Below are 72089 nucleotides of genomic sequence, written 5' to 3' on the forward strand. Positions count from 1 at the left end.
CACCCGCCAGGCCTCTGACAAAGGACGAGAACATAACCTGACAACTATTCTCTGTTTTTTTCCATCTGTCCACCCGCCTGTGGTGTTTGCGCATGGTAACACTGCATCCCTGGCTTTAGATAGGTTCGCTATGTGTAAGTTTTAGGTAAATAAAAGGATATCTGGGTGTACATTTGCAACTGAAAAGTGTTTTAATAATTTACTGTATGCGAATTAAACCGTTAATATTCGAAATAGGATATTGTTATTATTGTTGAATGTAAGCTGAATGTAACTATCTAAAGCTCGGGACGCAGTGTTACCATACGCAAACACCACAGGCGGGTGGACAGATGGAAAAAAAAACAAGTATAGATCCCGTCTGAGTTGTTGTTGATGTGGACAATAGCCATTCCTCATTTGTATCCTATGCGATATCGGTGTAGCTGCTAAATGAGTCAACTACTTTACTTTGTCAAGTTCATGCAAGTGAGTTTCGTTTTGACTTCAGGTGTTGAAAGCCAGTAGTACTGGATTTGTTTCTAATGTTGACGTTCACGGTGAACCTATTTTTCCAATGAGCAAGTTCTTTGTTCTTCTTCATATCCTTCATCGCCAATATGTTATGAATGCCTCTCAATGCTGTGTGGGTTTTGGCAATTTAGTCATGATTATTATATTTCACTAGAAAACATGATATGGTAATATATTAAGCAAAATTCAAATACTCTCTCTCTCTCTCTCTTGCTGTTTTTATATATTAGAATAACTTCGGAAATAAAGCATTTTGTTTAAGGCCGCTTTGACTCCTCCTTTTCAGTATTATTTCTAATCTTTGCAAGAGAGGTTAAAAACTATTGATTTGTGCATAGCGTTGGATTCACTACTGCAGCCACATCATATCCGGAAACTCGTAGATTTCAGGACGAATTACATTCCTCAGGCCTAAAAATTCAGTTATTTTGTTATTAATGGATGCAGTCAGCATTATTCTTCTCGAATTTGGCATGGGTGCAGAACCAGACACCTGTGTATTCTTCAGATAATGTTCCTACCACTGATCTGCAAGATCAGCTTCCTCATACCTAAATTCCCTTTCCACACTGTAAATATGTGAGCCCTGTAGTTAGGGGCATAAAAAATGATGAGATTCACCACCACTTGGGGTACTAAGGTTTACCTTCCAACTCGCTTACAACTATCTAACTAGACCTGCTTCCTTGAGCTCCTTGTAAACTAACGCATATCTCACTACTCTACCTCAGCCTTCTTACTGTCGAATGGGCTATGTTCGGAAATTCCATATATCCGTCCTATTATCGCTTTGTAGCGCCTCAGTGGCGTGATCGGTATGGTCTTGGCCTGCCACCTCGGCGGCCGCGAGTTCGATTCTGGGGCATTCCATTGAGGTATGAGATATGTGTATTTCTGGTGATAGAAGTTCACTCTCGACGTGGTTCGGAAGTCACGTACAGCCGTTGGTCCCGTTGCTAAATAACCCTTGGTTCCATGCAACGTAAAAGCACTAAACAAACAAATATTATCGCTTTGTTGTATTCCCAAAATCTCTTTCACATTATCCTCTTATTTTGAGGGTTTATGCAATGAAGAACCTTCCTAGTTTCTCTTACTCTATAGATTTGATTTTAAGAACTTTTCAAAGGAAGATTAAACCCGAACAAAGTTCAGTGCCCTCTGGACTTAAGTTCTGTCTATTCGTATACTTTTGTGCGATCTGATCCAACTTCATTTTATAATCATGAAGTTTATGACCATATATTTCATTTCGACATTCTGAGTATCCAGATTGGTTCAGCCATGCCCGAAATCTATCTTATCATCAAAGCGCTGGTTTTGCCTCATAATAAATCAGTGTTCCTTTCCCTTTGCGTAACCTTGTCGCAGATAGTTAACGTCATATAGGCTTCATTATTCCAAGTTCGAAATATTATGCTGTAGTTTTCTTTATTCATACTCTCTCTCTCTCTCTCTCTCTCTCTCTCTCTCTCTCTCTCTCTCTCTCTCTCTGTGAAAAAGATTTAGAGGCTGTCCAGCTAACCAGTGACTGAGCCTTCATTACTTTAGAGCCTCCTTATCTTCCCTTTAAAATCGCTTCAGTTTCCTCTTTTTGAAAAAACATTACATGGCTTATTTTAATGGACAGGTGTTAATTATGACTCTCCTCCTCCTCCTCCTCCTTCCCCTAGGTGCTCTCATAACAACATGAGACAGCATGTTTCCACACATGATGCGGTGAGAATGACGTAGCCTGAAATTTGGATCTCATCACGTTTTTGCTCTACTTAAATGATTTAGCGTTACTTCTCTTCTTCCTTCTGCATCTCTGTTGCATCTTTTCGAATGTAGGAATTTGACTTTTATGTCTTTAATCCTTTCCTTTCAAAAATCGGTCTCTAAATGAAAAAATGTACAAGTCTAAGTAAAAAAAAGGGGTGGGATTATTTTAATTGATGGAGGCCCAGAGAGATCTAAAAGCTCTGCCTTTCTTGGGGATTGAATTCATAAGGACGTCAATGGGTTGCGCCTGAAGGCCAATAGACCAGAGCAAAGAGAAGGGCACCTGCGACCTTTAGAAAAGTCGCGTTGTCCATAATTCCTAATTAAAGAGGAGAGAGAAGAGAGAGAGAGAGAAGATACTAATGACGAGAAGGGAACGGGGAAAAGGTAGATAGAAGGTAGATGTCCTTTTTGCAAGAGAATCAGGTCATCTAGTTTACCACCTTACCTGCTGGATGAATTATGAACGCACCTTCACCCAGCTACAAAAACTGGACCTCGCGATAGTTTTTTTTTTTTTTTTTTTCTTCTTTAAGTAACATTGTTTGGGTTGGAACCGATGTCTTGGATCTTTATCCCTCGAAGAACACCGGTGAACTCGTCATCTGGAGCTGTGTCTAAATGTTGCCAGCAACAGACGTTTTTCGTCATCCTTGAGGTGTGGGAACCAGTGCAACTAGCTTCAGACAACTTTGATTTCGGAAGTAAAACTCATTTCCTCATGCCTCCGATTCGAATGACTTTTGTTATTCTTTTGACTTTCTCTCTCTCTCTCTCTCTCTCTCTCTCTCTCTCTCTCTCTCTCTCTCTCTGTTTCCGGTTTCTTACTTGTCGAGGGTGCGTCTTAAACTCAATATGGTTGCAGACAGGATCCTGTCTATCGCACTGTGACTTTTAATTCTCTCTCTCTCTCTAGGTGTGTATGTATGAGATTGATAACTTTTATTCAGTCGAAGACTAGAAAAGATACCACTTTGTAGTTTTCGAGTAAATAAAGCTTTTGTATATTAAGTGGACGTGTTTCTTACAAATGAATTTATAGAAAAAGTATGCTTGAAAAACTATAGCTACAATTGTATATATATATATGTATATATATATATATATTATTATATATATACATATATATCTATATATAAATATATATATATATATACTATATATATATTATATATATATATATATATATGCATACACACATGTGTCTGTGTGTGGCATCCTATGATATCTCATGGTTTCCATCCGATAGGTGGAGAGTTTCTTCGTCGAGGTCCTCCTGTCCACAATTATGATATAATCTCTCTCTCTCTCTCTCTCTCTCTCTCTCTCTCTCTCTCTCTCTCTCACCATACCATCAGCTACCCACAACAATCAACTGCCGACTATATACTTCACGGTATGGACTTTTGGTTAGGAGATATAGTGGATTCTGGAGCAAAAACATCTGTATATACGGGTCCACTCGGTTATAATAGTTGTGAGAGAGAGAGAGAGAGAGAGAGAGAGAGAGAGAGAGACAGGTAAGATTAATGTCTATCACTGCTGGTCCCATTAATTATTTAGTTGCTAGGTTAGCAGCCCTCTTCCAGAATACCACAGGATTCTCAATCTTTTCAAATCGGGTTGTGTAGTTCAGCTGATGCCCAAGACCAGTTTTGTTATTTTTTTTATTTCAACTGCCACCTTATGTGGAGGCGCGAGGCGGAGGTATAGGGCAACAAAAAAGTTGCGTTACTAAGTTACAGCTGTATACGACATAAATTTCAATAATGACACTTTCGGACTTTCGCTGAGAGAAGAAAAGAATATATTCAGCGGGAGGTAATTGATGTTCATTTCTGACCAATGAAAACATAATTTAAGGCTTCAGGGCCTTATTAGGGTCTATTACCGCGAGCTGTCTGCTGAAGTTTGTTGCAGGTTTCAGTAATAATTGGAGTTCTACAAGGTTAGAATGTTAATATTCCCACCAACTTTCCTTCTTTAGGGCCGTTCTCTTGATTGACCTTTATGTGGTTCTATGTTGTCATTTTTATATAGAACACAACCTCTACGATGATGTAGTGGTACCCATAGTAGAACCAACCTGGTAAGTACAAATTTTCTCTCTTCTAGGTATTTCATTGACAGGAATGTATGTATGCAAATAATATATAATATGTTTTGTCATATTTGAACGTCATTTTCCTAATTTTACCCCCAAAGTAATCTCATTTGTGTAGAGCTATCACTGGTAATAGAGAGACGGAAAAAACGACGAAGTTTTTACAATGGTTTTGGAATTGTTACTCTACTATAACGAGTAATTACTATCTTTTTTCGGGTTATCAAGCCTTGATTTCTCTCTCTCTCTCTCTCTCTCTCTCTCTCTCTCTCTCTCTCTCTCTCTCTCTCTCATACACAGAAATATATATTATATAGTATATACTAGCGAGAGGCGTGCGCCATGCTGCGCCGGGCAGGAGGGCGCCTGCCAATTGTGAACTGGGTCCTTCGTCTTAAGGAGTTCTCTTCGGGTGTTTCATTAACCTCAAACAAATCAACGTTAGAATACCTAATAATAATGCGGCGTCAGTGGCATAAAAAACAAAAAACTTCGAAGAAATTGATGAAATGGTAAGAATAAATTGAAGATACTTTATAAATCTTCAAGACAACCAGCTTCCCCCAAGAACTACAAAACATTCTCTTCGAGATGCCAGGAAAGAAGATAATTACCATCTTCATCATTGAACTCTGAGAAGAGACAATTTCTCAAGTTCTTGAGGTTGGGGAACTGAACCAGAGCAAAGTGCTACACAGAGACTGGTGGCAATAATACGAAATACACTTTCCACTGAATGAATTCTTGGCATTGGAGAATTTTGATACAAACTAAGTGATGTAGAGTACAATGCAAAATTTTAAAAATGCTTGGGGGCTTTTGGGCCTCATCAGTGAAGTTCTTGGGCCCTCTCAATGCCTGCTTCCCCAGCCTGGCAGGATACCAGCCTTCCTCTGAGGAAGCAGCCTTTGGATCGGACCCTTCCCTTCAAGGCTTCCCTCAAGAGACTGGCGAGCCTTCGGGGTTTGGGCCTCATCCTTGAAGTTCTTGGCCCTTCGTCAGGACCACTTCAGCAGCCTGGCAAGATACCAGCCTTCCTCTGAAGAAGCAGCCTCTGGATCGGACCCTTCCCTTCAAGGCTGCCCAAAGACTGGCGAGCCTTGCGGCTTTGGGGGCTTATCCTCAGCGTTCTTGGGGCCTCTCCAGGCCCGCTTCCCCCAGCATGGCAGGATACATACATTCCTCTGATGTAGCGAAAAATCATCGTCATCGTATATATATATATATATATATATATATATATATATATATATATATATATGTATATATATATATATACATCATATACATATATATATATATATATATACATCATATATATATATATATATATATATATATATTATATATATATATATCTCTCTCTCAAGTATAAAACGCCCATTAAAACAGTTTTAAAGCTAAGGACCACATTTCGGTGGACTTACTTCCACCCTTATCAAGCTTGATAAGGGTGGAAGTCTTTAAAACAGTGTTTTAATAGGCCTTTTATACTTGAGACGTATCCTGTTTTAACAGAAAAATTTATTTATACACACACACACACACACACACACACATATATATATATATATATATATATATATATATATATATATATATATATATATATATACATACATACATACATACACACCAACACACACACACACACACACACACACATATATATATATATATATATATATATATATATATATATACATACATAACACAACACCATATATATATATATATACATATATATATTGTTAGAAAAATACCTGTATCTGTAGATAAAGGGTGGCTAATGGAACGGCGAATTGACGAGTTGTATTTTCTATTTCCTTTTCAAGATACAATTTCTCCTGAGGACAATAACATTTATCAGCTTGATTTTTCATTATCGTTTGATTTCAGCATCTCCGTTGTTTTCATCTGTAGCGGTTTTATTTACCTTAAGAAATTCCTGTGTTTGGCTGCCTTCATTTGTCCATCGGTGTTGGTTACCTGGCGTCCGTTTTTTAGCAATCGAAGTCCAGTTAATTTGTTTTCTTTATCGGTATTATGTTCCTAGCATTGTTTTTTATGACATTTATGGAAATAATGAAGGACTGCTCCAGTGGCAAGAGTCCATGCAAGCTTAAAGCCAGTTTAATTATCAACCACATAGAAGGCATATAAATCTAGGAAATTTGGAAATGCAAATGCTTTTATAAAGACAAATGAATGATTTGCTTTCACAAATTTATCCCAAAATTGTGGACGTTCTCTCAAAATAAATTTGAACTGCTACTGCTTGTAGAAGAGGTTGAAAACAATAAGGGACACATGAGAAATCATTGCGGACAGTGAGAAATGCCTCGTCATGATTTCCTCTATCTGGTTTAAATTATGATTGATAAATGAGTATTGCTTTGGGGATGGTCCATGGATTATATGAATTTCCTAGAACTATTTCCTGCAATGCAGTGCAGATGGGAGAACTATATATAATCAACCATAGCCTTTAATTCTTCTCATTTTGCTCTTAGCCCTTGACATGTTACTGGATGATGGAAGTGAATTTTGAATTATTTGGAACCATTGGTGTTAGGGTTCCTAAAGACTAATGTTGTCATTTCTTTCTATGTAAGTGACGGCTTTGGTTATTGTTCCGTGTCGATTTTAGAAGGTTTCTTGATGGTCTGTAAACCTTTTGATTTGGTAGATGTATGTGAAACCTTTTTGCGTAATCTGTCTCTTCAGTGACAGAGAGATAGTATGCAGAATAGGCTGTTTTTTGTTGGTTCTCTGTTCTCACTAACCAGGCAGGGGGATTGGTTACACTTTTTCCTTCTAAAGGTCAGTTTGGATAAGGAGCTAACTGAGGGTCTGTCTGAAGATGTTGGACATAAATAGTGTAATTCTCATTGAATTATTGGCTGAGAGCGAACACTTTCAGGTATTCATTTAATCGGTCAAACGATTGAAAAACTTGTTTAATGCTTCGTTGGTGCTGGATTTTCACATTATCTCCACTTAATTTACTTTTTGTATTTGAGTCTAACTCACCTTTTGGGCTGGGAATCTTCAGTTATAAGGCTAGGAGTTCATTCACTTAATGGTCTGGTTTTTTCTTTTTTTTTATTGAAGAAAAGGTAACTCCTGGAGTTTACCCTCTCATTGGTCTTGAAATTTAGATGTTCACGTGCCCTTCTTTCTAGGACATATTGGTCACAATTTTTAGAAGATGCAGAGTGCTCGTCTCCATATATAGTTTATACAGTGTCGTATAGTTTTTCGTTCGCCATGTAGACCATAGAAATAGTAGGCTACCAATTTAGTTATTTTCTTATTTGTATTACGTATCTCATTTTACTTGAAGCCGTCTATCCATCTTTACTGGTACCACCTCCCATCTGTCCGAAATCGAAGTATACGATGACGAAAGATTATTAGTGCAATGTCATTTCGGGCATTTGTAGTAGATGCTATTCAGAGGCGATGATCAGTGGTTTTATGATTGCTGATTATGATGCGAAATAACCCGTGAGTCGATGCTGTTTGCGTCAAGATTTACGCTATTGAGGCTGGTGCTCTATAACCTTGTAGAATATGATCGCTGTAGAGGTCAGTTCATTGTTAAATCACCTGCCGTCAGTGCCCATCTTATGGTAATACGCAACTTGAACGCCTTTGATGCGCAGGAAACGACTACCCATAGGATTTTGTGCCTTCTCCATGCCCCATATATAGTTATTTGGGCCAGTTCTCGTCTGGAGAATTTGTCTTCGGGCGAAATGGTGGTGCTACTCAACTTATCAGGGAGCAAGCGACTCTTCCCTTTCGCTCTACATTCACCGTAGACAATTACCTGTACCTCCTCTTTTTCCATCTTTGAGCGGGCCCGGAGTAACTGTATCAAATTAAACCCCTCCTCTCTCTCTCTCTCTCTCTCTCTCTCTCTCTCTCTCTCTCTCTCTCTCTCTCTCTCTCTCTCTCTCCGTACACACAGGCACAGACCCTCTTTCACCTTATATTGCTTTCAAAAATATTTTCTCAATTTTTTCCGTAAATCATTTTAGAGCCCTTTTACTTTTACTTTTACAGATTCACTGTAGGTGAATCCTGAAACGAGGATAATTAGTCCTATCACTGTTGAATTTATCAATATAGTTAATATTTTCTCACGAAGTCGTTTTTACTGGAGGTTTTAATGCTTATTACATTTTCTGAGCGACTCGCACGCTGGTTATAAACACGAGCAATACTGAACTACCAATGTAGTTCATAACCGGTGATTTGCAAGATTTTACCGCCTTATTTACTGCCCTCGATACTTTTCTTAGTAGTCATGCAATTCATTTCCTTCCCTAGAAGAATACTGTGGTAAGGTTAAAGTTAAGTAGTATATCTTAGTTTAACCAGACCACTGAGCTGATGAACAGCTCTCCTAGGGCTGGCCCGAAGGATGAGATATTTTTACGTGGCTAGGAACCAATTGGTTACCTAACAACGGGACCTACAGTTTATTGTGGGATCCGAACCACATTATATCGAGAAATGAATTTCTATCACCAGAAATAAATTCCTCTGATTCCGCGTTGGCAGAGCCGACATAAATGAAATATACACCCGGCCTGGTCATTCTTTTTTTTTTTCCTTTAGGATTCCAGCCCAAGATCTTAGTTTTTATCCCATGTAACAAATGTTGCTATTCGCTATTTTCAAAGTTCCGAACGATTCCAAGAAAATCTACCTGCGGATTTCGCTCCTTTGCAGGATATTCAGTGTCAAATTCTCTTTGAATCGATCGAGTCTGCCTCGCCTTGGAATTTTCATTCAAAATTCATCCGCAAAGTTTTGCAGAAACCTTCAAATGGACCAACGTGAAAACAAAAAAGTCAGTTTGTAAATATAACCCTATAATCAGAAGTTCCCGATTTAGCAGAATTTCTTTGAAGCTGGCCAGTCAGATGTCTCGTCCATTAGTCTTAAATCACAGTTACCTTTTTTGAGAAAAAGGAATCACAGTTTCGACGAATTTTATCGGAATGATAAATATCCAGGGATGTTGCGCTACTGTCTTCTAGAAGATTGAAGACTATGGAAACATTAGCGTTCATTGATGCCAGAATTAATTAAGATGTTTTCTTTATTATAAGTCAGTTGTTTTCCTAAATCTATGCGCGTTATGAGACACTCTATAATGCATTGCGTAGGTCGACAGATGCACATTGGGAGTAGTAACCAGGCCTACAGCGTATCAACCCGCCTGGGAATCGAACCCTGGCCCCTCTGATTCTGAGGCGAGTACCATGCATGACCACTAGGTCGCTTCTCGTTATCTCGTGGTCACACTAAACAATTTATTGGTTTGTGAAACAAGAATTTTATGTTGTCCGCGCACCGAAATGAGATTAGCCGCCTATGTCATTTTTTTCATTGTCTTTTATGGCCCCCTAACAAGGAATTTTTTGTATCAACTCGGAGGTTTCTGTGGGAATGAGATGGTTAAGTCATTATCTTTATTGTTCTGTAATGACTTCCACTCTCCTAAATTAAAGCGAGTTGTTTGATGATTCTTGGATATCTGATCCTTATTTGCTAAACAAGTAAATAAACTCGAGTGCTTGGCACTTCTAAGGTGATTTATTCTTCATTTCAATTTACGGCTCTGCTGGAGTTTTACTACTCAGCCTCTCGTTGTTGACGTTTTAGCGTTCCATTATTTCTTCCTTTTTCTATTTGTACATTCGTCACTAACGTCATTAATTAGCATTTCGTTTCAAGTCATCCCTCGATATTTTTATAGTTTATGTATTAATCATTAACATATTTTCCCTTTATAATGTTTAGTTAGACCGACAAGACGTGCAACCTAGGAGCATTTGCGAACCCAGATCGATTGAAAAGAGAGGGACATAAAAGGAATGGAGCCTAACCCAGGAAATAACTGTTGACATGAAAAATGAAAGTAGCATGGAAAAACATAAGCGAGAAGTAAATTCTTAAGCTTGGCAGGAGAGAGACAGCACAGATAAAAAAAATAGCTCGTTTCTACAAAATAATAAAAGTAAAGAGATAGCCTGGTGGTGTTCACAAGGCAGTCCTTCCTCTTAACAGTGGAAAGTGGCAAAAACAGTTGGTATACAAGAGAGATGATAAACGCACTACACAGATTGAAAATATCTTGAGGTTCTGACTTATCTGGAATGAAGTGCCGGGCTCCGCCAAGCATCCCTGTTCCTGATCTGTAGGCAGTTTTGCCATCAAACCAACAACTCTCACAGTGAGGCATTTGGCACATCTGCCTAGGCAACATCTCCATCCACAAACAAGCTCAAATAATGAAAGTCATGTCAAAACGACGCTTTAAAAGTTATCCAAAATGGAAACAAAATATTTTACACTGCTGTCAAAGTGAGGTTACCAAATTATAAGTAATATAGATATATAATTTTCTGCATTATTCAAGGCTTTGATGAACTTCGTCAGTGCAGCAAAACAAGATTTACTGCAGCTTTTTGTTGGTTTGGTACATTTAAAATAATTCGAGTTATTCTGTCGGTAAATGTTTTCCTTTGTGGGAAGAGAGCAAACCAAACGCATCAATTACGGTACCTAATTTTTTCATAAATATGTTCCTGATATACTGTGGTGTTCCTTTCAATATTGCCGCCATTTTTGACGCCATGATCACATGTAGTGTTAATGAAGAATTCCTGCTATATGCGATGACCAAATCTCGCAAATGCCCTTTTTACTTCCAGCCTTTGTAGGTATTTTAGTTTCTGGTATAATAACGCGTGATTGAGTGCCCGGGAGTATATGAATGATTATAAATGCCATTTTCCCTCATTTTCATAATATTCCATTGGAAGTAATCAGCATAATGAAGAATAGCTAGATACTTTGAAAATGATAAGAGCTTGTCGGTGTATTTACCGTATCCACATTTGTAATTACCTTGATTTGCTTTGTATATGAAATAATTTTGGAAGCGTAAGATAGTCAGAACTTTGAGAACTCATGATAGTTTGTTCCCCTCACCTCACTTCAAGAAACTTTAGATAGGAAGTCCTTTTCATTTGATACAGTAATTTCGAAGATACGAATAGATGTTGCTGTTAGAAGCACCTTGTAGGGTATCATTTCCTTCTGCAGGCTGCCTCCGCGTCAGTTGTCCTTCCTGTTTATCCAAAGGTACACTGACTGGGCGCATCACTTCCTCTTGCGCGCCTCGTTTTTTTTCAAAGATAAACCTCTATGGAGAGTAAACGTGTCTTCGACCTCCTCCGCCCCACTTTCAACTCTCTCTCTCTCTCTCTCTCTCTCTCTCTCTCTCTCTCTCTCTCTCTCTCTATCTGGGAAGATTATTATTCAGGTTACGTCTGCAGCACACACTTCCGTCTATGGTCTGTTTTAAAAAGAATTTAGAATTGCGCAAGAGTCTGTAAGTTTACTTTCTAGGAAACTCTCCACTGCTCATTCAGCTCAGCGTTTGCACACTGATTTGAAGTTCAAGACAGTACTCGTAACTATGTTTGTTTCTCTCTCTCTCTCTCTCTCTCTCTCTCACTCTCTCTCTCTCTCTCTCCTTATTGTGACCCCAGTGTTGCTTTTACACCAAGTTCTTAAAGCTCCTGAATAAAGGACATGGGAATGACCAAAATAGGTACTTGCCCAGTAAGTCTGATGCGTGATTAGACTCTGGCTTGAACACTTTTGTCGCAGATTTTAAATCATGGGAAAATATCGTAATTACATTAATGATTTCCTTATCAGCGCTCTATATTGGATATAAGACGTCTGATAAAAAGGGGAAAAACGGCATACATTACTCACGTCATCTTCAGAAAGATATATCCACTATGTATGTACAACGTGGAACTGATAGGTCATAAAAAAGATAGGATTCCAGTTCCCTGGCCCCATCGTCCGATTAGCCGGTTGTGCATACTTTAGCATATTTTCATAATCCGAATCATGTTTAATTCCAGATGTTCCCAGATATACCATAAGATACTGGATATGTATTTGATTTTAACAGTTTTGCGTTTCCTTTCGTGCTGTTCAGTGTCACACAGTTTTCTGGATTTGTACCAGCTGCAACTGAATTATTACCGAATGATCTCTCATAATACTTGGGTAGGTGAATCGTTAGAACTGGGAAGCTCAGACCTTTGCTGTTAAGCAAACTCAGATGAGTCTCAATTCTCATTTTAATTGCTTTATGTTATTTATTTATTTTTCTTTGTTACTTCTTTTACACAGATTATTCTTTAATTCTTTTTTTTTTACCGTTTTGGTCTACTTTCCGTACCGGTCTTGCGGAATTCTGCTTTTTCAATTACGGGTGCACCTTGGCAAATATCAATAATTTTAGTGAAGTAATGGCGTTTGAGTGATATATTATAAACTTAATGATAAAAATGATCTTTCCAAATTATTTCTGATGTACTAACTTTAGATCATTGCAGATTATACTTATCCACGGAAATGTCCCGTTCTTGTGAAGGCTCTCTGCTAATGACATTACTATCATACAGTTTTGAAGCAAATTAAAGGAATGATTTATTTTGGCATACTAGAGATGCACAGTATAGGAATAACAGAAAATTTGAGTACATTGTAGGATTTTAGTTCATGTCCCCTTCTAGAACGGAGACTGGTTAAGCTAACACTGCAAAATAATTTATCACGTCCCCACATCACAGTATCCCATTGAGCGGGAAATCATATTCGTTAAACTGGTCTGCGAACCATGTCGCTCCATCTTATCGGATTGAACTCGACTAAAACTTTTTGTTTATCCTGTGTACTGCCAGAATCCACAGTTCCTTAAAATCGGCTGCGTTTAGTTACGAAGGCGAAGAAAATAACTGTTCAATTAGGAATGAACAGGTGTGGGCTTCTGCTACTTAACTGTATGTATGCCTCTTTTCATGCACCAACGATCGAATGAGATAATCCGCAATGACCTCACCCTAAAGAATGCGTCTGGATTTGGCGCCGAAAGTATCTGCGTAGCGGAAAACCTGTTGCCGAGTAGCAAGTCACTCTGAGAAAAGGTCAGATGACCACGTGTTTTAGTTTAGACGGAATAGCTTACGAACGTGAGGTTCCTCTATACCGTCATTACCTTAAATTGTTTATAGTAGATAATTAAATAGCAAGTAGAGCTATTAATGGAGAGATAAATGCCTTATTCGTAGAATGTTGCTTTCTGAAGCCTTTCTCTAGACCGATACTGTTAGAATTTTAATTCATAGCTTACATCGTCGAATTGTTATTATCATATCGCAGATTATAAAGAAAAGAGTTGGATAGGTATCACTTTAAAAGATATTCCAACTAAGTCTAACCTTAGGAGACTAACTATTCCAACTTAGGTCTATGTGGTTAATAAAGAAATGATGAAGTTTATGTTCCTATATTTTAGTGTTACTTTATAAAAGTCACTTTTATTATTGATAAGATGTGACTTATTTTTCTCTTTCTTGCATACACACACACACGCACAGAAAGCGAGAGAGAGAACAAAGTCAAATCCAGGTTTGCAGACAAAGATAATACCGCTGAAAAATAAAACTTCTCTTTATATTTGAAGAAATTCATAAGTAGCTACATGTGTGGAACTTATTTGCTCATTTTCAGTAATGTCAGCGGTTTCAAAGATTAGTGATACTATGATACCTGACCCATTTCCGTTAAATGGGTTAACAGAGCGAATCAAAATAAAGGGGAATAAGTTTTACTTTCTTTGAAACTGTAAGAAATCTATTGTATCTGCACATCACCTTATATATCTGTTTGTCCTGATAAAAGCATGAAAGTAGCTCAGCATATCTAGGCGCTCGTCCATGTAGCAGAATTTCCTTAAAAAAAAAAAAAAAAAAAATCGAACGCTTATTAATAGGAGCTCCAACAACCCAAATCTTACCGTTTTCCATGGTTCAGTAGCCTTGATAAGCATCAGTGCGATGGTTGAATATGGGCCTTACAAAATGAATATCGAAAACACAAAAGAGAATAAGCGACTCCACACGATCCCCAGAACCAGATGCGGAATCTCGATAGGACCTTACCTTACCTTACAGACCTTACATCTTGTTCGGGTTGCCCCAGGTCCCTCAGTGTGAGGCACCTCTAATGTCTACCAGAGAGTTGCTAGTACATCTTCCGGTATATTTTGCATCTTCCAATCTTGGATGGTCTGGGATGCAGTTTAGATATTTGTCGAGCTTATTCTTAAACACATCTACGCTCACTCCTGATATATTCCTCAGATGAGCTGGCAACGCATTGAATAGACGCTGCATTATCGATGCTGGTGCGTAGTGGATTAATGTCCTGTGGTGCTTTCCTTATTTTTCCTGGTTATATTTTGGGCACTATTAATCTACCTCTGCTTGCTCTTTCTGATATTTTTAGTTCCATGATATTTTCTGCTATTCCTTCTATCTGTTTCCATGCCTGAATTATCATGTAGCGTTCTCTTCTCCTTTCTAGACTATATAATTTTAAGAATTGTAGTCTTTCCCAGTAGTCTAGGTCCTTAACTTCTTCTATTCTAGCTGTAAAGGACCTTTGTACACTCTCTATTTGTGCAATATCCTTTTGATAGTGTGGGTACCATATCATATTGCAATATTCAAGTGGACTACGAACATATGTTTTATAAAGCATAATCATGTGTTCAGCTTTTCTGTTTTGAAGTGCCTTAACAACATTCCCATTTTGCTTTACATTTTGCCAACAGAGTTGCTATTTGATCATTGCATAACATGTTTCCTATTCATCATCACACCAAGGTCTTTAACTGCTTCCTTATTTGTGATGGTCTCATTATTAGGTCCCTTATATGCATATAGCTTTCTTTCTCTGTCTCCATAATTTATTGATTCAAATTTATCAGAGTTAAATACCATCCTATTTACCTCTGCCCAATCATATACTTTGTTAAGGTCTCTTTGTAGAGCGTTCCTATCTTCATCACAAGTAATTTCTCTACTTATTCTTGTGTCATCTGCGAAACTACTCACTACCGAATCCTTCACATTATTGTCTATGTCTTCAATCATAATAACAAACAGTATTGCAGCTAACACCGTACCTTGCGGCACACCGGATATTACCTTGACTTCATCCGATTTCTCGTCGTTTGCAATAACTATCTGTTTTCTGTTGTGTAAAAATTCTTTTAACCATCTTCCTACTTTATCCACGATATTGTGTTTTCTAATTTTCTTCGCTAATATATTATGGTCTACTTTATCAAAAGCTTTTGCAAAGTCTAAATAAACCACATCTGTTTCATTTCCGCTTTTCATATTTTTGAATATGTTCTCACGGTGGACTAACAGTTGGGTTTGTGTACTTTTTCCGGGTACGAAACCATGTTGTCCTTTATTAAACAAATTATTTTTTATTAAATGTTTCATAATATTTTTCTTCATTACCCTTTCATACACTTTCATAATATGTGATGTTAGACTCACAGGCCTATAATTACTTGCCTCTAGTCTTGATCCACTTTTGATACGTCTGTTAGAACCACTTGCTGTTTCCTGAAAGGCTAATGATGGTCCACAAAAGAAAAAAAAAAAGTCATCAGATATTAACTTTATCTCATTGATCTAACGACTGGAATGACAGCTCAATGGCTACTTACTTGGTAGCGTTTCTTAATGCTATAAAAAGCTACCGATTTCTGACACCATTTGAGAACAAATTGTAGTGGACACTAAATTGGATAAGGAAAGTTAATTTGATTCAGGGGAGGGAAAGTGACGGTAGACAGTGAAGTGTTTAAGCAACTGATCCATGATAATGTCAAAACGACATTAATTGAAATGGAAAGGAAATTAGTTTTAACGCCTGTGTAATGCTTAAGAAAATCGATGTCTTTGGTCATCTTGCGTATAATGAGTGACGTAAAAATAGATAATTGCCGCTAGAAAAAAAATAGTTAATGGAACTCTACTGGCACTTTCTTGTTTTTAAGCATTAATTGTAATTTACTCCGTTACTTCTAATTCCTGCTGTTTTTAACCTCAACCACCAGAAAATCCCTAAGAATGAATTACTGAAAATTACTGACTGAATGTTGACGGTGAGAGGGAAAGACGGTGATTAGCACCATAACAGGCAGTTGGTTTCATTTGTCCCCTTTGAAAGGAGACAGGCTCCCTCCCTCCCTTGAACAGAGCGCAAGTTGTTGTTGGTTCCGAGACAATGATTGCCTGGCAGTCATCTTGCGAGTTCCTTTCTCCGGTCCCTGATACGCCCATAGAGCAAGTAACCTTTAGCACTATCCTTTCTCCTTCTCCCTATAGGGTGCATGTAGAAATGGCGTCGTAGGTCAACTTTGCCTCTTTAGTTCCTGTTTCCGTTGCAGTAGCGGTTCCTGAAGTTTCGTAATGCCTATCGCCCCTAGCTTGCACTTCTTCCCAGCTTCCTTTCTCGTTGGCTGTGACACGAAAGTCCGCGATGGAGGTGGTAATGTGTTGTGAAGTTACCTTAACTCAGTCATATATGACGAGCTATAATGTTGATTTCATAAGATATTCAAGTGAAATCGACTTCCCTGTTATCTGCTTTTACGAGAGTTTTCTCTTGTCATTATAAAACATGGCTTTTTCCTAGATAATGACCACCACGGGTTATAACCCGGTATGTATCCACCTTAGCGGCGTGTTTTTAGTGCGTCTAAAGACTGTTGGCGATTACCGTAAAAACATAAATAAGTAAATGACAGTAAATATCATAAAGATAATGAGACCCCAAGAAATATTAGTCGTAGATAACGACCTCCGAAAACCCTTGGGGGTCAGTTTCTAGGAAAGATCTTAAAACATAGGAGGACCCGATAGTGTTTCCTGTCTTTAACTAGATCTTGTGGTGCTTTCACACTAAATGCGTCGCGTCGAGTCACGCTAATTCATGACTCACTGTGAATCCATGAATCGCCAACCCACTTTAACACTGCTCTCTATGGGCCGTTGAATGAAACCGTTCACACCGAATGCATCGGGCACGTCACGTCACATGAATCAAGTCACTAATAAAGCTGGACCTATTTTGGACGTCAGTCATAGTGAGTCTAGTGTCATTTAGCCTTAAATATTAATGGGTTTGTTAGGATTGTCTACTTTGTTTCTATACTGCACTTCAATTTACGAACCGGATTATGTTCTAATAAAATTGTACTCCGTTATATCTTTTTTTTCAGTTTTATATAGGACAGAATTTGATATGATTAAATTTCGTTTTACCTTTTCTTTGTATCCCTATAATATGAATTTAAAATCTTAAAACTTTCCCATAATTTTTGAAAATCATTATGGTTGAGTAGTTAATTATTATATATAAATATATGTTATTTCTCTTGATGTCACGGCTAATTCCTTTAGAATCGTGTCTTTTAGTTATCTTGTAAAATTCAATAAAAATAAAACCTAGCTTAGAAAAATGGCCATTATTTCCTGTTCCAATTGGCCGCCTGTAGTTAGTATTGTTTTTCTTGTAGACAAAAAGGTAAATAAAGGAAAATCCCTAAATTTATTTTAATAGATAAGACAAAAAAAATCCCGCAGAGAGAGAGAGAGAGAGAGAGAGAGAGAGAGAGAGAGAGAGAGAGAGAGAGAGAGAGAGATCAGACAAAAAAGATTCGTAAAGAGAGAGAGAGAGATTTCAGCAATTTATAACACCAAGAGACAAGGCATAATTAAGTCTTTCAGATTATTTCCTGCTTTATTTTGATAAATGGAAATATCTCTTGTAAAATATAGAAAATCAAGGAAAAATCGAGAGCGAGAGAGAGGAGAGTATATGAACTGGGTATGGCTTCTGCAGCATGCAGGTAACACACTTCAGCTGATGTTAGGACGTTGTTGTCCAGATGTTGTTCGAAATACGGAGAGAAGTCTAACGCAGGAATAGTCATTTTGTTAACTGTGGCTACCTATTCACTGGTGAGGTTCCTCCTGACTGCTAATGATGGAGCGGAACAGCCCAAGGAAAAGGAACTGAACGAGAGAATTGTCGCCATGCGAGACACCATCCAGTGCCAGAGAGAGCAGCAGGTGAACTTGGACAGGATAATTCTTCAGCTGCAACAGAGGCTCGACTACCATGAAGAGATTCAGAAGGCGGGCGGAAGGGAAGAACACACTCGTGTGATCCAGATCCCTCAGGCCTGGCAAGACAGGGGCCACTCGCTCGAAGCTGAAACGTTGTTTCTGAAGGAGAACGATCACGAGAGGAGGGAGAAACGGCAGCTGGAAGAAAAGAGCCTCAAGATGACAAGAAAATCGACATCTGAAGGACAACGCGAAGGAAATTGGGCAGAGAAACGATGCCCTATGTGGGAGGATAAGGAAATTGACAATGCAGTTGGCAGAGGCAAACTGCCAGGTTGAGAGGCTCGAGAAACTACTACGACATAAGGAGAAAGACCTACAGCTAAAGACCGTAGAAGGAGCGCGGATGGCGAGGCTCATCCAGGAACAGAAAGACGAGACAGGGAAGGGGAATCCGACAGGAAAGACCTCGAGGTCAGGTTCCAGCGCCTGCAGAAGGAAGTGGAAGACCTCACGAAGGAAAAGTGAAACTAAAGAGGAACGAGCAGACATGCCTTCTAGAGGAAGGAAATCGTCTCCTGGAGTCGCTGAAGAGGAAGACCGATGTCCAAGGCGAACGGAACGACTAACTGGAAGATGAGGTTCGACAGCTACGAGGAGCGAATGAGGAATTGGTGTGCGACCTCAAGAGCCTAGAGGAAAAATACAGAGGCCTGGAGAAGGACAACTGTAAACTACAGGAGCAACTTTCGATCTTCAAATAATGGCGCGAACAAGTCTGCGCTGGCCTCAGTCAGACAGATCAGATGTGAAAAACTTTGAGGAGAATGTTTATTGTATGGAAAGTTTGATGTTTATTTGTGATAAGTTTGCTTTGTTCATCTTTGAAGGAAATTGAGCTTGAACGGAAATAAATATGATAAAATGTTATCTTCGAGTTTTATTGATTCCTGAAAGGGAAAGGAAAATGAGAGGATTCGTGGAGTGCCAGAAGAAGCAGAGGATTCCAAGAGCCCAAGGAGAATGAAAGAAGGATTTCCAGTGGGATTCGTTGGTTCAGTTGGCAGGGAGGAGGGAAGCAGAGGAATTCCCAGGACAGTTAAGGAAGCCCAAGGAGAAATTGAGAAGGATTCAAGGTTGGGATTCCTGGAGTTGCCAGGAGGAGAGGGCCAGGAGGATTCAGAGAAGCCCCGGAGAATTGAGAGGGATTCATTGTGATTGTGGAGGGCCAGGAGAAGAAGCAAGGAATTCATAGAAGCCCCGAGAATTGAGAGATTCGGAGGATGGGTGGAGGCCGGAGAAGGAGCAGAGATTCAGAGAAGCCCAGGAGAATTGAGAGGATTCGGAGATTGGTTGGATGTCCAGTAGAAGGAAGCAGAGATTCAAGAAGCCCCAGGAGAATTGAGAGGATTAGGGAGGATGTGAGGCCGGAGAAGGAGCAGAGGATTCCAGAGACGCTCCAGGAGAATGAAGGATCGGGAGGAATTGGTGAGGGCCAGAAAGAAGCAGAGGATTCAGCAGATTCCCCGGAGATTGAGAGGATTCAGTATGATTGGTGAGGGCGAGAAGAAGCGAGAGATTTCAGAGAAGCCCCAGGAGAATGGAGGATTCATAGGATTGGTGGAGGGCCAGGAGAAGAAGCGAGGATTCAGAGAAGTCCCCCCCAGAGATTGAGAGTATTCAGTAGGATTGGTGGAGGGCCAGGAGAAAAGCAGCGATTCAGAGAAGCCCAGAGAATTTAGAGGTTTCAGTAGGATTGGTGGAGGGCCAGGATAAAGCAAGGTTCAGAGAACCCCGGAGAATTGAGAGAGATTCAGTGATTGGTGGAGGGCCAAGGAGAAAAGCAGAGGATTCAGAGAAGCCCCAGGAGAATTGAGAGGATTCGGGGTTGGTTGGAGGGCCAGGAGAAGGAAGCAGGGAGGACCCCAGGAAAGAAGCCCCAGGAGGAATTGAGGAGGAATTCGGGAGGAACCCAATTGGTTGGGGGCCAGGAGAAGGAGCAGAGGTTCAGAGAAGCCCCAGGAGAATTGGGAGGATTCGGGAGGATTGGTGGAGGCCAGGATTTGAAGAAGCCCCAGGAGGAATTCAGGAGGAAGGTCCCAGGGAGGAAGAGAGGATTCAGTAGAATTGGTTGGAGGGCAGGAGAAGAAAGCAGAGGATTCAGAGAAAGCCCAAGGAGAATTGAGAGGGATTTGGAGGGATTCAGGAGGAATTGGTTGGTTTAGGGCAGGAGAAGAAAGCAGAGGGATTCAGGAGAAAGGCCACAGGAGGAATTGAGAGGAGTCCAGGTTAGGTTAGGATTGGTGGGAGGGCCAGGAGGGGAAGAAGGAAGCAGAGGAATTCAGAGGAAGGCACCAGGTTGGAGAATTGAGAGGATTCAGTTAGGATTGGTGGCGGCCCAGGAGAAGAAAGCAGAGGATTCAGAGAAAGCCCCCAGGAGAATTGAGAGGATTCAGTAGGATTGGTGGAAGGGGCCAGGAGAAGAAGCAGGGATTTCAGAGAAGCCCCAGGAGAAATTGAGGGGATTCAGTAGGATTGGTTGGAGGGCCAGGAGAAGAAGCAGAGGATTCAGAGAAGACCCCAGGAGATTCAGAGGAAGCCCCAGGAGATTGAGAGCTTCAGTAGGATTGGTGGAGGCCAGGCAAGAGCAGAGGATTCAGAGAAGCCCCAGGAGAATTGAGAGGATTCAGTAGTTCGTGGGGCCAGGAGAAGGACAGATGATTCAGAGAAGCCCCCAGGAGAATTGAGAGGATTCGGGAGGTTCGTGGAGGTCCAGGAGAAGGAGCAGAAGGATTTCAGAGAAGTCCCAGGAAGAATTGAGAGGATTCAGTAGGATTCGTGGGAGGGAGGGCCAGGAGAAGAGCAGGAGGATTCAGAGAAGGTCCCAGGAGAAATTGGAGGATTTCAGTAGGATTCGTGAGGGGCCAGGAGAAGGAGCAGAGGATTCAGAGAAGCCCCAGGAGAATTGAGAGGATTCAGTAAAATTCGTGGAGGGCAGGAGAAGGGCAGAGATTCAGAGAAGTCCCAGGAGAATTGAGAGGATTCAGTAGGATTGGTGGAGGGCCAGGAGAAGAAGCAGAGGATTCAGAGAAGCCCCAGGAGAATTGAGAGGATTCAGTAGGATTGGTGGAGGGCCAGGAGAAGAAGCAGAGGATTCAGAGAAGCCCCAGGAGGATTGAGAGGATTCAGTAGGATTGGTGGAGGGCCAGGAGAAGGAGCAGAGGATTCAGAGAAGCCCCAGAGAATTGAGAGGATTCAGTAGGATTCGGGAGGGGCCAGGAGAAAGGAAGCCAGAGGGATTCAGGAAGAAGTCCCAGGAGGAATTGAGGAGATTACAGTAGGAGTTCGTGGTAGGGCCAGGAGAAGAAAGCAGAGGATTCAGAAGAAGTCCCCAGGAGAATTGAGAGGATACCAGGATTAGGTTCGGAGGTGCCAGGATTAAGAAGCAGAGGATTAGGAGGGAAAGCCCCAGGAGAATTGGAGAGGATACAGTAGGATTCTGGAGGGGCCAGAAGAAGGGCAGCAGGATTCCCAGAGAAGTCCCAGGAGGAAATTGAGAGGGATTCAGTAGGATTCGTGGCGTGAGGTGCCAGGAGAAGGAAGCAGAGGATTCAGAGAAGAGTTCCCAGGAGAATTGAAAGAGGATTACAGTATGGATTCGTGGAGGGCCAGGAGAATTAAGCAGATGGATTCAGAGAAAGTCCCAGGAGAATTGAAGTAAGGATTCTCATAGGATTCGGTGGAGGGCCAAATTTTAGAAGGAGCAGAGGATTCAGGAGGGAAGTCCCAGGAGAGATTGAGAAGGATTCAGTAGGATTCGTGCGAGGGCCAGGAAAAGATAAGGAGCGAGGATTCAGAGAAAAGTCCCAGGGAGAATTGAGAGGATTCAAGTCTAGGATTCGGTGGAGGGCCAGGAGAAGGAGCCAGAGGATTCAGAGGAAGTTCCCAGCGAAGAATTGAAAAGAGGATTCCAGTAGGATTCCGTGGAGGGCCAAGGAGAAGAGCAGAGGATTCAAGAGAAGTCCCAGGAAGAATTGGAGAGGATTCAGTTAAGGATTCCGTGGAGGGCCAGGGAAGAAGGAGGCAGAGGAATTCAGAGAAGTCCCAGGAGAATTGAGAGGATTCAGTAGGATTCGGTGGAGGGCCCGGGAGAAGAAGCAGAGGAATTCAGACGAAGTCCCAGGAGGATTATTGAGAGGATTTCAGTTAGGATTCGTGGAGGGAGGCCGGGGAGATGAAGCAAAGCAGAGGATTCAGAGAAGTCCCAGGAGAATTGAGAGGATTCAGTAGGATTCGTGGAGGGCCGGGAGAAGAAGCAGAGGATTCAGAGAAGTCCCAGGAGGATTGAGAGGATACAGGTAGGATTTCGGGTGGGCCGGGTGGGAGAAGAAGCAGAGGATTTCAGAGAACAGCCCCAGCGAATTGAATTTGAGGGTATTCAGTAGGATTGGTCGGGAGGGCCAGGAGAAGAAAGCAAAGAGGATTCCAGGAAGAAGCCCCAGGAGAATTGAGGAGGATTTCAGATGCGGATTGGTGGGTAGGGCCAGGAGAATGAAGCAGTGGAATTCAGAGAAGCCCCATTGGAGAATTGAGAGGATTCAGAGTAGGCATTGGTTGGATGGGCCAGGAGAATAGGAGACAGTGGATTCAGAAAGAAGCCCCAGGAGAATTGAGAGGTATTCGGGAGGATTTCGGTGGATTCCAGGTGAAGGAGCAGGGAGGATCCAGGAGAAAGGATTCCAGGAGGATTCGAGAAGATTCCCAGGATGGAGGGCCAGGAGAAGTTGAGCAGAGAATTCAGGAGAAGTCAGAGGATTGGAGGGAGGATTCAGTTGAGGATTCGTGGAGGAGTGAAGAAGAGCAGAGGATTAGAGAAGAGAGATTGGAGAGGATTCCAGGTTCAGAGAATTGAGAGGATTCGTAGGATTGGTGGAGTGCCAGAATAAGGAGCAGAGGATTTAGGGAAGCCCCAGAAGTTGAAAGGATTCAGTAGGATTGGTGGAGGGCCAGGAGAAGGAGCAGAGGATTCAGAGAAGCCCAAGGAGAATTGAGAGGATTCAGTAGGATTCGTGGAGTGCCAGAATAAGGAGCAGAGGATTTAGGGAAGCCCCAGAAGTTGAAAGGATTCAGTAGGATTCGTCTAGTGCCAGGAAAAGAAGCAGAGGATTCAGAGAAGCCTCAGTAGAATTGAGAGGATTCAGTAGGATCCATGGAGTGCCAGGAAAAGAAGCAGAAGAATTGAGAGGATTCAGTGGATTCGTGGAGTGGCAGGAGAAGAATCAGAAGATTCAATGAAACCCCAGGAGAACTGAAAAGATTCAGTGGCATATTCTGGTTCTAAGGGTAAGCATAGGTGTTGCTCTCTCCCGGGATGGGCGGGCGAGGCCTGCCACTTGTTCCGGGACGGGCGGGCGAGGCTTGCCATGTGTCTAGGGAGGTGTGGGCAAGGCCGCCACAGGTCCCGGGACAGGCGGCCCTTGACGGGCGGGCGAGGCCCACCACATGTCCCTTGACGGGCGGGCGAGGCCCACCACATGTCCCTTGACGGGCGGGCGAGGCCCGCCACAGGTCCCATGACGGGCGGGCGAGGCCCACCACATGTCCTGGGACGGGTGGGCGAGGCCCGCCACGTGCCCAGGGAGGGGTGGGCGAGGCCGCCTTGGGTCGCGGGATGGATGGGCAAGGCCTGCCACATGGGCGGGCAAGACTCGCCTGGGGTCCAGGGATGGGCAGGCAAGGCCCGTCACATGTCTCAAAACGGGTGGGCGAGGCCCGCCACGTGTCCCTGGACAGGCGTACATGGCCCGGATGAGCGGGCGTGGTCCGCCACGTGTCCTGGGACAGGTGGGTGAGGCCTGTCACGCGTCCCGGGATGGGTGGGCGAGGCCCGCCTTGTGTCCCTGTACGGGACAAGGCCCGGATGGGCAGGTGAGGCCTGCCACGTGTCCCGGGACGGGTGGGCAATGCCCGCTACATGTCCCAGGACAGGCAGGCGAGTCCCACCAAGGGTCCTGGGACGGACGAGCAAGGCCCGCCACAGATCCTGGGAAGGGCAGGCAAGGCCCTCCTCAGGTCCCAGGACGGGCGGGTGAGGTCCGCCATAGGTCACGGGACGGGCGTATCAGCCCATGCAAATACACTTTTATCTGCACATGGATTTTTAAAAGGAACTTTAAAATTCACTTTCTTTAGGAAATCTCAAGAAACTTATACCTTTCCCTATGGTTTTATTCTCTTAGTTATTACAACCGTAAACTGAGTAATGAAAACCAAGAACCATTTTGCTTCCAAGTGCAATTTCAAACTAAGCTGACTGACTAGGTTCATGTAGCAAAGGCAGATGTAATACCACACCGAGGCAGGACGGGCGTCAGTGCTAGACTTGTATCTAGATCTTGAACTGGTGGGTAATCTCACAGTACCAAACATGTGTATACTGCTCACTTCTAAGATGTTTAACTAGTTAGTTTATGCGGATGTCGTTAAACGAGCGTCTTAAGTCTTTTCTTGCCTTGAGAGTTGTTTCTGTCCCTATTATGATAGAATTAAAGATAACTACAAAGCACGAATTAGAGGTCCTTAGGTCTCATTTGCTACTTAATAATAGAGTGTTGGTTGACGGCTCATTGGTCATTGAGTCTGTGGTTTTTTAAATGAGTGGAGTAGAGGTAGCAAAGTTAGGTAACGATATATCTTTATCCAAATAAATGTGAGATTTGTCTGTAACAACACTAGGATAATTTCATAAATACCCATGTGATTGATTGACATTTGACTGAATGCTTAAAAAACTGTATTTGAATTAGTAAATATAGAAAGAAAACTGTTTTGTTGAAGACAAATTTTTATCTAATCGTAATGTAAATGTCTTTTCAAGGAGTAGCAGGAGAACTTGCACACCGGACAGTATTTAATGTAACGCAACTTTTCCTCTGTCGTATTTTCCATCATACGGTTTGTTCTTAGTGGGTTGAGTTGAGTTGAGTATAGAATTTAGGCCAAAGGCCGAGCACTGGGACCTATGAGGTCATTCAGCTCTGAAATAGAAATTGACAGTTTAAGGTTTGAAAGATGTAACAGGAGGAAAACCTCAAAGCAGTTGCACCATGAATTAATTGCCAGGAGGGGGTGGAAAGCGGGATGAAGACGGGTCCCGGGACGGGTGAGGTACAGGGAAAGGAACAAAAGTGGTTGCAGCTAAGGGCCGAAGGCACGCTGCAAAGAACCTTAAGTCATGCCTATAGTGCACTGCATGAGGTCCATTGACGGCACTACCCTCTACGGGGTGTTCTTATTGAAGATGGGCTATTGATTTGGGGCTACTAACCATTTTTGACCCGATGTGGCACCGTTTTTCGGGAATATCCTTAAGGCTTTTGGTCGGACATTAATGACAGTATAATTTATAACGTTATAGTAGTTAGTCAAATTGTTGTAGTACTTTAGTAGTTTACTCTCATGATTTTAAGTTGTAGTCAGTGAGCAAAGGCTCAAATAAGTCGACTTTACACCCTCCCCTTCATCAGTTCCCTCCTTCCCCCACCAACAAGCTCCTCCCATCCCCCCCTCCCACTCCCTCCTCTTTCCCCTCCAATTCGTGGGTAATAATTACCTGTTAAGGCTTATTTTCAGTGAGCCAGCTTTCCTCTCATGGTTGAACATATCAAAATTCGGTGGATTGCATGCCAGTGAATATGTATAGTATATTGCTCAAATGCTGTATTCAAAACTGCCAACCGAGACAAAACCGTCATGTCTATTAGCCATCGATTCATTACTACACCCAACATTTCTATTCTTAAACTATTAAACAAAATTACTATAGAATAACTATGTGTTAGACTTCATATCTCCCTGTGTGCAATTTAGAGAGAGAGAGAGAAGGGGTGGGAGAATTGGAGGGGGAAGACGGGGGAGTGGGAAGAGCTGATAGAAGGATGGGTGCGCGAGGGGGATGGGGGGAGCTTGGTGGTGGAAGGAGGGAACTGATGAAGGGGAAGGGGTTAAGTTGACTTATCTTGGCCTTTGCTCAGGTGTTTGGGTTCTCACTGACTACAACTTAAAATTTTAGAGGCTGCTCTAAGAGCAAGAGCCCGTGCTGGCATAAGGCCAGTTAAATCTAAAACAAGACAACTTCAAATCATAAGAATAGACTCCTCAAGTATATAAAGCTGACTAAGTCCTATAACATTATAGATTACGGTGGGGTGTTGTAGGCTTGACTACTGCTATGTTATATACTAAGGTCTTCCTAACTACCTACTAAGAAAACTGCAAGGTGTACTAAATAAAGCCACCAGATTAATAAAAGGATTACGTTGCCGTGACAGAATAACCCCGCCACAAATCGAGCTACATTGGCTCCTAGTAAAAGCAAGAAGAGAATATTTCTTACACTCTTTAAAGCAATAAAATATAGTGAACCAATATATCTAAGAAACAGCTTAAGTTGCTTTAGACCTGAAATGAATATTGTTATCAGACATGTAAGTGAAGCATATAGGCTGTTTGAACCTAGAACAAATTGTAAGTTAGGTGAGAGAGCATTTGAATATTGCGCACCAAGACTATACAACAAAATACCGCCTGAAGTGAAGACCATACAAGTAGAAAGCAAGTTTTTAAAAAAGGCACTAAAGACTCTCCTATTCTGCAGGAGCTACGATACTGATGAGAAAACACTAAAAGACAATTATAGAATAAAAGAAGTCACTTATTTAGAAAATGTACAAGGGCCCGCAGAGAGGGAATCATCCCTGTCGAGGGCTTTACATAAAACCATACAAAGTGAAACAAAGCGAAACATTTTATTAGAATGTCATAACTGTTAATTTAATAGCCTCGAAGATATTCCCGCAAAACGATGCTACATCGGGTTTGAAATAGTTAGTATTACCTGTTGACAAGAGCTTAGGAGCAGCAGTCAGGAGGTACCATACCATTTATCCTCTGACATTCCCAGTCACAGAGGACGCCAGGATCAACCAGTCAACGAGAAAATGGTTCCAAATCAGCATCAGTATGAGCACTCACGTGAACACCTGTGGGGCAATTGACAGACTGAAGCGTAGCAGCCGTAGCTCCTTAAACTGATCGATTGTCACATTGCGAACAAATCAGAGGTATTCCAAGAGTGCTGATGGATGATTATCTGAAAATATACATCCTTCACGTCCTTTGGAAGCATGAAATTGCCCTTCTTGATATAAGCCAACTTTGAATATGGGGTATTTCATTACAAGTAGAGTCTGATTGGCAAACTCATTCAGAGGATAAAGTTCAATACATGGTCTTCAGGTACAGTTGCATTCTCCATCGAGAATAGACAGCTGTAGAAACCTGGAGACTTTCAGGGCATCCTTTTTCCAGTGTTGTTTAGTATCTCCACTGCAGCATGAGATATTTTGATGATCATGTGGTCTGTGAGAATGAGGGCGTCAGGCTATGAAGGAAAGTCTGCAACCATCTCAAAAGACACAAACTACCCAAGCTACATCCCAAGGTAGTCGAAGAAAAAGGGACACTGTTAACCGAGTGAATGGGTGTGCCTCCCAGCCTTCACACACCTGCTGCTAATTAATTGCCTTGTTACGAAGCTTCAACGACCGACCCAGCTTTTGCTGAAGGTACATCCTTCTAAATGATGAAGGTTTTTGTTTTCATTGTAGAAAATAGCATAGATGTCAAGGAAGAGAAACTAAAGCTATGTTATTTGTTGTTGATACGTTGAGCTAGTAGCCTGGTTAAATAGTAGGAAAAGGTAAAGAAAAGGGAATAACTTCTATATTCCCCAAATATGTAATCAGCATTTGGCTACTTCTGACTATATTAATTTTCTTCTATTATGAAAATAGATATAGTAGGTTCTTTCACAGCGAAATATATTTAGTTGGGGATGATCGTATTAAAAAATAGGCACAGGATATTGGTACGGCAGCCGTACCAATATCCTGTGTCAATTTCAGACTTCCTGCCGTACAAATAAGTGTAGTGGGGGATATGTCAGATTCTGTCAGTGGTACCGTATTGCTGTAGGTACGACAGTTTGCTAATCATGCAGCAGTTGCCGTACACTGTTGCCAAGAGCTAAAAAGGTTCGGCACTAGAAGTTCAGCGACAGTAGTAATAATAGTCGAACTGAATTGTTTAGCTGAACATGTTCAATTCAAAATGTCCAAGTGAAGCAACATACTGTCATCACCAAAGCAACAAAACATTTTGACGGTAAATGAAAATATAAAAAATCGCAATAATGCTTAAACTAAATGAATATATCTGTGTACTTCTAATCTCCTTTGAATCTCCTCTGAACAGTGTAATAATACATCAGTTTTCGCTGAAAAACAGATGTTTTCAGGTTTCAAAGAGCTGAAAAAAGCAATAGACTTCTACGAAGAGTCAAACTTCCAGAAATTGTATATCCGTAGGTCACGAACGATCGAATCGGTCCTGAAAAGAGCTCCGAAGAGGAGATTCAAAGAAGACTTGAAGTACACAGAAATCGTGCTCTGCTGTATTCATGGTAGTAAGGAAAACTACCAAAGTCGATCCTCTGGTAAACGGCCTAGTAAGTAATCATCCAAATCAGGTCTAAATTAACAGCAGGTTTCCCATATTGGACGCACTACACCTTACTAGCTAAGGTTCAAATCTTGGAATCTCTTTTCAGGGACGAATTGATCGTTCGTAACCTACGTATGTACAATTTCTGGAAATTTGACTCTTCGTAGACGTGTATTGCCTTCTTCAGTTTGTTGAAAGCTGAAAACATTTGTTTTTCAGCGAAAATTTATGTACTAACACACGGTTCACGTTGCTAGGTCGTCATTTTTTTGCTGTCCCTCATATGCCGAGGCGGTAAACAGGGGTTCGCGCATGCGCAATTCACAGCCGTACCAATATCTATCGCAATCAGGGATACTGCTGTCGTACCAATATCCAGTTCGTAAAAAGAAATAATGTCTTAATTGCCGAATATAGCCTACATTTCCAATTATTCACACCTTTATACCTTAATATCATTACATCATCTAACGTTTACGTTATGGTGTGCAATATCATATATATTGTAGTAGGCAACAACGATATTCAATAAAATTAGATTCTCTCACGCACCCAAGTTCATCATCAAGTAGTGAAACTTATTTACGAATTGACCATCCATACCTATTATAAATGCTATAACGTCATCCGGCACACACCTAAGAATAATCTCTCAGAGACGAGAACCTTGAAGCAAATAAAAGAGGCCGATTAACCGAGTTATATTCCTAACATCACTTATTTTATTTTATGAGTGCCTTTATGAATACGTTCATTTCAGGGCGGGAAGTGAAAAAAATTACTATAATAGTTTAGGCTATAATAGTTCGTTTTCTTAGAAGAACCTTTTTACTAATGTATAGAAAACGGTTATGTATTCAATGGTAAACAAAACTCGTGTAGATTCGTGACACTTAGAAAGTGCCTTGTGTTGAAATCCGGAGAGGGGATCATTTCTGGTGGCTGGATGGTTATGTGAACAAACAGAGATTGCTTGCAATCTGTAATTAAGTCACGCCCATCATTATAGCACGTTCAATTTTATCTAGTGGATGCTACCATAAGCATTTATCAGTGCCGGGTTTCACAACGGTAAAATGCTAAACTAGGGTACCCACTCTTATACGCTGCCTGTTCTAAGACAGTAATCCGTCATCATTGAACATTTTTTAACATTTCCCCAATGCTGTAGCATTTCCGCTTTATTGACCGCAAATCTTGAAAGTGATTTTTAAACAGTATTTTTGTCATATTTAACATTGCTTTTGATTCCTACTACATGTGATTAATTCTAAATTTTGCACATTTTTTGTATGTACTGTTTTACTGTCTGGAAACGTCCGCCAAAAAAAAAAAAATTTTAATTTTAAAGAAAATCTCACCTTCAAGTAATCCAGAATTTTATTTAAAGAAAATATGATAATATATAACGCTTGCTACGACATTCTTCTGGTTCTTGGAGATCTGTCCGTATGTTCAGAAGCAAACTAAAATAAAATAAAAATCAAAAGCGGGAATTTGCAACACATAAACATGACCAGAAACTACTTAACCCTCATCACCTCTAAGGCAGAGTAATGCAAACAAACAGCCTCTGTGAAATTCACTGTCACGTCCGTGAATCTCCACCTTCTTCATCCTCTCTTACAGTTCCTATCCAAGTAGGTCTGGGTCCTCCAACTCCACTGGTGTCCACAGGAGGCCAGATGTCACTGTTCTTCCTAGGTGGTGTGAAGGACATGTACAAGGCCTCTCCATTTCATCATTATCTCATCTTGGGTAATTTCCCATATGGTATTATTTGTCACTTTAAATCTGGAGTATGGCTTCTAGTATCCTTCTTAAAACATTATTCTCAGATCGACAATCTTTTAGATATAATTCCAATGTCTTGCCATGATTCATGTCCACATGCTGAACTAACACATAATATAATCTTACTTCTTATACAATTCCAATTTATTTGATTTCCAAACTGTATTCAGTCTGCCCATTGTTTTATTTTTTATTTTTTCTTCCTCACTATATTCAAACGCCAAGCAAGCAATAAAAGCATAAATAAACCTTATCAAATAAACAAAAGCATATATAGTGCATGAAATCACTGAAGTACATAAACAATGGCTGGGGTTATAAGCACTCTGTTAGGTGTTTAAGATAGATCAAAAGTAATGGAAGAAAGAATTATCTGATAACTATTCTTTCTTCCATTGATATAATGTTATCAACTTTTATTTTATTTTATTTTTACAATTCTTTGCTATATTCGCAAAGAAAATGTCAACTTCTTTTCTACATTATCACTGAAATGATAAGGTTTCCTACAAGGGAAATTCAGCGTACTCCTCAATGGGTTTGCGAAGGTATTTAAGACGCCCTCCTCTCTATGAGGACGTATTATGTAGCATCCTACATTTGTTCCTGATGACCCTGACCAAATTTTCATATTATTGTATCTGTACTTATAGTCTTCAAGGCTATTCATACAAAGTTTGTTTATTTTTTGGGGACTTGCAGCCGCTATTATTTCTGTATCTGTTGTATTCACTACTCCATTCCTCCCACCAACTTATTCCAAACAGCATCAGCTGTGGCACTTCGGCAGTTCCATATAGGCTACTGTAAGAGCTGTTCTCTTAATTTCCTATGAAAGTACGGTTGGTCTGATGCCTTAAAACCTTAATTTCTGGTACCTTTTGTTTGTGTCGATTATCAAAGTAAACCATTCTACGTTAACACTTTCTCTCCATTTAATCCTGGGTTTAGAATGCTCCTGTTCTTTGGGCAAACAGTCAATAGAGGGGAAGTATGATGTCTAATTTCATTAGCTACTTCTCTAGCGTCTTTTCTATCTGCTAGTAGTAACTACTGTTTCTTTATTTTGAAGGAAAAGAGTTTTCTTGTACCAAAGGGAGATCGTGTTTTCTGATATTTTCCAGTAAATGGAAAAATCGGTCGTTACCAGTGAAGTCAACAGCTGCTAATCCTCCTCCCTGAATCCTAATGGGTAAGTCTTTTTGCTCGTCAGGTGGAAAGGCTTCTCTATTCAACTTTCATTTCTCAACTAATTCTTCTCTTATTGATCATGTACTCCTGATCCTGTGCTTCTTGCTAATCTCTTGGTTTAACCAATAGTCTCTGTTCATATGGTCTGTGGGCTCTTATTTCCTTCACAGCTATAAAGACATCTGACCCTGATTGTATTCCGGCACTATTCCTTGTTGATTTTGCTGACAGTTCTTTGCTCTCTTCTTATCCTAATTATTACATAGTATATTAACTACCCTTTCTAGGAAACATCCACATCGAAAGGCAGTTTATCTTATCAAGGTTCTATTTTTTTTTTCAAAGATAGTTTCTTTCCCTCTTATATCAGTACTTGTGTGATTACTGTAAATCAGTAATCTTCAAACTGCTTGGTTGTGACTGATTTCTCTCTGCTGCCAAACAAAGGCGTTGCCGCCCAACATTCATTGTCGCTGGTTTGTCGTCTAATCCTTTAAGAGGTGGAGCTGCTATTCCTTTTGAAACAATACGGTTGTGTGGTCAACCTTTCACTATATTTCATGACACATTAAAGATATAATATGAAATTTTTAAAGTGGTAGTATTTACCTATCTGGTATCACTTGGCTACAGGAGGGACTGACCGAAGCAAGAAGCCTAATTCTTCTGGGAGAAGTCCACAAAGGCAAGTGTTAAACTAGGTTACTATAATTCCCTCTCTACGCTGTAAACAGACGAATTTTTCATTTGACAGCAGCCTACACACTTCCTACCAGAAGTCAGAACACAACGAATTATGATGATAATTATGGAATAAAATTCTTTTTAACCCAGGACATGACTCTTGTTCCTCGTTGCTCATGATATAGCACTAATTTTCTAGCATACTATTAATGCATATAGGTGCAGTGATAGTGTTTACTCTGTTTTAAAACGTGTTTTAAATGTTATATCCGACTGAATTTTATTACTTTATAAATAGTCTGTAATTTAAGATGACTTTACCTCCCCTCTTTGGCTGGCTTATCTGGTCTTCTCAACACTGCATTTTCGCGGCCGCTTGAGAGTTGAATGCATTAACTAAACACATTTCCGCTCGATTTCCTCTGCATATCTCTTTTTACATCCTGTCTTCTTGTTTCCCCTGATTTTTTTAAATGTGAATAAATGCTTATTATTTGCTTCGTCATTAGAGAGATAACAAAACCACATCTCAGTATTTTCGTCAGAAGTTGGCTTTTGAATCAAGCTTATTTAATCTGAGTTTCTTGACGAGGATATCCTCATACGTTTGCAGATCTTTAATATACTCTTATGTCTGTGGTCTGTTACTATTTTATCAAGAGATTCCATAGTTTTTTTTTTTCCAGTTATGAAGGCGTTGTCGGTTGAAGTTTTTCTGAACCTTCACGTAACTTCTGTATAAATTTACCGTCTTGGTAATAAGAGTGAGAAATGAGTGCTGATTACATTTACAAAGATGCGTGTTGTGAAGGAAAAGGAAAAGTACCTGATTCAGTTCGCCACAGAACAAAAAAGTAGGCAAGCCGGTTGCCCACCTGTTCTCAGAAGAGGCAACCAGTCTGGTGGAAAAGGCTGTTGTAAAGTCAAGAATGTTAACATAGGTAATGTAAAAAGCAAAATGTCCAGTGGTAGATTACCGGTAACGGTACCACAGGCGCAACGCAAGCGAAACCGGATCTCCTTCAAATTTTAATATTCAAAATAGTGTAGAAAGTAAAATTTGAAGTTTGGAAGAATATGATGCTGTATAGGCCTAGTAGATCAGCGAGTGTCTTGTAGCATTGGAAATAGGCTAGGATCTTCGCTTCACAAATAACGGTTTATGAAAGCGCTGTAGCAGCCCATAAAATCTTACTGAAGCGTATAATTTAGCCAAGGCGAGCTTCAGCATCTTTGCCAAGGTCTTCCAAAAGACATAGATAGCAATGACATCTGCTGTGTTTTCCTGAAAACACAACAGCAAGCTTACTCGTGCCTTTGTTTGTATTCAGGAAACACGTTGTGCGGAACTGAAGAATTTTCAGCGATTTTTTGAAAGAAAAAGTGAAAACCACTTACATAAAAGATCAGTATTACAAAGTTAGAATTTTTCTAGTGAGAATATGATTACATGTTAGCCAAGTTCATTACTGTGGTAGATGGTTCTGCGAGAAACTTACTTGAGCAGCTGCAGTCTTGTCGAGTATCGCATCGTGCAATGCCGATACAAACGTCCTTGACGAGCACTTACCTTTAGGAGTTAGAACCAAGGTGACATCAGAGAGGCGGCCGGGCTGGACGGTCATACTGTTAAGCATGGGTTTATTACCCGTAGACCATAGGTGGTAAAGGGAAACGAGGAAGGGGAGTTGGATATCCATTCACACAATGCGTTTGTATACATTTAAAATTATCAATACATGATATTACTCCGAAATAGTTTTACACGAGAAAGTCGACTTTGCTTACTTTTTTTTTAATGAGAAAATTTTATAATGTCGTCGTTACCGACCCACAACTTCGAATGATTCACTACAATTACGAATTAGCTTGAGTCGCTCATTTTCAGTAATAACTAAAATCAAGGTTATATATATTTATAGATATATTCGCTCGTTCCGTCACGCTGACGATGTGAAGAATGTTAAGGTTACATTTTATCGAAGTTAGTCTTGCGCAGCCAACCATCTGATTGTCGATTACCAAGAATCAGAGATAACGTTAAAATGCATTTTTTTTTTTCAGTGTATGAAAAGTAGTCAATTCAGTTATTTTTAAAAAATCTTATAAAATACACTAAAGAAATGCAGACAGACAAACCACTTGTTAGTCTCCATTAAAATAATGAATGCATATCAGTAACCTTCGTATCTCACTTTGTTCAACTGACAAATGTATGTAAGTACATTTTAAGTCTATTTCTCTTCGTTCATTTACGCAGAGAAGAGGAAAATGACACTACAACCGGATTGTATATATATATATATATATATATATATATATATATATATTATATATATATATATTTGTGTGTGTGTGTGTGTGTGTATGTATATATATATATTTTATTTTATTTAATATGTAATATGCACCGTTTTTCCCATTGCTGGGAAAGCTCCAGAAGGCAGTTATCCTCCATTTATCCCATGGTGTTTTGGATGGAGAGAGAGAGAGAGAGAGACGATTATCAGTATCATATGACACCAGATTAGACTCTGGATCCCTGTCTCTCGATAAGCAGCCCATGTTTGGATGTAAACAGATTTCGGTCACGTGAGATGCTGCTCCCTAGAGTCCATTGTTGGGTGGGCTGCTGTGGAAGAGTAAAGAGATTGGAATCACTTTGAATAAAGGCTTAGGTATTTATCAGGCAACGACCAAATTATGGTTTAATTTATTCAAATACTGCATTGTATTCAGCAGAATGATACATAACGTGAAAATATTTCAAATTTCGTACTGTCCATGTAGTTGTCAGATGAATGAGATGGCATAGCGGATAAGTGATTAAGTGTAGTATATTTATATCCACACACCATCCACTTTGCACTATCGCATTTGCTTGAGATGGGGACGAGACGATCCAATTACTTTATGGGTAGATCGCGAGGATGACCCGAGTGAAGGCTGCTATGTCGAGCACGGCAGCTTCAAGAGGCTCAGCTGCCTGAGTGTGTTTGAGTGGTTTCGTGAATCTCTTAGGAAAAGTACGAATGTGCGGCGCCCTTGACCCACATGAACTTCAAAACGCTCCCTGCCCATTCACCTTTCTTTATTTACAATTAGACGTCAGTCGTTCAAAGTGTTCATGACCTTTCCCTGCTACTTTGTGTACGGTAGCAGAAAACACTGAAATGGAAAAATGTACGTCCTGTTGGTGCGCAACGTTTAATATAACGATCGTTATCGACAAATAAGTCAATTCATTAAAGTTAAAAGTATAAGAATACTCAAGAACCCTCTACAAACCCGAGGCCCGTTTTATTTATCTTTTTATTTTTTTATTTTTTATTTTATTTTTTTTTTTCCTTTGCCACCTAAGAATGAATGGAAATTCTATTTATGAATGAAAAATGAAAATCCTTTAATCTGGAATTTGTAAAGTAGTGCGGAAGACTGCGTCATCTTATGTGGGTCAGAAGGACGGCCTCCAACTCAAGTAGCATTTAGGGAGAGTGAATCATCAGTAGATATTGCGAGGGAGTCTGAGAATTTGTCATCAACTGAAAGCTTCTGGTTACTGTGTTAAGTTGTTAACTGGAACGAGTGAGGGTGATTGAATGTTTCCAATTGCTTTTTTCCCACTTGGGGAATATTTGAATATCGATAGTCAAAGGTCAGACGAACAGCATGATTCTCTGCATTATCATATAGCGCTTGATAGGTTTAGAACTCTAGATAGACTTATGCTAGTAAGCGGCTCTGCTCCTTATGAAATAGCTCGCAAGATCTCTCATACAATAGACAAAATACTTTTAAACGCCATCTTCGAAACCCAGGTATCTTTTCCTTATCCACGGACGATATACATAAATATGTCATGTCTTATTTTTCCTTGCCATATCCCTACGTGAAGAGGGTGATAGTGGTACCATCGAATCATATGGCTGTTTGTTTGTTTGTTTGTTGTATTGGTCCCTGACTCCACATAACCCCCTTACATTAACTAATCTCTTCATATGTATGTGTATATGTGCGTACGCATACAATTGCATTAACATGTAGAACACAATGTATTTGTTTAATGAAGGGGGATGAGGCTGTGTCTGTCTGAGAGAGAGAGAGAGAGAGAGAGAGAGATTAATAATGTAAGAAAATGCGGCAAGTTATATTTCTTGTAAAGAACAAAAGACCACCAACCAACCAACCTGTTAGGATATGATTAGATTATCCTCTCGAGATGAAGAGTCGGCCTCGAACAACTAGATCTCAAGGACTAGTAGCAAGGAGGAGCATCATTATTTTCTTTCATATCATCTCCTTAAGAGACAGAAACACGAGAAAGAGAGAGAAAGGGAGATTGGGGTGGGGTGGGGGGGGATTTGCGGTAGTGGTAGGCGGGGGAGATAGACCAAATGCCTTGCATATCTCATCGAGAACTATAGTGTTACTCTCTCTCTCTCTCTCTCTCTCTCTCTCTCTCTCTCCTTAGCCATCACTGGAGAGAACCATTCATACTTGTTGAGTCATAAGCAGAAGAACACTTGGCCACTCCTGCTCTCTTGAACGAAGGGAGGGAGAGAAACATACAGACAGACAGACGGAGGAATATGTAGTCTTTTATATTTACGTTAATAATTTTTCAGAATTTTTCGTTTTTATTCATGAAATCAAATTTAGCTTATTCATCTGTAGTAGCTGGCTTCGCAATGCAATAACAAATTCCATTATAAGGATTCTTAGGGATTAATAGATGTTTTGTTGAGATTACATATCTTTCATTATTAAGTGCCATATATCCGACTAATGTTTATTTTATGGTATGTAAAAAGGGTTGAATTTCTATTCGCGAATTGCTTTTACTTTTGTTTTGACATTTTACCTTAACGATGCATATCATTTGTTGTCGTTAACATTATTTATGTTTTTGTTTCCCCGTCAATAGCAAGATTTTCAGCATTAGACGAGAGAGAGAGAGAGAGAGAGAGAGAGAGAGAGAGAGAGAGAGAGAGAGAGAGATAAGAAAGCTGATATTCCAGAGTGGGGATTTCCCTAGACGAGAAGGCTGTCTTTTCCCCTATGTCATGGGGAATCCCTTTTAGAGTTTTGGCTGGGGGTCCTGTAGACGTTTTGTTTCCCCTGATACCAGATGCGGGGTTTTATATATAAAAAAATTTATGGAGTCAGAATTTCCATGTCTTGTCCCTTCCCTTGCATGTGTTGTATTCTCTTATTTATTCTCTTGTTCTCAGTTCTTTCCATATGTTTCTTCTTCCCTGTCCTCTTATTCTGTCTCATTCTTTCCCTTCTATCATTGCCTATTTCCTTCTAGTCTATCCGGTACAGCCCTTCTCATTCTCTCACTGATTTTCTCTCTTGTTCTTCGTGTCACTTTTCTTTATTTCATCCCATGCCTACCTTTTCCTGCATTTTTCTTTCTTTTTTCACTCCCCTTTCCTTTTCTTCTCTCGTCATCCATTCTTCCTCCCTTCCTATTTTTTGCCTCATTCGCTTCTCATTTGCTTTTCCCTATTTTTCTTCACGTAAGTCTTTTCCTCTCTATTCTTTTCTAACGCCCTTTTCCACCTGTTATTGCCGTGTGATGTTCTCCCTGTTCGATTTATTCCAGAAAGAATCACATATGAATTGTTTGCTCTGCAATCTTGCGGTCGCTTGCCCTGAAAGCAGCGGCGGCTCCAATAACACTTTTATTCTCTTGGTCTATCAACTGGTTGCTAAGCTCTCTCTCTCTCTCTCTCTCTCTCTCTCTCTCTCTCTCTCTCTCTCGTCGAAGGATTATCGTCTGTTGTCCTGATAAATTTGTGTGGCCACAAAGCCACAAAGTAAGGCCTCTTTATGTACAGATTAGTAACTGTTCTTCTCATGTATTATTTCTCGCATTTTGATGCAGCCTCCATACAGAGTCCCCGTTGCTATTATAGCTACGTCATGTTTCTGTTCAGAGCCTTATTTGGGTAACAGAATGCGACCCACATGATTGACATGCAGTGCCTTATGGAGCTGCCCCGCTGTCATGTGGGTGGTTACTGAAGAAACATGAATAATGTTGCTATAAATAGTAGACATAGTAGCACATGTGCTGCGGTCAAGAACTCTGTTATTGGCTGAATAAATGGGCACTAAGTAGATGACGTAGTGTCAGAAACATAACCGATATGAATAAATCACTCTTTAAAGTGCTGTAATTTGCTTTTTTTGATTCGCTCTGAATTTCCATCAACTTTAAATCTGAATATCCTAGATAGCAGTTTCTTTTTCTTCTTTTATATCTTCATTTTATATAATATATTTGTATATACATATATGTGTGTATATGTGTACAGTAGTAAATTGCCTTTATAGCTAATATATTATTCATTTCATATGAATAAATGCGTAACTTTCACCATTAGCCTGGTTGTTTGGACAATCTTTGTTAAGTGGCTCAGTGACCTTTGCTACTTCAAGGGGTTATCAAACACTGCGTTTCTGTGGTGTTTATGACGCTTATACACGTGGCTGATTAAACTGCCGTCTATTTGTCCGCCAGTGGCTGATTTCCATTACGTTTCTTTATCATATATAGTTGATTTATTTTCGCAAAGGGAAGTGGTGAGTTGCAATGACCTGCATGAGTGAAAACGTGCAACATTCTCTTTAAAATACAAAGAAAAATAGGCGAAGCGCCAACTTCGATGCTGTTTTGTTTGGAAAGTTTCTTTATATTTGGTTAAAAACAGAAACGATTAAAACTCTTGCATGGTTATGGTGCCTTCAAAGGCTTTTGTTTCTTTGAATAACACAGGCTGTATAAAGTCTTAACATTTGAGCTGACTTTTTACAATTTTTATTAGATTGTCGAATGGGTTTTCCTATAACCAAATAAACCTGAGATTCTGGATTGTGTTCAGCGTTCACATTTATTCATTTATTAACCTCTAAAAACATCATTCATTCATATCTTTATATATTCATTCATTCAGCTGTAAATGTATCCTAAAGCATGCGCATGCTGGTTTATGATCAACCAGCAACTTACTACAGTGATGTCATTCATGGCCTTTCCAAGAGTGAGAGAACGTGAATGTAATATTGCAAGGTGTTCGTAAACTAATCTCGTAATCAAACACGATTCTGACGGACTGCTCAGAAGAGCAAAATGCTGCGTTGGCATAAGACCACGCTAATCTAACAGGAACGAGACCGCCCGAGACAAGTCAGCGTCAGAGAGCAATTACAGAGGTCTCCTTACTGAGAAAGTCGCTGTGTCATGGTGCTTATCCTAGTACAGTGAGAGGCCTTTTATATAAAGCTTCGGTTTCCAATGACAATGCACAGTTAGACAATATTGTCTGTCGAGTTGATTCCTTTAAGAAATTACGAGACAATTAGACAATTACTTTTGTAGACGAATAGAGAAGTACATTTTCTCAAATTACTTTCTATTGAGACCAATATTTTCCAGACGCATTTATGTTCAAGATTTTAATTCGAGAATTTCTGGTATGATAGTGGTCCCTTCAGGTGACTTGACCGGTCCTCAGAATGAAGATACGACTCATTATTTTACCATACCGTTTTAATAAATAAGCTTAAAATCAAGAATCATGGCTAAAACTACATTGGTCCTGTACCAGTAAGCTAAACTAAAATTTCAGAAAATAGAAGAACGCATATTTTTATTGTTTGGCAGACTTTCAAATTTTGGTTGACTGCTGGCAGTAGCTGGGAAAAGGGTGAATGTAAAACCTTTATAAAAGTCTATGTCACCCTAAACACTGGAATGCTGGCAACTTGACATTCCCGCAGTGGAAGAGCTATCTTCGTCAAACTGTTGAGCTACCAGCTTTCAGTATCCATAATATAAAATTGGGTACTGGAGCGTTCCATGAGATGATGGGAGTCCATTGGTGGCCCAGAAACCCATTCAGCTGTTGGGCAGTCTTTCAAATAATGGAGTACCTAGATATAAGATATGACAAAAGATTAAGCTTAGTCTGAAAGAGAATGCATTTTAAGATACAGACTGAAATTGTAGAGTCAATCTGATTTTTTTGTGTCTGTAAATAAATAGAAACGTGAGAGATAAGTCAGGTGAAAGAATGGACAGGACCACGCTACTGGTTTCTAAAAAGAAAAAAACTTGGAGGTCATCAGCGAGCAGAAGAGGTAAGGTCAGTTTATAAAGAGAAAAAGCTTAAAGGTCACCAGCGAGCAGAAGAGGCAAGGTCAGTTTATGAAGAGAAAAAGCTTAAAGGTCACCAGCGAGCAGAAGAGGCAAGGTCATTCCACTTTGCACATTGTCCTGTAGTCAGAGCATACACGTAATTATGATTGAGCCAAGCCCTGCCTCCCTCCTTCCTTCTACCCAGGTGGGAAGCAAGGCAAATGTTTGCTGATGACTCGACTTACCGGGACTGCGAGGTTTTGTGCACAGTGAAGCTGTCGAGCCTTGAGCAAGACTGGAAGTTGGGAGGGACCCTGACAGTGGGAAGGCTTCGGTGATATTACTTACAACACGAATAGAAAAATTGTTCAACAACTTTTCATTCTAAAAGTGAGGGACTGATTGTAACAGGCATTAAGACACCATGGCACCTAATCAATAAAGAAGCGGATGATCTGAGAGAAAAAAAACTAACAGGCACCAACTAGAGAAGTTTCTGTACAAATTAAGCTCATGACAGTTGCAGACAGGCAACTTGAAAGGTATTTCAGTTCATGAAAGATATTCTTAGGGAAGTGGAGACTGCCACATCAAGCAGTGATGTCCTGAATATGAATGTCCCTTGATACTGCTGACTTACTCCCTCGATGAAAGAATAAAAGAACCGAAATATGTGACATTACTATAACAACTCACTATATCCGCGTTGTATGCTGCATACAGTATACTCGAGAGCTACGAGAAAATAAATCCGGAGTTACCGGTAACTTTAAGAATTTGCCGTTATTCATTATCATTAACTACACCTTTACCAATTCTCACCGTTAAGAAATTTTTTCCAGTTGTCTGTGGATATCTTAGAAGAAATTGTTTTCATAATACCTTGACAACTACAACGCTTATTGGCTCGTTTCGAGATACGCAAAGCTAGCGCCACCTTCATTTGACATTTCCGTGGAGTAAGTAACTAAAGAGGAGAATTCTTCTAGACATCTCTCGTCCTATGGCTGATAGAACAGTTACTGTTCACTCTACTGATCATGTCCATGGTTTGATGGTGCTCGGTGGCCATAAACTTCATCTGCCTCATTCATTGTGTTTATGCATGTATGTAATTTATATGTTATATATCATGTATATATAAACACACGGCATCTGATGTGATGCTGTTTGATATAATAATTATTCAAGTAAGTACATTAGTGTTATGCATACTAACATATTATTGTGTTTGTGTAACTGTCATGATTGCATATTTCTCTCTCTCTCTCTCTCGTCTCTCTCTCTCTTTCCCTCCCCCCCCCTTCTCTCTCTCTATATATATATATCTATATATATAGTATATATTATCATATATATAAGTAATATGTATATATAAAAGTATATTATATATATATATAAAGAGAGATAGAGAGAGAGAATATGCATAAACACACAATATCATGTTAGTATGCATAAGACAAATGTACTTACCTGGATGATTATTACATCAAACAGCATCACATCAGAGAGCGCGCAGGGAGCATACAGAACAGAACACATCACAGACAATCGCTGAGGCGCCCCCACAGGTCGTCCTTTATCACTGAACATCCGCTATTGAATGGCTACAATGAGAACGTATTCATTACAATGTGACGATTATTCTTTCGGAGAAGAGGGTTGAAATGTAAGAATCATAACAAACGTGATGGACATAACGGAGAGCCACAGTCTGCCTGAATCATTCTCTTCATCTGCTGTTGTTTCGCCTTTTCTCTTTGTGCTTCTGCGTGCAAGTGTGGCCTTCTTAGTAATCTGAGTTTAAAAAGAGAGAGAGAGAGAGAGAGGAGAGAGAGAGAGAGAGAGAGAGAGTTCGGTTATCATTATTCCGCTCAGTTTTACATCGTGTATGAAAGATGTCATCAAGTTGCATTGACATTATACGTACGCGTTAGGAACGTTACCGTAGGAATTGGTCACGTCTGTTGTGGCTCTGTTTGCAAGACAAGCAAGAACTTCGGAAACTGTTTCAACGAAGCATAAAACGATTGCAAATCTCTCTCTCTCTCTCTCTCTCTCTCTCTCTCTCTCTCTCTCTCTCTCTAACGTTATTATTGTGCTCTTGTTGGTGTGGCCATTACTGGTTTTTCAGACTTAATAAGTGCTACTAATATCATGTTCTTTATTTATCGTATAATTATGATATCGGAAACGTAATTCAAGTGCGTATGCTCTTGAAAGATGAGCTTGCCCTTGTTTACGGTACTCTTTAACTTATTCTTTAAAGATGACAAACAACATATATGTCATTAGCCATCATGGATGATGTGAGCAACAAAAGAAAGAGCTTCAGCCTCTTCATGATTCCTGATTAGCAGCTCGGATTTCAGTTCCATCTGATGCACAGAATTTCACCTCAAATCTCCGTAAAGGTGCAATAGTCGTAATAACGAAACGCTGTTAGACGTGAAATGCCAAATGGTAAGCTCGCTGGCACAACCAGAGGATATCCTGTAAAGAGATATATCCGTCACAGTGACTGTTTTCTCTCTCTCTCTCTCTCTCTCTCTCTCTCTCTTTTCATTATTCATCTTCAAGTCATTCACTAAAGTAAGTTAAAAGGACATTATATGAGGACTGTTGGTGTTCAGCAGATTTCACCAGGAAAAAAGGACTCCTACAAAGTGATGGTCTGGTCCTGCATCAGTCTTCTCGAAGCTTTTGAGTAGCTTGGAAAGGGTCAGACCTCACTGTTTGGTTTCTTGGAATCCGCCTCACCTCTGTGAATTCATCTGAGCGACCAAGATTTCATGGCGTCTGTCGGGGGGAGATTTTGACTATTCCTGTCGACAGCTTAAACTTGACCTTGCTCTAAGTTTGATAAGGTGGTGCGGGGGGGAGGGGAGGGGGACTGATGCGGACCTCTGGATTCTGCTCGACCAACAGAGATGAATCAGTGGAGACGTTTATAGTGGGAGTTAAGAGCATGATGTGAATTTCTAGGTCGGCTGTATGCAGTTGCGTTGCTCTGAACAAATTGTAATCTAAGGCAGAAAAAAATATTTTAAGTTGCATGATTCCTTAGGGAGGGGGGTTGTTAGTGCCGTCAGTGCGCCTCGTGCGGTGCACTGTAGGCATTGCTTAAGGCTCTTTGCAGCGTCCCTTCGGCGCCTAACTGCAACCCCTCTTATTCCTTTTACTGTACTTCCATTCATAAGCTCTTTCCTCTATCCTACTTTCCACCCTCTCCTAACAATTTTATGATAGACCAACTACGAGGTTTACCTCCCGTTACACCTTTCAAACCCCTTTGCTGTCAGTTTCGTTTTCAGAGCTGAATGACCTCATAGGTCACAGCGCTTGTTCATTGGCTTAAATTCTATATTCTATTCTATTCTGTAAGTCGCATGTTTGTTTGTCTGTTTTGCCATGTGGGCCACAATAACCTTGGTCCTTATCCCCAGATGTGCGTCACCATTGTCGGTATAATCCAGGGGTTCTTTGAAGAACGATCAGACGACTCTCTTACTGAGCACCTCGTAAACTAACTGCCGGATCGCATATCGCTTACCTTCCCTTTGAAACAATGAAGCTGTTCTTGTCTCTAAAGACTTCTGAAGGTTATTTGCATTTCAAGTTCAGACGGTACTGTACATGTCGATTAGTATGGATGAAATGGTAAAGTTTTCTCTCATTTTTATCAGCTTCTGACTCCATGATGCTAGTTTTGAAACCTGTCGTATGTTTTTGGACGGATATTTCATCCATAGGGAGATAGGATCTCTCTCTCTCTCTCTCTCTCTCTCTCTGGAGATAGAGATTTCTTTCTTATGAGGGAGAAAGAATCTCTCTCTCTCTCTCTCTTTCTTGGGAGATAGAGATTTCTCTCTTATGAGGGAGAAAGAATCTCTCTCTCTCTCTCTCTCTCTCTCTCTCTCTCTCTCTTTCTTTCTCGGGAGATAGAGATTTCTCTCTCATAAGGGAGAAAGAATCTCTCTCTCTCTCTCTCTCTCTCTCTCTCTCTCTCTCTCGGGAGTTAGAGATTTCTCTCTCACAAGGGAGAAATAATCTCTCTCTCTCTCTCTCTCTCTCTCTCTCTCTCTCTCTCTCTCTCTCTCGGGAGATAGAGATTTCTCTCTCTCTCTCTCTCTCTCTCTCTCTCTCTCTCTCTCTCTCTCTGTAGATAGAGATTTCTCTCTCATAAGGAAGAAAGAGTCTCTCTCTCTCTCTCTCTCTCTCTCTCTGGAGATAGAGATTTCTCTCTCATAAGGGAGAAAGAGTCTCTCTCTCTCTCTCTCTCTCTCTCTCTCTCTCTCTCTCTCTCTCTGAAAAACCTTAAGCATGAGTGAGTTTTAATAGGGTAGAGCAAACTGCTTTGTATAATATCTCCTGTGTCAGTTAGCCACCGCCTCTTTCCTTGCCAGCATTTCCTTTTCGTTCTTGGTGTTCTCTGGTGTTATTTAAATCGTGATTTAACGCCCTCTGTCTGCTGTTGCCTTCTTTGTGGTTGGCGGTTATTCAGCTCTTTGTTGCTTTATATATAAGTGCATAAGAGGTTTGGTAATAGTCAGAGGTCCTTATGTTGAAGAAGCGGCTTCTGTAGGGAAATCTGGATAGCTTCTGTTATTACGAGACGATCTATAGGTGTTTTTTTATGAAATATTTATAACTTCCTTATGCTACATTTTGGTATTCTGATGCCTTTTGATTTTTGTTTGATATTAGGGACTATGTACTCTTTAATTTTTGTTGAATGCAGGTGATTAGAATCCGGTTAACTTTAAGTATTAAACATTAGAGAGAGAGAGAGAGAGAGAGAGACTCTGCAATCCACTTTGTTTTATTTGTTCGCTCCTCCTCTTCGACTTACAGTGGTTTATACCTGATAAGCATTATCCAACTGCTGTACAAGGCATAATGTTCTTGGACATTAATCGAAGTAAGTACTTTTCTCTTACCTCATTCCGCCTCCTTCGCCCAGATGCCGCCATTATAAGATGAAAACATTTAAATCCTCCTGTACATGAAGCCAGCATATGCAAATGAGCTGATGACTCGCCCAGCACAAAGCCGCCCTCTTGGGAAACCAAACATCCCATCAGAGGGAGAGATGCAAAACTCGACGGCTGAAAACGAGAAAAATTAGTAGATGAGAAACTAGTAATCACTCTCATTCATTGACCGCGTCAAGTGATTTCATGGTCATGAAGTGGTCTGTACTTATCTAGTGGGTTCCTGAAGTAATGTGATATATGAAGTAATTACGGTGAATGAATCTGGTCCTCTTGACACGAGTGAATGAATGGGACGCTTAAGAAAAGGAACGCGAGGGAAAAAATAAAACTTAATTGATGACATTATGCATTAATCGAGATATGTCTGTCATTTTTAAACGATAAAACTGTGAGCTGATTTAGTAATAAGAACTAGAAATGATAGAGAACATATATAGTGTATATGTTTATATGTATATATATATATATATATATATATATATATATATATTATATGATATGTATATATATATATATATATATTATTATATATATATATATTATATATATATATATATGTATGTTTTTATATATATATATACATATATATATATATATATATATATATATATTTAAACCAAATTCGCTATGTATAAAGATATTATATAGAGTCTTGTCTGCCTCCACCCTCAACAAACCAAATAAATATTTGGTTCCTTGATGATGGAGGCAGACGAGACTCTGAAAGCTTGGAAAAAAAGATCCTCCATCTTTGAGCCTTCCGTACCATTGAGGTCTTCTGTGAATTAGATCTATATATATATATCTATATATATATATATATATATATATATATATATATATATATATTGTTACGACCCCTTTGGCCGTAATACAGGTTCTTTATATTTCAATAATCACAGGGATCGTAGGCAGTAAGAAAGTACACAGGGTATGAGGAATGTGGACACAAAACACCAGAACAAAATTAACATATTTAATTACAAAATACACTTAACACTAAATAAGCCTTGTGAGGAACCTTAACATTAAATACACAAAATACAAGGAGCAAATAACAGCTCACAAGGACTCCTAATACTGAAAGCTAACCCTAACAAAGTAAAGGAAAGGACATAACATGCCAAAGGCTCAAATAATACTACGGGCCCAATAATGAAAAAAACCACTAACCTATAATTATAAGATGAAGGAAGACTAGAGAAAATAAGACAGGAAAACCTTAAATCTCCTACCTAACAGTGTTGGTACTAAACTTAAAACTAAATTCAAATAATATTCTGAGGGACAGTAAATACCCAATACCGACAACTCAATACAACATACATATATATACAAATATAATCGATATTTAAATACGCAAATCCTCGCGTATAACGAAGTGCACAGGAGTTCACGGAAGTTGCTTCAACCTCCCAGCAGCTATACGGGGGAGCCCACAAATTGTCCAGGTTAGAACCCAGGGGTCGAGATAATTTCCGAGGGACAACACAGGATAATCACCTCTTACCTGGCAATTGCCTCCCTACGAGCCTCCTCACGAGCCCTTAGCTCTCCTGGACAAGCAGCTGAGACGGACAGGACAGTGGTTGGCGTAACGCCTCCTACGTGGCGGGACAGCGACGACCACGTCTTCCGCCAAATCCTCCGGCGGGAATCAGGAGTACAGGCGTCGCAAGTGACGATAACCTGCGCTATCACAGCCGTGATCAAACTCCACAATGCACATATGCCATAGTATGGCTCAGCACATCTACGGAAAACCACTTCCAGGGTAGGTCCGTCGGAGTATTCCTCCAAAAAGGCGTGAGATAAATCTCCGGAAGGCTGCCAACAAAAGAGCGTACGTCCAGAAGCTTATACAGGCCCGAACTATTTTCGGCCGGCCTCCACTCACAGCACTACAGTTCCATTCCAACTCGAAAACAAAATAAAAACAATCGTTAACACGATAGTTAGGTAATTCACTACAAGAGGAGGAATCACTGAGCAAAAAACACTGAACGTTACGTTAACGTAAAAACAATACAGCTGCTGAACTAAATATAAGAGAACACTTAAAACTAAGTTACAAGGCTGATTTAAGAAAATAAACAATCAATAAATTACGTTAATTTGACACCTTCCTCCCCCTCAAAAAAAAAAAAATTATTCAAATAGAATACATTTTTTTAGTACCACAATCATATTACATACTAGAAGATAACCATATAGACAACTTAATCTAAAACATCCTGCAAGGAAGAAAAAAAATAGAACTTAATCTAAAATATCTGCAAGGAAAAACAATAAGGTGAAGCAAAACTCGGAACATAATGAAATAGACTTAAGACAAAGCCCGAATCCATACATCATTTTAAACATGATTAAAATTGACTACCTTAAATATAATTTTCAATACAAACCCGAAGGAGAAATGAGAAGGGCGAGGTGAGAAGAGAAATAACCAGACTTACATCCTAGAAAGGGCATCAGGAATACAGTTATCAACACCCTTAACATGCTTAATACTTAAAGGAAACTCCTGCAGCTGAAGAGCCCAACGCAGAATCCTCTGGTTAGAACCTTCATTCTTTCGATGAACACCAAAGGGTTATGGTCCGTCCAAATTTCTACGGGAAAGGAAAAATTAGTAACATATGGTTTGAAATGAACCAAGGTACGAATTAAAGCTAGTGCCTCCTTCTCGATGGTAGAATACCTTCTCTCAGCATCCAGCAACTTACGACTAAAGTAGGATACTGGACGCACTTCACCATCTTCATGTCTTTGAAAAAGTACTCCACCTATACCCACGTCACTGGCATCTACAGCCACAATAAACGGTTTCTGAAAGTCAGGAGACATTAGAATGGGGTTAGACATCAAGACAGTTTTCAGTTTTAAAAAAGATTCCTCACATTGAGAAGACCATACAAACTTTGTCCCTCTGCAATAGTTGAGTAAGGGGCTGAGCAATGTCAGAGAAGTTCCGGATGAATCGCCTATAATAACCCAACATACCTAAAATTCTCCGGACCTCCCTAACATTGCGCGGCCTTTGCAAATTTAATAGAGCCTCGAGGTTAGCTTGTTTAGGAGTAACCCACCGACCCAAACCAACCTCGTGACCTAGATAACACACCTTGGCTTTACCAAATTCACATTTACTCAAATTTACAACAAGACCAGCGGCTCTCAAGGCCTCAAATACCTTCTTTAACCTCACCAAATGAGTCCGCCAGTCATTGCTGTGAATAACCAAATCATCTATATAAATTTCTGTACCCTCCAGACCACATATAACTCGGTTCATCAACCGCTGGAAGGTACACGCTGCATTTTTCATCCCAAAGGGCATTACCTTACATTCGTAAAGCCCAAAGGGCGTAACAAAAGCGGAAATCTCACGAGCTCGATCCGATAGGGGAACCTGCCAATACCCCTTTAAAAGATCCAATTTAGTTATAAACTTAGCAGGTCCTATCCGATCAAGACAGTCCTCGATACGAGGCAAAGGGAAAGAGTCATTCTTGTGATTAGCATTGACCTTGCGGTAGTCCACACACATGCGAAACTGCCCGTCAGCTTTCTTAAACAAGTACAATAGGTGAGCTCCAAGGACTTACCGAAGGTCTAATTAAATCATGCTCCAACATATACTTTATCTCCTTCTCGACAATATCACGTTTTTCTGGATTTAGTCGATAAGGACTTTGTTTGACTGGGGAAGCACTGCCCACATCAACATCGTGTTGGAGCAAGGTCGTTCTACCTGGAGAGGCCTGAAATAAGTCTGAAAAAGAAGATATTAATTTTATCATGTCATCCTTCTGAATACCCTCCAGATGCTCCAAAAACTTTTCTAAAGTTTCCAAATTTTGTTTGCATATTAACTGTAAGAGCATCTGAAGATACCTGGCAAAACAAGTCGGCGGGTTCTTCTAACGTGGGTTCTAACACTAGAGACACTGGCTCATATACTATAGCTAGGGGGTCAAGTCTACCAACTGTGTAAGATTTCAATCTATTAATGTGGAATATCCGACACTTACGTTTGGTCCCAGGAGCTTCCACTTCATAATTGACATCAGACAATTTCCGAAGTACCTTCCAAGGCCCCTTATACCTAGGTTCCAGAAAATTGTCAGAGTCTGTACTCAAAACCAAAACAAGCTCACCAGGCTCAAACGAACGTGCCTACTCTTCTTATCATAATTTTCCTTCATGAGGCCTGAGACAACACCAAATTATCCTGGGCAAATTTCCAGGCAGCTGATAATCTACTTCTCAGGTCCTCAACGAACTCACCCACATTCAATACTTTCTTATGACTAACCTCTAGCAACTCATGGAAAATTTCTAGAGGACCACGTACCGTATGTCCAAAAATCAACTCAAATGGAGCTACACCTGTGGAAGAATTGGGATGATTACGTATAGCAAAGAGAGCAAAGGGAAGACCTTTATCCCAATCCTCGCCTTGCTCATAACAGTACTTTTTTAGAATAGACTTAAGGGTTTGGTGGAACCTTTCCACTACGCCCTGACTCTCTGGGTGGTAAGGTACACTGGTAATGTGCTGAATGGCCAGTTCAGCACATTTACCCTTAAATACCTTGCTCGAGAAATTAGTGCCACAATCAGTTTGAATTTTACAAGGCAACCCATACCTGGAAAAAAATTCTATTATTTTCTCAAACACTACTTTGGATGTAATTTTCCTCATAGGAAAAGCTTCAGGAAACCTAGACGCTCTGTCCATTATAGTCAAAAGATAGTAAATCCAGATTTAGTTCAGGGGCAAAGGCCCAACCACATCAACAACTAACTCGGCAAAAGGATCCCCAATTGCAGGAATTGGATGCAAAGGGGCTTTAGGAATAGGTTTATTAGGTTTACCCATCACTTGACATGTTTCACAACTTCCTACAAATTTCTTCACCGAGGATTTCAATCCTGGCCACCAAAAATACTTTGCCAATCTACTATGGGTTTTGCAAACTCCAAAATGACCAGAAAAGGAATCCTCATGAGATAAACTAAGGACATCATTCTGATATTTTGAAGGTACCACAATCTGTTCTACCCGAGAGGTTTGGTTCAAGCCGTGATCCACAGGACGACTAACTCTATACAACAAACCTCTAATCACACAGAACCTTGGTTTAGTTAAATCATCCGTACCTCCTAATTCATAATTGAATTCAGCCTTCTGAGCTTCAATAAAGCTTACACGGTCACAATCTGGATTAAATATTTTATTCATAAAACTACTACTACTACTACCTACAGACCCGGGTCTCTCTACCTCTACCTCTAAACTACTAAAGGTTTAAATTATCCTCATTCTGTAAGGCGGCAGCAGCCTTTGCAGAAGCTCGAGTGGTAATTGCCACAGGACTTGCAGTTACGGACACTATTGGGAATAATTCATAACCTCGGGCATCCAACATATCATTTCCCAAAATGCCGTCAATATCAGGGATGGGGAGCTTTTCTACCACTGCCAATTCTGTCACCTTGTGATACCCTGGGAAGAATGCCTCTACCTCCACCAAAGGTGCAGAAACCACTGTATCAGGGAACCCACCCAGGACCACATAATTTCCAGAATGCTCACCAACATCCTTCAAAACCTTTGACAACACCAATGATCGAGCAGACCAGTGTCCCTTAAGAAGTTCACTCTGATAACTTTACTATCAACCACCAAACTGCCAGGCCAAATATATTTGTCAAAAAGTCACAAAGGAGAGCTAGTAGGCGATTGGTTTATTTCACCTCCACTACCACTAAACATAACCCTTCCTTCAGTTCCTGGGGAACACTCAACTTCAGCATTAGGGGTAGTAGGGGCATTAGCAATCAAAGATATGGGGACATTGTTGTTACCTCCTTCCGTTCCGCTGGAGATACCTCCTCCGGGCAGGACACCGAGCTTGAAAGTGACCCTGCTCGTGGCACCAAAAACAAGTTCCCCTAGCTCTACCAACATTACTGGAACTTTGATTACTCTGGGAAAACACCCGTGTGTTCCTTCCACTCGGGTTATTTCCCTGGCTAGCTTCAACCTTTGTTTTAAAGGGGTTATTGGATCTCCAATTATTATTGTTTGGCCTGGCAGGCTGGGATTTAACGACTGATGAGCCAAAACTACTACTACCTACACGGTGTGTTGTAAACACTCATCAGCTATCTGAGCAGCTTTACTTATGTTATATGCTTTACCTCCTCTAGGTGAATTCTAAGTTCTTTACTACAAGTTTTCTTAAACTCCTCAAGTAGCATCAGCTCCCTCAAGGAGGAGAAGGAGACCACCTGGCGACTCTTTACCCAGTCGTCAAACTGCTCCTCCTTAAGACGGGCATACTCCACATACGACATAGTATCAGGCTTCATAGAATTCCTAAATTTCAGGCGATAAGCCTCAGGGACCAAGTCATACGCCTTGAGAATTAATGCCTTAACTTTATAGTAATCTCTGGCTACACTCTCTTCCAAAGCATTATATTGGCGAATGGCCTTACCTACTAACCTGCATTGAATTAATACAGTCCACATCTCAGTGGGCCAAGACAACCTAGTGGCCACCCGCTCAAAAGCCTTAAAGAACTCAGGCACGTTACCCTCATCAAACACAGGCACCAACTTTAATGCCGCACTCATGTTAAACCTATCGGAAGAAGGACCGGTGGGAGTACTGTTAAAGTCAGGGTTAGCGCGTAACCTAGCCAAGTCTAAGTTAATTCTAGCCATTTCCAACTCATGGCGCCTCGCCCTCTCATTCTCCTCGAATTGTACCTTCAATAACTCTATTCGTTTACAAATTAGGCTAAGGTTCTCATTTTCAGGATTCGTCACAGGTTGCAATGGCTCTGGCTCTACATCAACAAAGGGATTATTAGAGACTCCAGTTTTTACAGTTAAATTCCCTGGACCAGTATAAATAACACCAGTACGAGGGTGGTCCTCAAATAGTGATAGCCCAGGATTAACACTAACCTCATCACAGAATTCTCATCATCAGAACTTCCACTAATCATATCCCTAGCCAAATCCTCACCCTCGGCTATACCACGAGCCACCATCGCCTTAACAGACAACAACAACTGAGCCTTAGTGTCCGTGGGTCTAAAAGAAATATTTAACCAACGAGCACAACTCCTCAAATGCTCTTTACTTAATATAGCAAGATATTTTAAACAGTCAACAGAGCCCAAAAATTTGGCTGGGTCAAAAACAAAATCCTCCATAATGAATGTCCTACGGGGGGGAAAGTAAGGTAAGCAACAAAACCAAATTAAATATTGCAACCTATCCCAGAGTTGCTCCACAAACCCAAACTCTGTGCACACCTGCGTATGATCCTGTCACGGTCGCCAAATTGTTACGACCCCTTGGCCGTAATACAGGTTCTTTATATTTCAATAATCACAGGGATCGTAGGCAGTAAGAAAGTACACAGGGTATGAGGAATGTGGACACAAAACACCAGAACAAAATTTAACAAATATTAATTACAAAATACACTTAACACTAAATAAGCCTTGTGAGGAACCTTAACATTAAATACACAAAATACAAGGAGCAAATAACAGCTCACAAGGACTCCTAATACTGAAAGCTAACCCTAACAAAGTAAAGGAAAGGACATAACATGCCAAAGGCTCAAATAATACTACGGGCCCAATAATGAAAAAAACACTAACCTATAATTATAAGATTGAAGGAAGACTAGAGAAAATAAAGACAGAAAACCTTAAATCTCCTACCTAACAGTGTTGGTACTAAACTTAAAACTAAATTCAAATAATATTCTGAGGGACAGTAAATACCCAATACCGACAACTCAATACAACATACATATATATACAAATATAATCGATATTTAAATACGCAAATCCTCGAGTATAACGAAGTGCATAGGAGTCACGGAAGTTGCTTCAACCTCCCAGCAGCTATACGGGGGAGCCCACAAATTGTCCAGGTAGACCCAGGGGTCGAGATAATTTCCGAGGGACAACACAGGATAATCACCTCTTACCTGGCAATTGCCTCCCTACGAGCCTCCTCACGAGCCCTTAGCTCTCCTGGACAAGCAGCTGAAGACGGACAGGACAGTGGTTGGCGTAACGCCTCCTACGTGGCGGGACAGCGACGACCACGTCTTCCGCCAAATCCTCCGGTCCGGCGGGAATCAGGAGTACAGGCGTCGCAAGTGACGATAACCTGCGCTATCACAGCCGTGATCAAACTCCACAATGCACATATGCCGTAGATGGCTCAGCACATCTACGGAAAACCACTTCCAAGGGAGGTCCGTCGGAGTATTCCTCCAAAAAGGCGTGAGATAAATCTCCGGAAGGCTGCCAACAAAAGAGCGTACGTCCAGAAGCTTATACAGGCCCGAACTATTTTCGGCCGGCCTCCACTCACAGCACTACAGTTCCATTCCAACTCGAAAACAAAATAAAAACAATCGTTAACACGATAGTTAGGTAATCACAACAAGAGGAGGAATCACTGAGCAAAAACACTGAACGTTACGTTAACGTAAAAAACAATACAGCTGCTGAACTAAATATAAGAGAACACTTAAAACTAAGTTACAAGGCTGATTTAAGAAAATAAACAATCAATAAATTACGTTAATTTGACATATATATATATATATATATATATATATATATATATATATATATCTATATATATATATATATATATAGATGATAGATAGATAGATAGATAGATAGATATATATATATCTATATATATATTTATATATATACATATTATATAATATATATATATATATCTATTTATCTATCTATCTTATATCTAATATATATATATATATATATATATATATATATATATAAATATATATATATATATATATATTATATATATATTATATATATATATATATTAATTGAGAGAGAGAGAAGAGAGAGAGAGAGAGAGAGGTGTATGAATTTGGGAAACCTACGCCCCGCTGTTGAAAGATGTGATTATATTTGAATGGACGGCGTAATTGACTGGTGCAGTGTTTGGCGCAAGTTTAGTAGGTCCATGGATCCCTCCCGGGTCTCGCTCGCACGACAACCCAGCTGTGAATGGGTATCAGTGTCTGGTGGGGGTCAAGGAAAAGTCGTTAGCTAATAATCCCAGGCTTAGGAAACAAAAAGTTTACCTTTCTGTGGTCACCACTTTGAAAAGGGAAATTGGTTTATATTTAGTATCATATTTTTATGTAATTTGAGTTGCACTTGGGTAAAATAGAAATCTCTCAAGTATTAAACATTGTGACTGTGACTAAGTATGAGTAAATTTGCGTGGACAGTTATTAATATTCTTTTGTGACTTTTTATTAACATTAAAGGCCTAATGGGATGTTTCAGTCCGTGTCTCAGTGGATACAAGAAATAAGGCAAACGGAAGAAGGAGGTGCTAAACTAAATTCTTTAAGGAAGGAAGGCCATGACAGTCAAGAAAACAGATTTTAGAAGGGAATTCCATTTTATTTTATTTTTTTTGTAGAAGGAATGAAAAATCAAATCAGCGTCTCAAACGTCAGAGGATTTCCACAGCGTATAATGTAGTACAAAGTGGCCTGACAGTGTGGTAATAAAATATATGAAGTGAGAGGAATGATGTCAGGTAACCTGAAAACGAGGTGTTCTTACAACTGAGGCCAACGAGTCTTAGGGAGTAATTGTCGAGTCCTGTCAACCTAGAGTCAAGAAATTGGATGCACTGTTGATCGGTCTGTTGCCAGATCAAGATAATGAACTTTTCAAAACCGTGGGCCGTCACTATAGTTTTTGTGAAGTTTAGGAGAGCTTTATAATCCTGTCTTGTTCCTGAGGTTCTGCTATTCCGTCCCTCAGTCATTCTCAGTCATTCCTTTTAGATGCATCAGTTGCGGAATGAGGTCGCGGGAATGACTTCACTTGATAGATTATTGAGACATTTGTGTCATGTGTCATTGGATGTGACTGCAGTGCACTGAGAAGCACAACAAGGCTAGCGGTACCAGCATTAATAATGTATTGTCGTTGGCAGTAATATTTAATTACACATGCATCAAAGAGAGTCCGCGTCCCAACTAATGTCTTTATCATTATTGTTGTCATTAATATCATTGTTACTAACATTAATATCGTTATTGTTTACATTATTATTCCTGAGAAAAACCACTTGCATTCACGTTCATTATCGGCAATGAAAAGTGTGGCTGTTCCGGTCAGTATTTGGTATGATTTCAGTGGAAGTTCTCTCGTGTTGTTGTGGCTCAAATTCACTTCATGCCAGCACGGTCGTCGTGGTAGATATAATAAAATACTTGTTATTATAGTTATATCGTTGATTTAACCTTTAAAAGTGATTACCGTCGGTGAATAGTAAGGACGTTTCTTAACATTTTATATGCTCATAATGTAAATCTGATCTGTGAATCTGAGTTACAAAGGGGTGCTGTATAGACTTTGCCAAGAATGAACGCAGATCATTTTTATTTTCAATGGATTTTTTTTAATTGATGCTTGCCAGTGGCTGCGATGCTTGAGAGACATACCTTTCGAATTACCCAGTGTTACAATTTCGTCAAATATCCGCATTGCTTTCTGCAGAATGAAAGTAAAAATAAGAAAATACTTAGGATAAGTGGCTGATTCTATCAAACATAAATATACGGTATACATGAGTAGCTACACAAGGTATGTACACACGGAAAAGCATATATAATATATATATATATATATATATATATATATATATATATATATATATATAGATAGATAGATAGATAGATAGATAGATAGACAGATAGATAGATAGATAGATATAGATAGATAGATAGATAGATGGATAGATAGAGAGAGAGAGAGAGACAGAGAGACAGAGAGACAGAGAGAGAGAGAGAGAAAGAGCGAGAGAGAGGTAAATGTATTTTGATTTATTGCACATTTTTTCATGTTCTCGTCCGTTTGCAAGTGTCAGGTTATGCGGTTTCTGTCAGTCCGTTTGGTATATCTTATAACTTGACAAAGGTCACATTGTGCCCGGTTTTTTCTAATTATAGCGTGGTTTGGTATAAATTTATCCCAACAAGTTTATTTTTAACTCAGGGGTGTGCTAACTAAAATAAATGCACACACACACACACACACACACACACACACACACACATATATATATATATATATATATATATATATATATATATATATATATATATTTATATATAAGTATGCAAAAACCGGAAAATGCCACACAAAAAAAGGAAAGACTGAAAAAAACGCTCAGTCACTCAATTTACTTCTGACGATGTATATATATATATATATATATATATATATATATATATATATATATATATATATATATATAAAATGATTGCGCTTCTACGTGTTTTTTTATTTTTATTTTGGGCCAAAATGACATGCTACACACGTTGTAGAATATCCTGCATTGTTTTGTCTTAACATTTAGTAATCAGCACCTTCCAACTATTAAACAAATTTGAAATTTTTAAACTTATTAATGTTAAGTTTAAATCATGGAAATCAAAGCGGTGTATCTAATTATGCAATGTTCAAGAGGTGACCCCGTGTGCATTATGAAGCTCCCGCAGCCCAGCACAATGAATAATTATAAGTCCTTCTTTCGTCATAATTGCCAAGCGACTCGAAAATTGGCTCGATAGTTTCCCGGCCTTTTTTATGCACCTACAGCTTTTGCAGAAGAGAGAGGACAACATCTGTGTTTGCTTTGCGTTTTCTCTCTGTCTTTCCTTCCCCTTTTAAGGTCCTCATTGTAACTGTGTTAAAACCTCCTGGTAGTTGTTTTACTCAGACATTTAATATCACTTGGCTTTCCCCAGTAAGTCCCTCGCAGGATAGTTTTCATCCGAACTATTTCAGACGAAGTTACACTTTTTAAATTGAGTATTTGCACGACAGTAACATTTTGCAAATAAGATTATACAAATTTGAGGGAAATTAATGTTTACACTCATCTCATAACATGTAAGTTCTGATTTTCTAGATTTATCTGAGAATGAAGGCAATATATTTTTAACAATGTAAAGTATTTTTTGCGTAAAATGTGATTGTCATTAATGGGTGTTACAATTTTCACTTTGTTTTTGTCTAATATTCCCCTTTGCTACTGCGAAGAATAAGTGATTTCCCACTTTTCAGTTCTTTCAAATAAAAACTTCATAACATTTTATATTCAAATCTCTCTCTCTCTCTCTCTCTCTCTCTCTCTCTCTCTCTCTCTCTCTCTCTCTCTCTCTCTCTCTCTCTCTCTCTCTCCTGAAATTATAATTAAGCATGCAAACACTCTGCAGGTGTCTTACCGTGCCTTTCAAAGCTCATGATAATTAGTTATTTGTCAAAAATGCGTCCAATTCTTTTCAATGCAAACCTATAAACGTCTGAACCATAAAAATCTTTGTCACTGAACACAAATACCTCATTCTTCTTCAGAAGTAAATTGAGTGACAACGTTTTTTCAGTCTTTCCTTTTTTTTGTGTGTGACTTTTCCTGTTTTTGCATACTTTTATATATTTGCGTAACTGTCACACACAATCCAAGATATGGGAGAAATGTTATGCAAAGATTTTATATATGAATTTTTTTTCATGTATAGTAAATGATGACGGCTGGACAGCCATTGAAGCCGATAAAATAATTCAGACTTTACCGATTAGGAAGGACATTGAGATTAACTCTCATGTTCAGACTGAGGAAAGGGGTAATAATCGGCTTTTAGAGATATCTTGTTTCATAAACAACTAGATAATCTTGAAGCGGCTTCTGTCATTTTGTTTTATCATATAACATCCTATTTGATAAGAGTTTTGTAGTCTTACATTCTTTGAGACCCTTTCACGGTCATTTTATGTGATAACATAGGACCTGGCTCACCTGGCCCGCTCAAGGAACAAGCGCTCTCGCTCGCATATGGGGAGCTTATTTTAACAACTGCGTTAATGAGTCAGGGAATTTTTCCCCTTGTTTGAATACACGTCAACAAGCTCCATCAGTGCGGGATGAACGGCTCCACCTGAGTGATTAGTGAACGTCAGAGGCCTTTGTTTGTTCATGAGACGCGACGGCCACCCTTTGCTTTAGACTGTAATAATGGTAATATTGTCGTCATTGCTGGAATTACTCTTGTTATCAACATGAGAACGTTCCTCGTTGCACGAGTGGTTTTCGCGCTCGGCTGCCAATCCGGTGGTCCGAAGTTCGATTCTCGGCTCGGGCAACGGGGAATCAGAGGAATTTATTTCTGGTGATAGAAATTCATTTCTCGATATAATGTGGTTCGGATCCCACAATAAACTGTTGGCCCCGTTGCGAGGTGACTAATTGGTTCTTAGCCACGTAAAAATATCTAATCCTTCGGGCCAGCCCTAGGAGAGCTGTTAATCAGCTCAGTGGGGTGGTAAAACTAAGATATACTTAACTTTTTATCAATATGAGAGGTAGCTGCTGCATTAATACTAGTAGAATGAGGAGTGGTGACAGGTTTCTTTCGAATATTGTCTCGTATTTAATAATACTAGTAGTTGTATTAGTAGTAGTAGTGGTTGTTTGCAGTAGCAGAAATAGTAGTAGTACTAACTGTATTGGCATTAGTACCATTACTATTACTTATAACACGTTTTTATTACTTTTAAAATAACCTTAAGCACATTTATGTGCAAAAATATTCTTGCAGTTAATTCATCGTAATTCCCATTGAAGAGATACATTAAAAAGGAAATAAATTGAGGCGTATAGCTCCAAAATATCAGCGAGACAAACAGACAGACCGAGAGAGAGAGAGAGAGAGAGAGAGATGAAGAGAGAGAGAAGAGGAGAGAGAGACGAGAGAGTTGAGTTGGAGAGAGAGAGAGAGAGAGAGAGAGAGAGAGAGAGAGAGAAGAGTCAATGTTATGTCGGCTGTCCGTCGGATAGAATTTTAATTGCACATTGCTGAGGGTATGCAGTTTTGACATGTGCATAGATGCCACGGAATGTTTTCGACCCCTCTGGATGTCATCTGCCTGTTGTAATTTTTGTGAGGATACTTATGCTATTTATAAACGGATAATGACATTCTCATTTCATTTCAAATGGCCTAATAATTCACCGTCAAGCTAATCTTATAAACAAACAAAAAAATAGCAGTTCGAAAAGACGCAAAAAAAAAAAAAAAAATAGAGAGAGAAGCTGCACTTATAAATACAGCACAGATAGTGACAACGATCTTTCAAAGTCGTTGTTCCTAAGGGGTTTAGTTATGTACATAGCCATTGTGGGTGATTTATTACAGCCACATAGTTTTTGTGTAATATAGGTGGAATACAAACCAAAACAGCGAAAGATTTTTTATGGGTATTTAAATAGATGAAGAGAGAGAGAGAGAGAGAGAGAGAGAGAGAGAGAGAGAGAGAGAGAGAGAGAGGACAAGGCTGAGTATATCGACTACCAGACCATCATCCATAATTGAATAATATCAAAGGGAAGAGATGAATGTGTTGTTTTCATCGGGACCTTCCTTCCATCTCCCTTTTCACTGATGCCGAGTGTGGTCTCATGAAGACGCCTTTGTCTTGGCCATTAGCGATGCATACGAATGAGGACAGTTATCGCGCTTGTTATGAAAACTGGGCATGCGCGGTCTGGCCTTCTTGTCATGTACTTCGTTGTTGCTTTTTCGTTTTTTCGCGTTGTATTCGGTGATTATCGCTGTGAGCGAGGGCGCTTTGAGAGGCTTACCGTGCTCAAACACAGATGAATATTCAGACACAAATGTGGAGCTTATTAATGATAATTATGCTCGTGTTGACATGCATGCGTTTTCGACGTTAGTCACGTTCCATACTCCGAGGTCAGAATCATACTACTAGTTTGGTTGTGAGTGTCAGAAGAGTTATGCATTTCTTATAAAAGTCCAGTTGGTTCGGCAGCCCAACGTGGCCTATTATTATTATCATTATTATTCAGTAAATAAAACGTATTTGTATGGAACAAGCCTACAGTGGTCATTGACTTGAAATTCAAGCCTCCGAAGAATATGGTGTTCATTAAGAAGAAGTAAGGGAAAGTAAAGGGAAATACAGAAAGAAGAGATCAACTTGAAAAAAAAAGAACAGGTAAATAGATAGAAAAAAATTATTAATGTGCAAGAATTGTACTAGGGTAGTAATGCTTGGACCGAAAAAAAAACAATCCTACCAAGGATGGAAAACGAAAACCTAATCGCTGTATCAAACAAAACAAAGGATGAGTCATTCCAACGAGGAAAAAAGATTCTGAGGTTTTAATAGGTGAGGAGACGAATTTTCATAATTGGAATAAAAAAAAACAGTTAATCTTCCAAATGTACATTTGACAATCTGGAAAATACTCATTTGTGTTACATGTCTACACAAATGTATGTAAGATTACATCTGTAAAAATGGATGTATCTATGTGTGTGTGTGTGTGTGTGTGTTTGTGCCTGCATAACTCTGAAACCCATTTAGCAATTTCAAAAAATCTTGGTATACATATGACGTGCTATCTAGAAATCAGCACTGTGGGGATAAGACATCACTAGCACCAAGGGGCACCAAAGGGCACCAAAGTGGGTGGGGGTGGGAAGGGCTTTCCTGAAACGGGGTTGGTTCTGCCCGTAGATTTAGTAACTCTAAATAATCTTTGCGAATTTATTATAACTAATTTCTGTATATACTACATAAGACTTGCTGGGAAAGAATACTGTGGGGTTAAGGAATCAGTGGAACCAAAGAGGGTGGGGGTTGGGAAGGGGTGACAGAGAGAGAGAGAGAGAGAGAGAGAGAGAGAGAGAGAGTAGAGGGTGTTTGGGAGAAGAAAGAGGGAAAGAGTCAGGGAGGATTGGAGAGAGAAAGAGAGAGATGGAGAGAGTGAGAAAAATAAATAGTAAGAGGGAGAGGAAGTGAAAAAGAGAGAGAGAGGGAGAGGAAATGAAAAAAAGAGAGAGTGGGTGAGAGGGAGAGGAAGTGAGACAGAGAGAGAGTAGAGGGTGTGTTTGGGGGAAAGAGAAAAAGAGAGAAAAAGGGTTGTTAAGGTGGAGAAAGAGAAAAAGTGTGTGTGTGTGTGTGAGAGAGAGAGAGAGTTTATCAGTTGTCATTCAGTTATCCCGGGCAGCGCCGTGTTGTTCATCTAGTAAACATATATATATATATATATATATATATATATATATATTATATATATATATATATATATATAAATATATATATATATATATATATATATATATATATATAATTACTGAACATGTCTGTAAGCGAGAGGAATACGTGAAAATTAGGGAACGAAAAGTGGATGGTGAGGATAATTGCAACGTGTTATATGGATGTTTTTATTGATTCCACGAAAAAAATATATTTAGCCATAATCCATTTTCTTTTGTGTTCATTTGAAAGTCCTATAAGTGTTATATATATATATATATATATATATATTTATATATATATATAGATATATATCATATATAAGAAATACACAATACCACAAGAAAAATGATAATCAGAAATCCAAGCACTTTCGTCTTCACTAAGACATTGTCAAGGAGCGAATGAAATACAATTGTAGAGAAAGGTCTCAGGTACACAACAAGATCAAGAATACCAGATGGTTAATTGTCAAAAGGGTAAAAATTAAAAGAGATAATCCAGGATTATCGGATATCACACGGTCACAAGAGATAATCCTGGATTATCTGTTTTAATTTTTACCCTTTTGACAATTAACCATCTGGTATTCTTGATCTTGTTGTGTACCTGAGACCTTTCTCTACAATTGTATTTCATTCGCTCCTTGACAATGTCTTAGTAAAGACGAAAGCACTTGGATTTCTGACTATCTTTTTCCTGGGGAATTCGCTTATTTATGAAGTCACGTGCATCTACTGTGATTTTTTAAGCATATATGTATATATATATAATATATATATATATATATATATATATAGATATATATATATATATATATATATATATATATATATATATTTCTCACCAGACGCCAGGTAGGCCTCCAGGCCTGTCAGTCGTCCTGCTTCAGGAACAGTCTCCAATTTTGGCGATCATCATAGAGCCTCATCTCATCAACTTCCCGCAAACTAGAGCCTCTCCTCTCTACTCCTCTCTCTATGTTTTGTAGCCATCTCATTTTTGGTCTTCCTACCGGTCTCCTTCCTTCCGGTGTCCATTCCAAAAACCTTATAGGATATCGCTCCTCCTCCATTCTTTTGGTGTGTCCAAACCATCTAAGCTGTCCTCTCTCCACAAAATCTAGTATCCCCTCCACTCCCAGTTCTCTTCTAATGTCTTCATTTCGTAGCCTATCTAGTCTTGTTACACCTTTTATGAATCTTAGGGCTTTCATTTCAGCTGCTTGAAGTTGGCTTCTAGTTCTTGATGTTAATGTCCATGATTCATGGCCATAAGTCAATATTGGTCTTAAAATAGAGAGGTGTATTATGGTTTTCACTTTGCGAGGTATATTTCTGTCTTTCATTTATATATATATATATATATATATATATATATATATATATATATATATATATATATATATATATATGTGTGTGTGTGTGTGTGTGTGTGTGCTGTGCGCGCTCGCGTTCGGAATTAAAATCCTTTCCTGATACTGCATTCACTTCATACATCCTATATATGTTTTATGGTGTCAGAAGGAAGAATGTCATTTTACAGAAATATTTTACACTCTGTAATCATTTAAGTCTCTCTCTCTCTCTTCGGCGTACTGGCACCGCTTAATATACAGATAAAATTTGGCCTCCGTCCTTCGCTTAAAAATATCTGATAGGTCAGATCGCACGCCGAGTCAATTAGAAGACATCAGTTACCAGCGGCCAGGTTGCCATCGACAAGATCAACGATTAGATTACTGGATATTAATCAATTTAAGATCTTCCAAGATTATGATCAAGTGATTACGCGCTGTTGAGAATTTCCTTCTGGTTGCAGTTTTCCTTCTCTTTCTCTCTTTCTTGGGGGAGTGTGTAAGTGTGTTGATGCATATGCGCGTGCTTATATTATATATATACACACACACACATACATGCTGAGATGATTGTCTTAAACCTCTAATTGCACCCATTGTTTATGCTTGTTTGGGAAGGTTTCTTATCTTCCAGGTGTGTCGGATTCTAGGTACTAATCCCTTTATAATCCCTTTCAGTCAGTTTACGAACCTTCTTGTATTGTCTTTTCTCGTATTTTTGTCAGTATCTGCTCAGTAAAGGACTTTTAAAGTCGAAAGATCTTGCAGACTCCTTCGTTTATTTTTCCTTCGTGGCATTTATCATTTATTATGGATTTTATCACGTTCCTAACTTTCGTGATTCAGTTATACATATATATATATATATATATATATTATATATATATATATATATATATATATGTGTGTGTGTGTGTGTGTGTGTGTGTGTGTGCGTATGTCAATATATAAATATATATATATATATATATATATATATATATATATATATATATACAACCATGTTCGTTCTTTGTTTTTGTGTTATTTCACACAATTGCATTTGATCAAGTGGAAAGGTGCTTCTTATGCTGAAAGCCGTAATAGAATAATAAGACTAAGAAATCATATTGTTCACATAACTCAGCTGCACCTTGAATTTAATGATTGTTGAGAGGAAAACCAGATTTATTTTTATTTTTTGTAAATACCTTTAAAAGCCTGATATGAAGCTAATTAGTAAAAGAGGTCCGTAATTTTTTTAATGCGCCCAGTTTTATTTCGTGACATTTATCCCACTAATGTTCCACTTGGAAAGACATGAAGAAAGACACGTAGTGTTCCAAGGGTCTTTAGTGTCAGAGGTGTCAAGGTAGGAGGTAACTTTGCCAAAGCGGAGGAAAGACATGAAAAGGAATTTCTTTGAGCAGCAAAGGACGACGGTCATAAAGGTCTTGACATTTGTGACTTGAGCATCCCATCAAGGAACTAACTAGTGAATCCTTTCCATGTTTACTGGCCGAGAAGTCGTGCTGTAGAGTCTTACAAAAAACAGTTAAAGTAGCAAATCTAAACATTTTTAAAGAAAACATTCACAGATAATTTAGTGATATGTTAAAAGGAATCTTGAAAAAGTAATTGCACAGTGATCCACAGTATTGTGATTAAATAAAGTAGTTTGTTGTTTAGAGGATAATTTTTATCTTATTTTCATGAATAACAATTCTTCATGAAGGATAATGGCCAAATATCACAAGAAAAGAAAAAGAAAAATTAGTCCTGGAGTTTGTTATCTTACATAATAGCACTGTAGGAATTTCGACATTATCATTGTACTTACGAATATACCCACTTAGATAAAGTTTTCTTTTGGTTTATTATCATTAGTCTACGACGGAAATCAGGAAGGAATGTGTTATTATTACTATTTGGGTAATTTTAATGTCTCAGCCTGTCATGAGCTAGACTGTTTTTTTTTTTCTTAGAAACGTTTTGAAAAAAAAAATTATCAACTGGTAGGGTTTCACTGACATGATGAAGACTCCCTTCTTAGTATTATGACGTACGAAAGCTTTTGAATAAGAAGAAACTACCATCCCCAAGAAATATCAACACATTAATATTAAATGGCAAATGGACCTAATTTATAAACAGAATGTGGTCCTAGGGTTCTCCATAATGTTAAAAGAGGAAAGCAAGAATTAAACGCGGAAACGAGCCCCTTTTCCTCTATAGGAGCAGGCACGATCTCTTGGCATGAGGGAAATTATATCTTCGTGAGTTCTACGGCCGCAGATACTCACTCACCTCTGGTTTGTTTACAAGGTCGAGCGTGGGTTGACATGACGGAGGTGAACATTTAATCACTTTATGAACGATCTGAAAGTCACTTCAAAACATTCGTTTTGGGAGGACACTAAAGGCCGACTTTATTTAGAGATGGTGTTTACGTTCGGGAATTCCTTCCTTTCTTTTTGACAGGAAAATGTGAACATTTATCTTGTTGGTTAATGTTATGAATATTTGTTTCTTCCGTCCTCTCATTCTCTCTCTCTCTTAGTCCCGATTCGCACCCAAAAGGAATGAGCTAGCTAATCTTGAAAAAAAGTTGGAATGACGAATCACAATAATAAAGGAAGAGAAACCGAGAGGAACTGTAAAGATATAGATAGGTCGAAAGAAAGGAGGACAAAGGGTCAGCGAGAGAACAAACAAGAGAGAATGCAAACACTTCTGTCTGGCGTCTTGACATAGACCTCATCAGTATGATCTCTTTGTTTTGGAGATAATTTCACGAGTCTGACTACACTATTCACATAAAGGCATTTCTTTGCATTTAAATAATGGACTTAGTTTCTTAGCAGTTTGCCAGTGGAAAGTGCTTCCTTCCCTTGAAGGATTTCGTCAATTGCTTCAAAAATCCAATGAAGGTTTACATGCCCCCTATATATTATAGGACTGAGCTGAGTGCTACATTGTAGATGAAAAATCTCTTTTGTGAGCAGTGTTGATAAGGATCATATTCCTTCACGCTTCTCAGTCCTGAATTTCTACTATTTGCTCATTAGTTATGCACCGTATTAATCATTTATTTTTTTGTACCCAGTATACCAGAATTTCTATTTCAAGAAGTTCTTGACGTTTGCTTCTGGCTTCTGAATTGCTTTAACCCTGGTCTCCATATAAATTGCGCCCGCATAAAATGTGCGCATTCACCTGCGCCTTCCGCTTCCTCATCATCGTCATCCAAAAAAAGAGAGAAAGGATAAATGTCAAAGAAAGCATCCCATCTGAGTTATTAAGTGCTAAAGCGCCTGATTCCTGACATCTTCCCTCAGCAGAGAGCGTCGACTTATGACGCTCTTCAAAAGGCGGCTGACTGACGGACCGACTGACTGACTCTTGCTTCGCGGCCGATTTCATCTCCGGATTTTTGGCACCGTGTCAGTAGCTCCTGCTGCTGCTGCTGCTGCCTCGGGCCCGCCTTCCTCCCATGGAGCGCTACGGCTAGATTGTTTACAAACTCCAACGGTTTATTTTCGTTCGTCCCCATATTTTAGACCGTCCTATTCTTACTCGCTTGTGTGTGTGTGCGTGCCGCAGAGCTTTCCTTTAAGGGCTTACCCACCCACCCCCTCATGGCTGTGTTTTCTCGCACACGCATCGCCTATCGCCTCCCCCTGCAAATGAAAACAAAGAAAATTAGCTGCCAGTCACAAAACAAATAGGTCAGTTGAGTCTAGGAAATGGATTACACTGTGAAATCAAGCCTCGAGTGAAGAGGTCTATTTATGTCAAGATTTAAGGAGTTTAATAATGGCGAGGATGAAGAGCGCTATACATAGCATATATGAAGGGGCCCATGAAAAATGAAGATTGACGGCAGAATCTCCCCAAAGTTCCTGTATGAGGTTTGCTCGATAAAGCTAAGTAAATGTTTGGGTTTCAGGAAGCACAAGATTCTTGGAATAAACGGCAGCCCACAAGAACACTTGAAATGTCAGTTGAAGAAATGGAAACTTGATAACATTTGAAATGCGTTGTCCCTTATTTTGAAGTAGGAACAAGAATGATTTTGAGTAAGGAAAACTGTAATGTTGTCTTACTTAGTATCTCGAAGAAAGCTTTTTCTTAGTTTGATATTATAGTCTGTTTAAAATTCTAGAATCTTCATAGAAAAGGAAACTGCAGATTTACCTCGTTACGCACCTCTGTGAATAGGAAATATTTATGTTATGAATGTACAGCTATGGGAATATTACTAATCTTATTTTTTTTTATTTTACTTCCGGCGAGTTGGGTTGTATGCATCAACTTTAGCAAATAGGTGCTGCATGTGAAGGCATGCATCGTGCATTTCATAAGCTTTCTCAGCAAAAGTGTGTGATTCATAAATACAGCTTCTACCTGTTAATATGAAAACAAAACTTAGTAAAGGCTCTGATTTAGGCGAAACAGCCAACTCTCCCCCCTCCCCTCTTCCCCCTCTCCATCCCCCCCCCTTTCCATTGTCATTTATATATGTCATAATCACGAGGCGTTGAGAGGCACAGTGGCGAGTGATCACATGTGAAGGAATTTTGTTAACGATCTCTCTCTACTTTTTACTTCAGTCCATTTGAAAGACGTCCGCCATAGGGGGCTAATTAGCAAGTCTATGCTGCGAAGTGTATCTGGGTGAGTGCCAGTCTACTACGACTGCGGTTCGTCACTGAATAAGACGTTTCAGGCGCTTACGGGTAAATGAGGGGGATGGCATATGAAGTGCCACAACTGTTGTTCTTAATGGATGAATCAGGTGTGACTGAAACAGATGCTGAGTGACATTTGTGGACATTATGTTCCTTCTGTTGGATTTCGTCTCTGTTAAAAGAAAAAAAAAAGGGACCTCCGCATTCTAATGTGTCCAGTATACCAGAATACCAGTTACTGTATAGAGGGGAAAATATGTTTTTGATCGGTAATGTGAGAAAGAAAATAAATAAAGAAATAAAAACGAAGAAGGACCTAATCTTGGGTCATTAATATCTCAGTAATTCTCTTGATTCTGTCACACTATAAGTAGAAAGAAAAAACCTTCAATATAAAAACGATTCCGTAAAATGTGGAAATCAATAATGATTAATCATAGTATTTCAGATATCTTTTCGTGTGGAATTCGCATCTGCATCAGAACAATTTCTAGTTTTAGATTCATTTTTGAAGCTTTCTGACCGAGTCTAAAACCCGATTTCTTGTGCATCAGCTGCTTCTTCAAAGGCAGCATAATTCTCGACAAGGTGTCTGCCTTGGATGTTGCAACAGTTAGCAGTTCCTCGTTGGACGAGACGGTTACATCCTTGACTACCGATCTCAGGGTCTGGGTTCAGATTCCCCGCTCTGTCAACGAGGAATCAGAGGAATTTATTTCTGGTGATAGAAATTCATTTTTCGACGTGGTTCGAATCCCACAATAAGCTGTTGGTCCCATTGCTAAGTAACCAATTGGTTCCTAGCCACGTAGAAATATCTAATCATTCGGGCCAGCCGTAGAAGAGCTGTTGATCAGCTCAGTGGTGTGGTAAAACTAACATATGACTTAACTTTGTACCCGTTAGCGGCAATCATCAGACTTGTAGGTTTTATTTATTGAGTAGAGTACATCACTTGGTCACTGTCTCTGCTGTTCTTCGGTGTGTTTGTCAGGCAAAGTTTAAAGTGTCAGTGGCTCTAAACCATACAGTTTTACACTAATACGCCCCCTCCTTACTTAAATAGCTGTCATTTTTTTTATGGAGCAAAAGTGAATTGACTTATCTTTTTTCAAGTTCTGTAGAGGGCCTTACGTATTTTCCTCCGCTATAGAAAGTATAATTGTTAACGATATCATATTAGGGAGATTTTACATACGCGCGCTCCGTGTGCACACCGCCACTTCATAATCATAATCTAGATAATATTATATATATATATTAATATATATATTATTAATTATATATATTTATTAAGGGCCTTTGTTCTGCCTTTTAATGATAAGGCGCGCCCTATGAGGTAATGTTAGACTTGCGATAATTTTACGCTAAGTTCGGTTGGTATTGCACTTCCATATTCATGGAGTGTCTGGGGGTTTGTAGATCACTTACGAAGTCGGTATTATCTTCTTGGTTACGACGATGGTGTGTTAAACTCATGGTGAGGAGGTTCTTGTAGAAAACACGAAATATAAAAATATATGTATTCTTCTGAAGTTTTACATGCTGAAGATCAGATATGATTGTACAAGTCTTCTAATAACGATAGCTTGATCGCTTCTGCCAATGATGATGGCTAATCCTATTCCTCTACATGATAAAGCTTAGGTAAAGAGGTACAGGTCTTCTAATGACGATAGCTCACTCTGTTCTGCCCGTCTACCATCTATGTTACAAGTTATGAAGGAACAGACAGTAGTTCGAACATATGAACATACATACAAATGACATAGTTTCATACGAACACACAATCAAATGAGACACGCTACAGATCACGTAGGCCGTTTGAATTATAGGTCGGGGTAGTTGTCTCAAGCAGGGAGCTTGGACTGTTTCAAAACAAATGAATGACCACAGGTGACGGCATGTCAACTTAGCCTACATACTTATTGTATACGTCATCTTTAGCGTCTCTAGTCTGATCACATTCCTGCAAGCAATCTGGTTGACCTCTTTAGTTTTTAGACTTATATATATGGACTAACATTCCATATTTTTATTATGTAAACACTTACATCAGCTCGGTCAGCTACCAAACCAACTACTGAATATTACTCAAACTTTGACTTGCACTTGACTTATAGGAGTGTGATACGACACTATGTGAATATATATAAGTAAATAAAAATTCATGGTGTACATGGAATTGATTCAAGGTAATAAAATATAAAACAATGATATGGTAAATAATAGTGATCACGGGATATAATGATACAAGTTTTCACTTCATCTCATTAAGATACTTATGCTACAGAAAATACTAATGTACTCTGATAATTGCATAGAATGAAGATTAACATGATAAAAATCATATTTTAACTGATAAAAAATTTCATATATGAATTGATAAAATTATTAATGTTTATGCTGATTGATTCGTTGATTTCTGATTCATTAATCAATATACTAACTCATATATAACTGCAGATATTGGTAAGATGAAAGGTAACAGATTGATTATAGGCTACCTGAATGTTTTATACATATGCATATGGATTCATATAATTATGATTAATATATGTGCACTTTAAATAGATTCCTATTGCGTACACGCAAAGATATATTTCGATTCCGTTATTTATGATCATTTATATATAGGATACATGATACTTTATATATATAGGATACATGACCGAGGTTATACTACTTCACTTTTAACTAGCGTTCGAACAACTTTTCGTCCATTACACAGTTCCAGACAACCACCTATAGCCCAATGAAACGGCCTATTTCACAGGGTTTAAAACAAGGGGGGAAAAATTTGCCTGGGCGGGTGGGTCCAACGTTCTATTTTGCGCTCATACTTATTCTCCGCATCCTAAGCAACACGATTACGTTCGCGATGAATAAAAAAAACATCCCCAGCACGAGTCCTTCGCCAGCAAAGTAGAGTTGAATATCCTTCGGGTCGTAATTTGTCGGAAGTATGTCCCTTTCGTAGTCGATTTCCGACAGTCGCTGGAGCGTTCCGCATGAAAACGAGATTAACGACGAGATAAGGTGTCGGTCGAAGAAGTCCATGAAATTCCTTTCACATTGTAGGCGGTTGTTACTTGACTGTAGTCGTCCGCTGCGACGAACGATTTTTTGAAGTTGCGATGTGAAACTCTCGTACTGCAGGATACTGTAACCAGGTTCCATTAATCAGCCTGCAAGTGAAATCTACTTGTCACAAGGGCAGAGTAAATTCAGACAACATCCAAATACGGGAGGGGAGAGAGCCATTTAGACCAGACTTAACCCACATGAATTCGCTGATATTTAGGAATTCAAAAGAGTCCGCTGTACAAACTTTTTTATCCATGGCATTAACAATGAGTGAACCTATCCAGGTCTATGAGGACTGTAAAAATATCCATAATTATAAAAAATAAACAGATATTCAATACGAATCCCAAAGAAAATTCGATATTACTGGTAGTAAGTTACTAGACAAAGAAGTGTGAAACGGAGCTATTTGTAAGATTGCCAGGCAACATAAGAGTCAAAGAGAATATTAATCATGATTCTATGTGCCCTAACAAAAGTTTCATATTCAATATTCTCGCGCGCATCCTCTGAGGTTAATTTTTTTAAAAACTTTATTAATAGGTAGGAGATGCAACGAAAAAACCCACTATGTAACTAATTTCTAAATAAACTTTGGGGTTTTCAAGAAAATGTGACATTTTCCCATGAATGTTTTACTTGAATTGTAATAGGCTAATGTTGCAAGTAAATATTTCATATCCATATCGTGATACTTCTAAATGTCTATGAGGTTCAGAAAAAATTAATTCATTTTGATGTTATAGAAATTCTATTTCCTTATTTGTTGATTAATTTTAAAATGATTGCAAGTTGCATTGCGCACACCGATAGACACCTGTACCTAATGTCTGCCTTGCCCATGAGAAGTTGCGGGCTAAGCATTCCTTTCTCCAGTCAATCTGCTTTTGCAAGCAGAGACGACACACAGATGAAGCCTGTGTAAGCGATTATTGAGGTTAAAAGGAACAAATACTGATACGGCAATGATGACGTCGTCACTTGGCA

The sequence above is a fragment of the Macrobrachium nipponense genome, chromosome 41 (genome assembly GCF_015104395.2).
Source record: "Macrobrachium nipponense isolate FS-2020 chromosome 41, ASM1510439v2, whole genome shotgun sequence".
Taxonomy (NCBI): Eukaryota; Metazoa; Arthropoda; class Malacostraca; order Decapoda; family Palaemonidae; genus Macrobrachium; species Macrobrachium nipponense.